Source organism: Suillus plorans (genome assembly GCF_016647745.1).
Source record: "Suillus plorans strain S12 chromosome Unknown HD556scaffold_103, whole genome shotgun sequence".
Classification (NCBI taxonomy): Eukaryota; Fungi; Basidiomycota; class Agaricomycetes; order Boletales; family Suillaceae; genus Suillus; species Suillus plorans.
This window is the reverse complement of record NW_024537487.1, coordinates 108,434-167,548: the sequence shown is the minus strand read 5'-3', so window position 1 is coordinate 167,548 and position 59,115 is coordinate 108,434. Positions and strand designations below refer to the sequence as shown.

Below are 59,115 nucleotides of genomic sequence, written 5' to 3'. Positions count from 1 at the left end.
CATGAGTCCGTGATATTGTAGTCGTGAGAACTATAGAAGTATGTAATTCTGCTCCGGCTAAACATAGCTATCTACACCGCGAAAAATTCGAGTTGTTGGTACATAGCCATGGATGGATGCAAATTTTGATTACAATGAGGAGTTACTGATGACATTGCGACATTGCGACATCGCGGCCAACAAGGGATCGTACCCTAATCATGTACAAGTTGTTAAACATGTTTATTTGTCGCAATTTAATTTTTCAATGTCAAAGCTATTCATGCCTTTATCGTGAAAAGTAGCACTAGCACTAGTTGTCATATATATATAATATTGCAGGCTATGACGATGCAATGATATTGTACCATCACAACCTAAAAAATTGATGGTAGGCAATTGTGTCTGGGCTGTTGAGCATTCGCTTTCCGTCTTCTGTGGTTTGATTTACCTGGCAAGAGATAGCTATATAATGTGCGTAATATTGCTACCGCACTGTAACACGATATATAGGTTTCCGATGCGAAAGCGTCTCTAGTACAGCTGGCAGCGGCCGCAGTGTTTAACTCGCTGTACTAGTCCAAGCTTCACATCCATTTACAGCACAATGATGCTGACGATGACTTAACTCATGATGATTATATTCCTCGTCCATCCAATTCGCAACCGTCAGCCATGGGGTAGCTCATGACTGGAGAGCATGGAAGTGTTATTGCTTGGCACTCTTAGATTATGAATGTACTGAGTAATACGAAAATGCATGCCACACGATATCTCTAGGTCTGGAATAGAAGAAAGTTCTTTGACTTGTGCAATAATATCATGATCTGACGCATTTCTCTTGTATTCTCCACCGCGCTGCTGTACTAGCAAAAAGGCGCCAAAAGTCTGCTCGAGGCAGGCAGTCAATCGCAACGCTTGATCGCTCAGTTCTGAATGAACCAACTCCAATGCCTCGTGGAACCCGCCAGGCGAATCCTGTAGTGGAGACCCGGGCGCAGACCATGACCTTCCTCGCCCTGCGTGTCGAAAAGAACGTTAGACAGTTCTGCCAAGCCAGACGGTTCCACAAAGTCAGGAAGCTCAAAATGATGATGAATTGCCAGCCATCCTCGCCAATTTTGTCTGTTGGACGCAATGAGGTGCTGCATAGAGTCAATATATACATTCCCAAGCCTCGAAAGCAGAGACTGAACATACCCTCGTTTTAAAGTTCCAATTCGGTGCCGATACTTTCACGACAGTATTAGGAGCGCTCCTTCATTAGCAAGCAGAAATCGGATGCACCACTGTATCAAAACCAACGCCCTTTGAACACATACATCCGTGATTATTCGGACATCATCTCTAGTCTCGCCTAAAATGTGAACTGAAGCTACTTGCGTACGACGCCTGCGACTATAAGTCAGACTACGGGTGATGTGACAAGGTCTGTATGACGAACCATTATGCCAGGACTATGCTGTCCGATGCAAGGATTGGGGTCTTTATCGATGATACGAACTGAGATGCAGGTCGTCAACGCTGCTACTAGACCTGTTGGCCCAGCGCCTACTTGAGAAAGAAGAGAGTGGGCACGCATACTCACAGATATTCAAGACTGGGTACCCGTGGTCCATTCTAACAGAATGGTTGACTCTTCCCGGGTCACTAGCTCTGCAGCGCGAGTGGGATACAGATTGAAGTGAGGATATACATGAGGATCTACATGCTCTGTGAGAAGAAAAGGGAGAAAAACGTGATGTAGAACTCACAAATTACCAAGAAGGGTACGTGCTACTCGAAACGGAAGGCTTGCTGTTAGTTATGTCCGCCTCCCACTCGCTAATTCTGCCGCGCGGGCAGGATACAGATCGAAGTGCGGATACATGGCAGGATCTACATACACTATGAGAAGATGGCTAAGGAAAAAACTGAATGCGGAACTCACAAACGACAAGGAAGGGATACACTGGAACAGAGAACTTGCCATTGGTCATATCCTCCGACTCGTCAATTCTGCCGCACGGGCGGGATACAGATCGAAGTGGGGGTACACAGCAGGATCTAGGTACTCCGTGAGAAGTAAGTAAGAGGACATAATGTAAAACTCACAAATGACCAATAAGGGGTACGTGCTGCTCGAAATGAAAAGCTTATTGTTGGTAATGTCCTCCTCCGACTTGCTAATTCTGCCACACGGGCGGGATACAGATCGAAGTGCGGATACACAGCAGGATCTGCGTACTTTGTGAGAAAGCGAGTAGTAGGACATAATGTAGAGCTTACAAATGACCAAAAAGGGATACGTGCTACTCGCAGCGATGAACTTGCTGGTCGTCAGATCCTTGTCATCACTGGACGCATGTATCTGAACATGTGGATACAGGTCAAAGTGAGGATAAGCGGGAGGATCTACATGAAGCAAATTAAGTATCGGGCAATTGCTCACTTTCACTTGAGCCAACTCACAAGGGCAAATGTATGGGTAAGTGCCCGCAAGGTCACCTGATACGCTATCGACAATGTCCTGAAAGGAGTAAAGATTCTGAATCACTATTCACCGAATTGAGTCTCCTGCTTTACCTTGGGGACGCCTCTTGTTGCGAACCTCCGGACCCGATTTTTGGTAAGGTAGGATACAGGCCAAAGTGTGGATATGCCGCAGGATCTAGAATGAAAGGTTCAGTACATCAGACTCGAGGGTGAAGGTGAGGTCTTACATAAATCGAATGACGGGTAATACCTAGCTAAGGTGACTTTCACACATTCCGACTTGTAGTGAGTCTGAGATATGCTCATAGGGCTCTCGCACGTCTTATTTAACGTCGGGTATGGCTCAACAAAAGGGTAAACCGAGGGATCTAACGCGCCAGTCAGGGTGACTCGTTATGAAAAATACTGGGTGACTCACAGATGTCCAGCCATAGATAGCGCGATGACAAGCGGATAGTGATTTCAGAGGCATCTTCGACTTCGGTTGGGGGATATACTGTTTTCAGGCTCCACGGATAGCCTGCAGGATCTAGGAGACAATGAGATACAAACCAGTAATCAATGCGCGCTTGTTCCACATACAGATATCGAAAACAGGATATTGTGGCCGAGGTTTTACTTGAACGGGCTGCACAATCTCGTCTTTTGCTCTCCGGGGTCCAGCCACCTCAGTACTGGCTTGTGGATACGGGTTCACATGAGGGTAAACAGGAGATTCTAGCGCGTGTTAGACCTCGTTCAAGAAAGGGCGCAAGATAACTCACATATAATCAACCACGGATAGCTACTGGGGAGCACTACAGATGAAGATAATTCGATGGCCGGTGCCGGATAAATCGAATTGAGGTTATACGGGTAAAGCGGCGGGTCTAAAAACAATCAGCCCAGAAAAAAGTGTGACGCCAAGGACCACTCACAAAGATTAAATAGGGGGTAAGCTGGAGCAAGTTCCACAATGACAGATTTTTTTGGCTGAGAGGCGGCCGTCTTTTCAGCAGAAGTGATAACTGAGCATGCAATCGAAGGATATAAGTTAAAATGAGGGTAAACTGCAGGATCTATTGTTTGGGCTGAGCATCTAATGAGAATAACAAACGGTCACATCTTACATTGGAGACGGTCGATCAGCACAGTCGTAAGGAGGAGAATTGGCAGGGACTTTGTCATCGAAAGACGAACAGACCAAATTCACGTGATACCTAACACAGCCAAACATCGGCTTGTTGTCAATATGCAAACAACGCGTAAATAAACCCCTACTTACCACTAACCATGCCTCGGACACGCGCTACTAAAAACCAACCTACTCTGGCGAGTCAATCCCAAAGTACACCTGCTAAGCCCAGACGCATCCAACCACGCTTCGCCGTGCCGCATGTAGGATCTTGTTTGGGAGTTTGAGGGCTACGAGTTCTATCTAGTCCGAGTCTGGCGAGAGTGGGATGGTTGCACTTGACAGTACGTTTCAGCTTGTTTGATTTCACTTTTGATAATTTGGTGTGAGCAGTACTTATCTTATTCTATCTTCGATGCTTCATTTTTGATTTCCTCATTCCCTCTGGTTTCGACGTATCTGTATGTCTTTCACGATAGTTTTATTTGCTTCATCTGACGAGTTCTTTTGATTTCTTTCCCCACACTTCCAATTCTTTTATTGAGTTAATTTTGTTATCATCTTTCTTTCGCTACTCACAACACTCATTCCAACGAAAGTTTGAATATTTACTTTCCTCCATATCATTTGGAAGCTCTCGACGCCACAATTGCAGAGGCGCGCCTGCAGCTCCTCCGCAGTCACGGTTTCTCTACGAGCACGCAGTACGATGATCTGAAGCTTCGAGTACTAGTCTCGGTTGCCTTGTGTGCACATATTCACTAACTTATTCTGGATGTTTGACGCGGCTAAAGCAAGGAAACTAGTAAGTACAATAGTTGTTGTTGCCGTTCTAACTAATTGTTTCTAGGTTCCCGAAGGTACTCAAGGGACAGACCATCCTCTCGTGACTTTATCCACTGCCGGCGACGCTAAACGGCTCTACACGCACATCAGCGGCTACATCCATTCTCGCCTTACGTATCTACTATGGCAGTCTCAACGATTCGGAAGAGCAGAGGAAGGTATGTGACTTGATTCCCTGTGTACAGATATCCACTCATCTTAATCTCGGAATATGACAATGAACCGAACACGCTTGTGAGTGATATTGTTGCCGTCACTATCTATTCTGACGGATTGTTTCTAGGCTACTGGAAACAAATAGGACAAGACTGTCCAGTGTCAATACAGGCAAGATGTACTAGTAGATCTCCACTCCTTCGCGACACACTCAATGCCATTTTCCATCCTACCCGTCGCATTACGGACACTTTTAACACTGTTTCGATACTCACCCCGTACTACACTTTCGATGCTGCGATCAACACCTTGTTTCGCGTTTTCGTTGTCTGTAGTGTTTTTGAGCTATGCTAGTGCTACAGGCGTGTTTGACTTCCCCCGTCTGAATTGTAAATGTGCTAATCGACTCAACTACTATCATAAGCATATCCTGGCACACCTCGGCTGTTTCAACCAGTTCTTACTGGGATCATTCAACTGCGGGCGACTTCGGCTTTATATCAGCGAGGGTTTCGACATATACTCTGTGCTTAAGTAGTTCTGTTAACTGCAAACGACGTTTGCTTGGCAACGTCACGAGAATTTGTACAGAGACCAGCCTCGCATGCAAGAGCCTCTTCCCACCCTTCCTCAAATAGTTCTGCATGCTCAGATGGGTGCACGACGCTTCCTGCGATCTTGCCTTGATTTTTAGTCCGCAGCTCGTCTCGCCATACGTCGACCACGTTAGGTACTTCGCTGTGCCGAAATCAGTTTTAAAATTACATTCACGGCTGAATCACACATACCTTGGTGCATATGTTCGTGCAAAGAGCGCAGCTTCTGGTGCACGATTCGTTTTCAGAAGTAGATCCACACACAGTTTGGCCTCGCCCAGTTGAAACAGCGTCGCAAACGCCAAATTTTCTGCACCCTTCTCTTCAGCCGTCGCTGCAAGCTTGTGCAGTCCCTCTCGATCGCCCATCGAAAGCAGAAGAAGCATCAGCGTACTCAAATCACCCGCCTTTTCGAACGCCTCCCGAGCCAGGTCAAATCGCCATACCATAAGGGCACGATCGCCGATTGCTTTCCACTTCGTCTCCGATTCTGGCTCTGAGACGGAGCGCGCGATCCTGACCGCTGTGTCTAGGTCATTGAGCTGCAGTGAGAGGTCGAACTTGTGATCGGGGTCTGTGGTGACCTGCAGAGCAAGCTCCTTGAGGTCTAAGGAAAGAGAGACTGAATCCTGGGCCCTAATAAGTAATTAGAACCGTACATACCTCGACCCTCCAGAAACAGAGCAACTTTGTTTAGCTGTTCCTCGGGCAAAGTGGGTAAAATTTCGGCCGCCGAGTCCATGTCACCATGGAGGACGGCTGTCTGGTATTCAACAATGCTAGAGGACAACGAATGCCCAAGGTCCATGCTGTATGTAGACTCATCCAAGCTAAGCTTGAGAGGCATGAGATATGTAGACTGTAATAATAATATGGCGTCGGCGTCGTTCAGTACAAGTGACACTTGTAAAATACGCACGTGATGTAGACGGGTCCGTGGACTTGCAGGTGACGAATTTCGAAACATTTTGAGTGACTTGGAGATTACTATCATACGCATCATTAGCCCTACTAACGCCAGTCAAGTCAACCTTAAGTCACAGTTATGAGAGTGGCACACGTACAGGATTTACATCAAAAGGAGAGGTCATTGTCCACTTCCTCTCCAGTATCATCACACTCATGATCAGATGCTTCCTCATCCTCGTCCTCGTCCTCGTCCTCATCCTCCTCGTCCTCCTCTTCCTCGTCACGTTCACCTTCCTCTTCCTCAGCCGGATCATCATCCATCTGCTCTTCGTTGTCATCTTTTTCGTTTCGGCCCTCATTGATTTGGCCTTCATCAACATCCATAGCTTCCACCGGTGCCGATGAATCGAAGCCAGAACAGTGTCTCACCACCCTCCGCAGACTTGCTGGGTGTCCTACCCCTAAGTGAGTATAACGCAGAAACATATCACGATCGACAAAACTAAGTCCAACAGATAGCTTGAGTCGCTATTGAAGCCAGAAGAAGACGCGCTGGACTCACATTCCAACGTAATATGCTTCCCAGTCATCTAGCTCCTCCTCGGCACGTGCTAACGATTTTCCGTGGCGAAGTGAACTAACACCGCGCCTTGAAGCGAATGCGGGAATTAAATGGGCTCCTCGAATGACTTGCCCCGGATCAAGAAATCCGAACGCGTCACGGTCCGACTCTTCGACAAATGCTACCTTGGGAAGGCGAGCGTGTTGCATGCCTGACTGGTAGCCTGATGATACTAATGGTGCAAGCCACCTGACATAGAGGACCTCGAGGTGCCGTGTCTCGGTTCGACCAGCGACGTCTTGAAGCCACGTGTCCATATGATAAATGCCCAGTACACGAGCGTACCAGTATGGGTGGCTAGGTGAGGTTTCTCCTGAAAGTACCATAATATCTGCATGTGTCCTGGGATTGACGGTATCGTATTCGCGCCTCATGTCGTAGGTAGTATAGTGTACCCTCATCGTTTGTACCGAGTAAACCGTATTGTTGGGAATGATAACCGAATTACGTTCCTCATCTGTGAATGTATGGTCGCAATGAGTAACGTCCAGCTTCCTCAGCCTATACAAAATATGATCCTTTAGCTTGGGAATGAAGTTCTGCAGTAGTCATAAGCGAACTGGTGGTTAAATGGGCTGAAAAAATAATTTCACCTCAGTAGCTGGATCATCGTCGTGTTCTTTGAGGAAATGGAACAAAGAAACTGGAGCGTTTCGACTTGTTGCAATAAAATGATGGTCTTTGGACAATGACGAGGCAGGAGAGTCGGTCGGTGATTGGTTGCTCGAGGAGGAGATACCAGCTGCCTCCGCGACTCGCCGTAGTACACGGCGCCTGCGTTCGTGTTTCGCTAGCTGTGCCGGAGTGTCTAACTTGCTAGTTAGCGGATAGAATGCTTTCAAGGCTCTGTGCGCCAGCTCCCCCTAGCCAATAACATGATTTCAGAAACGCCCTTGGAAGAGAAGAGACAATGCTTACAATCTGAGTGGTAAAAGAATCTGTCGTACCGAAGAGTTTGATGGTTCGCACATAATCACCCATTGCATGAAACTTGTAGGTGTTCAAATTGAACCTTTTCACCTTTGGTCCGGCAGGTTCTGAAGGAGTATTATTGGGAGCATGCTGGGCAAGCCGTCGTTGGCGAGCTGCCTTCTCCTTCGGTAATTCCACAGTGGTAAAGGCAGCGCAAGTAAAGTTACGGAACTTCCGTAACTGTTTAGAGAGAATCTTGAATGTGTTCTCGAAAAGACCCAGCGTCGACTCTGAATGGATCCTTAGCTTGGCAAGTGCGTGCCACTGGCAAAATCTATATAAAAGAGACTGCACGATCGCATCATGGCGAGGTGGAAACAACCCCTCGAATACAGGTATCGCACACTAGAGAGGCCCCCATCAGCTAAGTAGAGAATAGTAAGTAAAGCGAGAACAACCTGCAAGATGTCTTCAAAGTCTCGTGCCGCAAGTCTCTTCATCTCGGACGTGTTGTTCGTAAATGTTCGAATTACCCCATTACCGAACATCGGAACCTGACGAAATCTATGGTGGGATAGAGTTGTTACACAACGCCACTTACCTCGAGTCTAAAGTCGAAACCAGCTGATTCCCCCCGGGAAGTGCATAAAGAATCCTGACGAGGTGAGTAAATAATGCCTTCCAAGTACCGAGCTCGCATTCGTGCATAAAGTCTACAACGAGCATCTGAAATGGGTTAAGGCCCAGCGTGGCATGCAGCCTCTCGACGAATTTGTTCTGTGAGTTACTTTCTAAGCCAGTACAACAAAGCGGCAGACGGCTTGTACTTACTAATACAGGTACCCACGAGCCTTCTCCAAGCGTCTCTTCAACCTTCGCACCGTCAACAGTGTTTCCCCACGTATAGATGAACCCTCGGGCTTTAACAATGTTGGTTTCGACGTAGACCCGAAGATGATTCATACGGTTCTTCATGTCGTTAACAAGGCCTAGAGAAGAAAACATACTTTTCAGAATGAGACAACGGGGACATGGGCATAAGCCCGTGTCCTTAATGGTGGCAATCAAGGCCCTGAAAATCTTTGAGTAATCCTTCAAATTTCAACGACTAAACGCACTTTTCGGGATAATCGGCTGAGTATGTGAATATACGAGGGTATATCCTGCGTAAGACACCATCGGCACATCTTAATATAATGCCATGGCGATATGCGTGAAGAAATTCTTTGTCTAGTAAGATATCCCAGCATCCGTGGAATAATTCGCGTCGACAGTGCGTGTGAAGGGCAGCCATGCCGCTTTTTGATATTCGAGGCAAGTCGTTCAGAACGTCCTTGATTTTATCAGGCAGCTAACACGGAATATGAAATAACGTTTAAACTGTACACATATGGCAACTCACCGACGGTAAAAATCCGACAAGGTGACACGCGCCAGACTTTGGTGCAGAACGTGCATACTTGGTCAGGTTTCCGAAGTACATGTACAGGGGCCACGCCTTTGCCGTTCCGAAGTTTGCAAGGTGCGTGGCATCCGAAAAAAACATGAGAGAAGCAACTACCCGTTCTAGTGTACATCCGGGTTCCCTCGGGAGCTTCTGCACCTCGTCTTGGGCATCCAGCCACGAGTCAGATGTATACAACTCATCGAATATGCGCTCTTCGTGGCTGTCCAACGGATCCTTCCACAGACGCTTGAATGGTGAAAGGTGAAACACGTTCGCTTGGATATCCGCGAAAGCTGACCGAATTACTTCGACAAGGGGACGAAAATGGAATCCGGGAACGGAAAATGGTCTCGCATCCTCCTCCTTTGATTTCGTCAGAATCTCGATGGTGACGCTGGCCTGGGTCCAGTCATCCGGAAACTCTATGTTCTTCCCACTGGGATCGTTATCTAATTTACATAAACTCCTCTTCACCGAGAAGTCCTCCAGGTGACTTATGTCGAAATCCTCTGCCATGATCACTTCCTTAACGAGACGGGCGACCTCAGTCTCGGATTTCTGGTTGCTGCCAGAATTCATCCAAGACATGAGTCTATAGACCGTCATGTTAGGAAAAGGGTATGGAGGCGGGAGGATGTCTGAATAGGTGTTTTGCATGACTGTCGGACACGTGGTCGAAAGTAGCGAGGACATGATAAATTTATCTGGTTCAAAGGATGGGCGACGAGGGTACAATCGGGAAAGTCCAAGAGAATTGAAAGTAGTCTGCAGTGTGTCTCGTAATGTTAATATAACTCTGCGTATTCCAGATTGAGGCGGGGCTGGATTTCGAGTGGGCAAAACACCAGCTATATCAAAGTCGTTTGTGTCCTCGTCAGAAAGAGGAAGATCCTCAAAATGTCTCGGTATGCGTCCCATCGAAGTGTGCGAAGGTTCTCCTGACAAGTGAAGCGCAAAACAGTAACTCGGGTATCAGTTGACTTGCTAGGTGATTCGTCGACGAAGACATACCCAAAGCATCAGCCTCAAACAGTGCTGTGTCGTCAGAACTATGAGATTCAAACTGCTGTGTCATACTATGACCCAAACCCGCCGCTATCCCGGTAGACATGCCAGCTTGGCTCGTCCGGTCCCTGCCAGTGCTTGATGATTTGCACGGAATAATGGGCTTTGAGCGGTCACGCTCTGCCAGCGCACGGGGCCGGTGAATGGGAGATACTTTCTAAAGGCCGTGACCGGTCAGATATGTTTGTGCTTCCGAATATGTAGAAAAGACTTACCAAAGAGTTGGTTGAGCCTGATTTGACGGTCGTAGATTGTGTCAGAGTGAGCCTGGCGGCTGCCTCTCTGGCCCTCTCTTGTCTTTTCTGGCTAGCTAGAAGGCTAGACCGCTGGTAAAGCTTGCATGTTGCACGATGCCTGTTGAGTCCTCGACCACTAGTACTAGTCCCATTGGTTGCTTTCTCCCATGAACAACCTGGGGCATTGCAGGATATCATTAAATAAACGAAGAGTAAAAAAAGAACGAGCCATATGACTCGTGCTGTGCCAATGCGCATTCGACTCAGACTTGCCAGATAGTGCCAGTGCCCGCCGCGCTTGTGAGCGCCGAAGCACATTCAATTTTCCACGGAAGTAATCACGTGGGCTTCGAGTCGGGGATACTTTTGTCCGCCGGGACTTCCCGTGTCAAGCTAGAATGTTGGCGATGACTGAACCTGCTGCACTCATTAAATGGGTCAACGAACAATATCCCTGTCCAGCTTTAGATCCAGTAAAATTCCAATTGTTGGTTTGCATTTTTGATATTTATTCATCCCCAGGTCTGGCTTCGTGAATGTTGCTCATGGATCGCGTCCTCTTACACCCTTTCTCCAACTGATCATTTTCCACAGTTTAGTTCCCATGTAACTTCTCAACTTTTGCAGTCCGATCTTTCAGACTCCACCCTGCCGAACACTGGTCTCCCACAAAATATCCGTACCATCCAAAACGGTCGTCTTACAGGCCTTCCATGTCTCGTAGAAATTCGTGCCATCAGCGACATTGGCATTAGTGCGTTTAGCTTGATGACTGTGAGGCAAAAACGCATGGATGGAGGGGACATGGCTGGCCTTGTTAGCGAAGATAAAGAGGACGCAGAAGAGGACGAGGACCCAATCCCAAAGTATCCGAGAGGCATGCTGCGTCTCGAGTTAAGCGATGGTTTCACAACTGTCGAGGCTGTGGAATATTGTGCTATACCGCAGCTTGAACTTGGCGTCACACCGCTGGGGTACAAGGTACGTGTTGGTCAGTCACTTTGCGTGTTGTTTGAATAGAGTCATGGTCCGGCCGTTAGATCCTCTTGAAGGACGTACAGATTCACAGAGGCGTTATATTCCTTGAACCCCACACGATTGAGCTGAAAGGACATCAAACAGAAGACCATGAAGTAATGCAGGATGAAATATTTATGTGCAACCTGAAACGGAGGCTTGGGTGAGTTCCCTCCATTCAAACAATCATCAAACTGATAGGCGGAGGCTCCACCGCAGGCGCCCCGTATCCTGAAGGTAGACACTCCCCGCGGGAATAGACATTGAGATGGAGGATGTGTGTAATCGATTAGAGAAATATGCGAGCCAAAGGCGTACATAGAATTCCCGTATGTATGATTCTTATCTTGATGCAGCCAATCAAATCATTTTCAGTCGGTGAAGTCGCCACATTACAGTCACAAGATACATGCATTTCTAACTTCATTGGCTAAGGCTATAATCTTCTTTGGGATATTGTGCATGCAGTCATGTGTAGGTAGTGCGAGTATTTACAGAACACCTTCTACTTTATCGTGATCAGTATTCGTAGACACAGGATGATAATTGCCTAACCTCAACCATCCCATTCGGACTCTGACTCAGACTCCGAAAATTTCCTTCCCGCATCATGATGATGACGCGACTTGTGGTTCTCGGGCAAGTTGCGTGCAAGGTCCTCAATTTGTTCAAGTTGTAGGTCACCAACAGCAAGTGATGTGAGGTCATGACTGTATGCACCGACGTGGAAGTCTACAGTAGACTCAAGCTCTTGCTTGTCCTGTGGAACAAGTGTTTCCATAAAGGAAACTGCCGCAGCGCGATCGGCAAACTTTTTGGCTTCGTCCTTGAAAATCAATTCAAGAAGCTTGGAGTGTTCCGATGAGGCCTGTATTTCCCAAGCCGTTGTCATAGCGCGCAAGCGCATAGATTCACAAGCAGCCCGCTTGGCGACGATGATTTGAGCAATAGTCTCCTTAGATAGGAGCGCAATACCGCGCTCGAGGACGTCTTTGCCCTGGCATATGATTGCTTGTCAATAAGTACTGCGCATTTAACTAAAATTAAGCTAACACACCACTTGGACATCTGCTAGACTCATATCGGTCTCGCCAGGGTACCTCCCGCAAAACCTATCAGCATAGCGAAGCTCTAGTGCACTGGGCAAGCGACCATGCGGCTTCTCATACGGCGTGAACTTCCGTTGTGCACGAAGGACATATCGAGATAGCTGCTTGGTAATTGCAGGAGGTTTGGGTATTGCGGTGATGATGTCTGATATGTCTTTGGACGATGATAATCGTCGATGTTTGGATGACGAGTCGGATGTCATCGAGTCAGATGGTGAGACTCTGCTGTGCTTCCGTCCGAGGCGTGAGCTGCATGAATCCTGGAGCTGTTGTGAACTTCGACAAGATTCATCACTACTCTGACGGGCGTGGCCGATAGAGCTTGGAGGAGTATGTGTTTGCATTGTTTAGTGGTCGTGGATCATGAACTATAGGCCATCGGAGTCTAAAATTGACACCGTGTAGTAATTCAGTCAGGTCAAAGTCTGGGCCGGTGTACCATGGCACCCAACGGGTGCACGAATTTGTACGATTCACAATTCGCAGATTTACATGGGGGTGTCTCTTATTATTATCATGTACATCGCTGACCAAGTAGACGCGGGTCTAGTAGACATGGACTTTCGATCGCCCCTTTTGAATGAGCAATGTTGGTAGTGAAGATACGTTCCTACTAGTTGTGACATTATGAACTTGATCCATTTCGATGTCTGTACTACTAACTCACTAGCTGGTCAAGCCTGTGCCATGATATATGTGTTGAGCGCATGACGTTCCTCGTCAGTTAATGTTTCGAAGAGCTGGACAAATGCGTTGTAGGTAGACTGCTTCGCAATGACATTGAATTCGATGGGAAAGAAACGTCCAGTAGATATTTCGTCCAATGCCCAAGTATGGAGTGTGCTCGTGTACGCGAGAAGGGGCCCAAGATTTTTGGTTGGGCTGATGTATCGCCAGTATTGGCGGTCATGAAACAACAAATGCTTGATAAAACTTATGATCGCTTGATGCCCGAATGGTAGGTTCCCTGCACCTAGTAATGTACCACTGTGAGATATGGAAATAAAATGAAGGGGGTCTAAAGACTCACGTTAATAGCTCCTTTAAGATACTTATACTCTTTGACGAGCTCCTCGACGAACAGCTGAATCATCGGCGCAGTCTGGGTGTAGAGGGGAATTTGGTATCCCGGTATCACCCAAGCTCGCGTGAGCTCCTTTATACTATCTCTTATATTTCCAAGGACCTCCGAAATCTTCATTACCCCCGCATGCCCTTCTTCTGTCATAGCCCATTGGACGCCGTTATCGGATGACGAATCTAGACTTTGTCGCGCCATCTCAACAAGTTCGTGCGGCTTGGGCAAAAACACCCCATTGAATATGGAGTATTTCATGACTTCCAATACGTCACTTTCCCAGTGGTTGGGGTTACGGCGTGGAGGACCCATCGAAGGCCGAGTTTTTTCGTAAGGCTTATTACGTTGAACGAGACGTGAGGAGGCACGGGTAATCAATAAGCGCGTGTGTGCTATCTCATCATCGAATGTGAGTCGTTGTGGGATATTGGGATTTGGCACGCTGCGGGAGGGTCCCGCCTCCTGGTAGCTGGCCTGTGGTTCGGACGGGAGATGGTCAAATAGACCTTCTACCCAGTTGACCGCTGGGACTGAATTTGCAGGGAGGTTGGCCTGATCAAATCGGAGGGGTGGTAGTGGTTCAGAGTAGAAGGAATCAGCATGTGGATTAGGATTGGGGTCACCTGTGTGTGGACCGGGCCAAGGGTTGATATCGTAGAGAGGGGATTCCTGGTCCGCCGGGGCAGGCTGCGAGTCATTGTGACTGGATCGTCTGAGGGAGGCGAAAATTCCGTGGGTCATTAAATCACGTTTGATCTGCAAATATTTGAACATTGTAGTACAACGATCGATTATCACGACTTACCGGGTGGACTACCGTGACATTCTGACGCACTCTACAGGACTCAACATCGTTGGAGAAGGTACGAATCAGGGAGTCCAGGTTATTAGTATTGTCAACACTCTCCGAGTTGAGCGGCTGCTGCTGCTATGTTGGATCACTAAAGTGACTCTGAGAAAATTTGAGACGAGCCTCACCGTGACCGCCTGGAGAGTGTTTCGGGCCTGCTCAACCTCCCGATTCAGAGTCTGTGGATGAGATCCGAATGAAGGTGGTTGAAAAGGGTAGATCACACCAGCTTCATGATTGCCATGGCGTTCTGAGTCGTCCGGTTGAAAGCATGACATTGTACCTGATCGAGAAATTCGGAACGGCCCGTTCGTGTACTCAGCTTTGAAGTGAGCCTAAGAGTGAGCAGCCTACAGTGAGGTGGCCGCGCACTGATCAACCTTTCAATTGATCATTGAGGCTGACTCGGCGTGAGCCCAGACTCAACTGAAAGCATCCGATATAACTTCTTGCAATCGATAAGGATTGACTCCGAGTCAATTGAGTCGATGCTAACTTGGGCCGTAGTAAGTCCGAAATTTGACTTTACTAGTCAGCTTTTGAAGTTCAGAGCCTCGACTCGGACTCGCTCCGACTCTCCTCCAAGGCCGCAGATTCCTAGTACATGATATGTCAGCATCAGTAAGCAGGTTAGAACAGACGATGAAGTTATTTAAAGCAACGTTAATATGATATTATCTGAGAGTGGCATCGCCGCAACAATCTTATATCTGCTGAGGGATCAAAATATTAGACTTGTGACCAGCCCGTCTATGAGGCAAGCCATCGGCGATTATCAGACACTCTCACCCCGCTGAAGCGTGCCCAAACATTGACCCCGTGGGAAACGACCAAATAAATCACAGCCACACTATGGTACTACGTCGCACATTAAATTTGTGAGTGTTTGTTTCTACGTGCAGCACGTACATTTCGTCAAACCGTTTTCAGTATGTTGCATATGGCAATAATAGTTACGTCGATGGAGAGGAATATACAAACACCGTAACGCTCAACTCTGACCTGGTCATTGATAACCAATCTATTGGCGTGGCATCTCAATTATCAGGGATGGAAGGCCTGGATGGACTTATTGGCCCTGGACCAGTTGATTTAATGCAGGGCACCGTCAGTAATGCATACGAAGTTGCATCACGTCAATACAAATGAGTAAACTATCACAAGTAAGTGATGAACCTCGTGCACGAGATGTCCCACACCCGAACCAGCCATGACTTCGAGCCAGAATTTGCCCTTCATTTGACCAACCATGAGCGTCGTATCAAGGCGCTCTGCACCTGCTAACACTAAGAGCCATGCGGAGCGAAATCCGAGGAATAGAGACGAAAGTGACGGGAACCAGCCTGGAATATGAGCAGGTGGTGCAAGTCAAGGGAGCGAGCGTAGGTTTACTGTCCCAGTATGGCGCCGTCGACCGGAGTGGTGTATGTCACTTGTATTTATTTGAATCCAATATTTGCACGCGTGCTGGGCGTAAGAGGAGAATCTGCAGGATCGACGATAGATGGGATCGAAACACGGGTAGAAGTGGGGTTGTGGATAAGACGCTGTATGAGCAAACGTGAATGTAGCATTTACGAAGGACAGCGTCAAACACTTACTGCCATTTGATTGCTTCTCCAACGCTATCGAAACCCTCGGGTCGAGAGTGAAGAATCGCGTGCATGTGAGGCCGCGCTTCTATTGCTGTACCTATTGGTGATGGTTAATTCAATTTGCATGAAAGGGAGAATATAAGTTTACCATTAGATTTGGAGCTGCTGCCACATCTGGGTATATCGTCTGTAGCAGAGCACAAAAATCATCGCTTGGTGGTAGCTGTGGTAACTTTGGCTAATTGCAGAGCGATATAGTGAGCTCATCTCGACCAACGCAGGTCTTCGACTAATGAACGGGCACGTGTTCGTGATACAGACCGAACCAGGCCTAACCCCAAGAAAAGACCACGAGTTCATTAATTTCCTTCAAACAAAAACTGGTATGCTATCTATCCGTATCCTACATCCAACCGAGTCACTCATCCGTACATGAAAAGTGTTACGCAAGTGTATGTCTATGTCTGCATCCTTTTATATGAACTTGAAGTGCATCTTGGCCATTCGTGGCCCTCCGGGCACCCCTGTACCGTACTTCTCCACCTGTTTCCTACTCGCGCGATCGTATATCTATGATCGATTACACAAAATTAGTTGAGTTACATTTGTGATTCATTTATACTTGATGCATTTATCCTTTTGATTTATAGACTATTGATCTAATAAACATCAAACAACCACCGTAACAAGTACCTTTGCCATCGGCTCGCCCGAGTTTCCGTTCAGGTCACGGTCGCTGCGACAGAATCGTTTCAAAAGGTGAATGGCAGTGCCGCAGCCTGCACAATCAAGAACGATGCTAATTGGCGATGAACACAGAGAGAAGCTGGTAAGAAAGGCAACATCTGCTTATTGCACGAAGACATCACGGTGGTTGTTATTACTAGGCAGGTAGCGGGCAAAGGATAGAGGATTCCTGGCGGGCACGAAAGAAAATGGCAGCTGCCAGCAGTGGCGGGAAAGGTGAGAGGCAGGAATCGCAGGATGCTGCAGGAATTCCAGGTGCTGGGCGAGCAAGGTTGATGGGCGGGCAGACTCGGACTCGGAGTTGAGGGAGAGCATGAGCTCAAACATACCGCGAGCATTAACCAATCATATGGTCACGGTAGTATGTTGGGTGGCGGGTGCGTTGGCAGGATGATTGGCATGGCCGTTCGAAAGTTGAAACTGATCAAGCAGGATTTAAACTCCACTGGGAGTGTTGTGTCGTGTCCCAAACTTTTTGGCCTGCACTTGACTCAGACGTTCAGGTTTTCTCAGACAGGCCAAATCTCTCAGGGAATTCTGGCGGTGTTATGCTATTAGAGTTACACTTGTAACTTCGAATTCTCGATCGTTCCTTACTATGTCAAGTCGGACGCTGACCCGAGTTGGTCCCGATGGCCGGGGGATGCGAACATCATTTGCCCTGGTATATTCGCCTCCGAGACAGTCACAGTGAGTTCTTTCTCTGCTGGGATATGTCCGGACAAATCAGTTGACTTTTGGAATATCATCAACATGTGACTAGCAGTCACGGTGGGTCAGCGTTTGTCGCGACTCACGACTTAAATAGGTGAGCAGAGTGCGTTGTAACATTGATCAAATTTCCCGCCATGTCTGAACTACGGTCCCCTAGGAGTCAAGTTCTTGAAAATGTCTCTCCGAACATATCTTCAAGAACTCGTGCAAAGCAGCGCTCTCAGGCTCGGCGAGTGCAAAATGCAGCCTTTCTACTCGGAGTGTGCTCGGAGCTCCCTGATGTCGATGACCAGGACTTGGAGATGTTGAACGGCATGCGGGGGGTTGAATGTTTCTATGATGGCATGGCAGACTCCCAGACGATCGAAGGGTTCTCCGCACAACTGCAGCGGTTCCAGGAGCTCGAGAAAGGTAATTTGAAAGTTTGTCTCCAACTGGGTCGGTGAGGATACTTATGTCGTGCTAGTCAAGTTCAGGATACCACTACACACCATGGATATCAACCAAAGTGTGACCTGTGTGGACCAGTCATACTCTGAATCGGATTGTCGCCTAGACATCTTCGACCGCATCAAGGCTATGATGGATGTTCCAACTACGTATGAGCACTTAGCCTGGCGCTTATCTGTTGCCCGCCGCAAGGACCCACCCCATCGCCTCCTGACATCATATGATATTGATGATGCGTTCAAAGCGGTGCGAACAGAACAGGGCTCTGGCAGGCGGAAGAAGAGAGTTGTGCTTGAAATTATCAACACCGTATGTGTTGTAATATTTGCAAGTGATTTGTACGAATTAATTTGTAGATGCCTGCACTGAAAGAAAGGCCGGTCAAACACAGCTCCGAATCTTCTGTGGCAGACAAGCAGAGCCTGTCGTCAGATCGGACACGTGTCCAGGGACAAACTCTCTCGCCGCTCCAGAGGGCCCCCACCGAAATTATCTCTCCTATCATCCACAATCACATCCACGTTTCACCCGCCATCAGCGACACGGTGACCTCTGAAGGAAGACAACAAGGAGAACACCCGATAATGAGGCCCCAGCCACTCAAAAGGACATATGCCCTTTACATGGAAAGTGACGAAGACTCTAGCGACGACGAACCACCGCAAATCATCGAGGACTTCCTTGCCAGTGTCCATTCTCGCTATCCTGCAATGGACTTCTTACGTTACGCCGGTAAACTGAAGGATCGTGGTATATTGTATTTGCCAACCGCAGCTGGGTTTGATATTGGATTCTACCAGAACAAGGTCGGTATGCCAGAGGGCACTGCACTTACCTTTCATAGCTGTGTCTACAGAGCTTACATGAGGGCGGAACGTGCGAAGGGAAGAAGGAAGACTAAAGGGAAAAAGAAGGCACGAGCCCAGCCACATGATGACGGCTCAGAGGATGAGTAAAGAGGCTGGACTCGCTAAAGCATCTTCCAGTATTCGGTGAGCAATGTCTGGGGACGGCAAGCGATCGACACTGGACACATCTGACCACCAATCGTCAGCAGGCCCCCAACTTGAGGAATTCAGCGGAGGCGCAACATTCCATCACACACGTTGACTTACAACTAGTACAGGAGGACGAGTTGAATTCACGTGTAGAATTCAAAGGTTTTTGAATCAGAATAATGAGAATAACAAACGGTCACATCTTACATTGGAGACGGTCGATCAGCACAGTCGTAAGGAGGAGAATTGGCAGGGACTTTGTCATCGAAAGACGAACAGACCAAATTCACGTGATACCTAACACAGCCAAACATCGGCTTGTTGTCAATATGCAAACAACGCGTAAATAAACCCCTACTTACCACTAACCATGCCTCGGACACGCGCTACTAAAAACCAACCTACTCTGGCGAGTCAATCCCAAAGTACACCTGCTAAGCCCAGACGCATCCAACCACGCTTCGCCGTGCCGCATGTAGGATCTTGTTTGGGAGTTTGAGGGCTACGAGTTCTATCTAGTCCGAGTCTGGCGAGAGTGGGATGGTTGCACTTGACAGTACGTTTCAGCTTGTTTGATTTCACTTTTGATAATTTGGTGTGAGCAGTACTTATCTTATTCTATCTTCGATGCTTCATTTTTGATTTCCTCATTCCCTCTGGTTTCGACGTATCTGTATGTCTTTTACGATAGCTTTATTTGCATTGCTCACTCCTCTTACCATGTCATTCGATCAGGTATGTCTTAAGTCCATGGATAGTCAATGGCACAGTAGACGAGTATATGATATGAGCGTTGATTGGGCGCGGACTCCCGTTCGGAGTTAAAGTGAGATATCTTGTTCTTTCTGAGGCGTTAAGCCACTCACATCGGCTATCAGATGCATTTATCTATGACTCGTATATCAGCATTGTCGTCAGTCACCCTTCCTTCATGAAGCGTATGCGTAACACCCTAATATGATCGTCAAGCCTTACAAGGACTTCGTCAAGACCCGGGAGTACTTATACATTAGTCTCGAGTTAGTCTTCATCCCACTGGGTGACTCTGCTTGCGAATCAACTGGATGGTTTTATCGTCTGATGCATCGCCGCATTTCTGTCCGATAGTATCGAGCCCAGGGGCCTGCAATAAATTACATGCACGGCGGCTTTCGACGTTGTAAGTACTAAGTTTGAACTCGGCTGAATTTCGATCGCTAATGGACCTAGCACATATAACTCGGGTCACAACTTGAAGCGCTGGCGTGCGACCCCTTCGCTATCGAGTCTTTGGACTGTAATAGTAATCCCAACTCAAAGCGACCGGGAAATGCTCGCTTCAGGGTCACCGGGATCGGTTTGCAACTAGCGAACAAGCGCCAAAAAGGCTCGGGAGCTGCTCGTTTCGCGTGCTGGTGTTAACCATGTTGACCCGAACCACGTCAACAACTAACTTTCGGCCATACTCGGGTTAGACATTATATATAAGACGACCTCGTAAGCCTCGTGCTCTCCTCCACTTTTTTGCACTTCTACCTCATCTTTAGGCCGATATGCCGACATCTGATATCAACTCGGGACAGAGCCCTACTCCGGACGTCTCACTGTGTGTTCAAACTTCTCCGCATGCTAGGGCGAAGCGAAAGATTGCTGCTCTGACGGATGAAATTGAAATCTTGAAGCAGGACAAGGCAATAAAGCAAAGGTGCGAGGCACGTTCTCGCTCACAGCAGTATTAATACCTTGCTACAGGAAGACAACCTATTACATTTCACAGGGACGGGCCATCCGTCGTATTGTTGCCCTTTACACCCCTATAGAGGATTTGATCACCGAAAACGACAGGCGGTGTGAAGACTGCGAGCCTAGCAGCAGCCCCACTACGGAGTAACTATTCATGTTTATATCACCGTGCTTAATTATAAAATCGAACAGGCAAGACCGTCTCCAACGCGGTTACATCGAGCTCGCCAAGGCACTACTGTGGCTTCACAATAAGCTAGCATGCCTTGATCACGAGGAGTCAGAGGACATGCTCAGAAAGGTTTCTCCCAACGTCTTTATCACACTTTTGGCTCATTCTTGATATAGCTCAAGCGAGGTGCAGACTCTGCTCGTGGCGACGACACGGGAACCCTTAAGGAGCTTGTTGCTTCATGGGTGAATATCGAGTGCCATCCGACCACACTCATCAGGACTAGTGCTGCCGTGGTCCGGTTCGGTCCGGTTCAGAGGGTCTTAGATGAGAACCAAGAACCGGACCATCGGTTCGGTTCTGCAAAATGTCCGAACCCAGAACCGGACCATAGAGAACCGTTCTCTATGGTCCGGTTCAGTTTTTTCGGGGTTCGAACCCGAACCGAACCAAAAAAACAAAAAACTGTAAGAGCACGCAAAAAACATTGACATAGTACTAAGTAGTCTACATGTTGAGTAACTAATCTAATAACATGGTTGCTCCCCCAATTACCATGCACGAGAGGTATCAGGAGAGCAATTGCGATAACGAGGGGTTGACACAACCAGAAATAGGATAGTGGCAGTGAAGGATGGCGATCATGAGCATGGGTCGAAGATGGTGGCGAGCGTGGGTACCATATACAAACAATGAATTTATGAGACACCGAAACAATAAAACACCATGACGCACCTTTGCAGCTGAGAGAACCCCCCATCTAGAGTCGAGTCTACATGCGCTGCGTGTGCTCTCCTTTTCTCTCTCCTCTCCTCTTTCCCTCCTCCTCTCGTCCTTTATTCATCTTCAGCATCTTGGTGTCGTCCGCGAGCGTTCGCGCCACACCAGCACTTGCTGGTGTGTGTTGGGTGTTTGCGCATGGTGCTGGTGGCATTGGATGCGCTAAGCGGGAGGATGCTGAAGGTAGCGAGAGGGCGCTGAACTTGTCAACTTGATGGTGGGAGGGCTCCAGAGGTAGCGAGAGGGTGCCAAAGGAAGTGAGAGGGTACTGGAAGTTGGGCTGGCACGAGAGGTGAACCATGGCTCAAGCTTGAACGAGGACCGACACACTCACAGACTGCGAATGGTGGGCAACGACTTGGATCAGCATGGCTCGAGCTTGAATGAGGACCGACACACTCACAGACTGCAAACGGTGGGCAACGACTTAGATCAGCATGGCTCGAGCTCAAACAAGGATCGACACACTCACAGACTGCGAATGGTGGGAAACAACTTGGATCAGCATGGCTCGAGCTCGAACGAGGATAGAATTAGTACTCACGATCAAGGTCACATCATTCATGGTGAAGAGAGCATTGAATGTGAAAAACTGGCTGAAAGCAGCCCATTTGCAGTGTCGCCTGAGCCAAAGGATATTGGGAACTGCATCGAAGGCGGGAGATTGAAAAGAGACTGAAGGTGCTTGTTTGGAAGCATGCGCTGAGCGAAGTCAAAGTCGATAACGGTTCGGAATGGTTCGGCAAGGCCGAACCAGAACGGGACCGTTTGGGAAGACCTAGAACCGAGAACCATTTTCCGGTCCGGTTCTGGCTGATGTGAGAACCGTGGACCGAACCGCGGAGAACCGGACCAAAAGTCCCGTTCGAACCATGGTTCTGGACCGAACCGCGGCAGCACTAATCAGGACCGACGACAAGCATCATCGAGGTTTTGTGAGCGATCCGTGTGGCAGACTGCTCTGCCCAGCCGAATGGTGTTGGGAGGACCCGGCGTAAGTGGTGATCATCGTCGCTTACATGTTACTGATATTTTTTTCAGCGTCAGGACCGGCATTCGTGACCGCACAATCGCCTTCATTGTCTCTGAAAATTCTTGGCCGTCGTTCATGTACGAAAACTACAAAGCTGATGCTAATAATCTAGAGTGCGGTCTTATGAAGTCGCGGTTGTTGGTCATGGTGAACAGCCCCGTTATTTCAACTGATTCGTGGCTCAACGCATAACAGGGATTCAAGGCCATCTTTACTTCGCCCTCTTCCGCTAATGAAGTGGACGGTGAAGGTAATGGTGCTGATATCATTGAAAATAACCGACGTGCCCGGAAGCGATCGGATCAAGCTAAAGTCAAGACATGTGTGGCCTCCATTATAGGCATGAGGAAAGTAACACCTCGCGCGATCGCATATGCAGCTTGCCAGGTAAGCAGCTTCCTTCTAATTACAAAGCTAGCATTAAATTCTATAGATTCGATTCGCACTTTCCAGTATCAACTCCTGGCGCACCATAGACGGTGACTTTGACTATCAAATCTTCTGGAACAACATCGTTGATTTTTTTGAGGACGCCCCGGGTCCCGCTGCACGAACTAGGGTGAATGAGCTACTCGAGTGGTGGACAAGGTAAGTCATCAACCATTAGTGACTCGCCCTGATTCCCAACTCCCTGCGCAGAAAAGTTTTTGGAAGGAATCATCGTCAAGACTTGACACAGGACGTTATTACCCAGATGTCTGTGAGCGCTCTCGCTGCCCAGAGACTGCGGATGGAGGACACTGCATTCGACTCGGACTAGTTGTTTGGTAAATTTTGCCTGCCCGTCTCATCTACATTACTATATGTTACTAAGATACTTAAAATGTGTATATGGAATGAAAATATGCCCACTTTCTGAAGTCAGATATACGAAGATTGCTGTGATGCTCTATGAAATATTGCTCTAAATAACCCGATTCGTGGATCGATGAAGCAGCAGTGCGTCAATTGTCAAATACAAATATTCCCGACCTCAGGTGGAAGGTTAGAGAACACAGACTAAGCTTATTCTCGGAGATCCAGGAGCTCGATCTTCTTCACGAAACAAGTCGTGACTTTATTGTGACGACGAAGTAGCAGTGTACCAATCGTCGAATACAAGTATCCCCGACCTCAGGTGGAAGGTTAGAGAACACAGACTAAGCTTATTCTCGGAGATCCAGGAGCTCGATCTTCTTCACGAAACAAGTCGTGACTTTATTGTGACGACGAAGTAGCAGTGTACCAATCGTCGAATACAAGTATCCCCGACCTCAGGTAGAAGGTTAGAGAACACAGACTTAGCTTATTCTCGGAGATCCAGGAGCTCGATCTTCTTCACGAAAAAAATCATGTCTTTATTGCGACGATGAAGTAGCAGTGCGCCAATCGTCGAATACAAATATTCCCGAGCTCAAATGGGAGGTTAGCAAACCCCGACTTAGCTTATTCTCAGAGATCCAAGAGTATGAGTGTTTTCACGGAAACAACTATGTCTTTGTTGCGACAATAAAGAAGCAGTGGGTCAATTGTCGAATACAGATATTCCTAAGCTCAGATGGGAAGTCAGAGAACCCTGACATAGCTCACCCTCGGAGATCCAGGAGCACGATCGTCTTCGCGAAAACAACCATGTCTTTATTGCGACGATGAAGTAGCAGTGCATCAATCGTCGAATACAAATATTCCCGAGCTCAAACGGGAGGTCAGAGAACCCAGACTTAGCTTACTCTCGGAGATCCAGGAAACCGATTTTCTTGACGAAAACAACCGGGTTTTTATTGCGACAATGAAGCAGCAGTGCATTAAATTCTACTGTAAGTTAGTTTCTGAATAAAACCGAATGACAGGCACCTGTGGGGTGACTGAGTAGTCTACAAGGTCTTCAGATGTTTCGGTCTTGAAAGGCCAAAAGGCTTCAACTTGTAAAGATGACAATGATGGCGTGAGATTACAATTTAGCACTATCGCCACGTATGCTTACAGCGCTACACCGAATTTCGAATCATTTACGAATATTGTCGTGACCGCGAACACTTTGAACTTAATCAAAATTGTATGCTTTTGATCTTGCACGAAGAAATAATCGGATGAAGCAATGTGTTGAAGAAAATTTTGATACGCACCACTCTGGTATTACTCTTTGTTTGCAAAGCAGATTCCTTCGAGTAGTGATATCTCTTGTGGCACATATTGGAACATTGTTGGCCCTTCATGGAATGTACCGCTTCGAGTGACGGGCAATCATTAACTAGTCAAGACTGGCGATATTTTCATTGAGAGGTAATACATACTCCGACATACAAGAGGAGTACGTTCTGCTCTAAAATATACCAGAGCATGCATCCGTGCTGCGTGAAATATATTTCTTTGAGTGACATTCGACCAATACATGTGCAACACGTACAACACTATTGTTACGGTCTGACCGTAACATAGACTGCTATCATTTGCCCTCGAGGGAGTTACATCAATGGTATCATCACCCTGAGCTAGTAAAAAAACATTCAGTGAAAGCCAAATCATGTGTATCCGCACCGCTGGGGACATTTCCAAAGTGTATTTCACTTTAGCACATTGCAACCTCCTTCCTTGACCCTGTTAGTATCAATCTGTATTAAAGTTTATGAACCTGTACTCGCTCTTTTTTTCTTACATCCATCCAAACTCAAAAAGATTCCGAAGTAGATAATGCTATTAGGCTGGCATGCTTGTGCATCCGTCTTTCCTCGATAAGGCCAAATATTCTTATGTGAAACCGGTCAGCAGATATACGAAGATTGTTGCGATGCTTTACTATATATCACTTTACATAACTTTCTCATCTGTTCACCGGTTCTCTGATGTAGTAACCCTGAGGGGACCAACGGGGCTGATCCTGCTCAGCTACGCATCAAGGAAGAGACTACAGCGACTTCCTCGTGTGGCCATGCATTGTCACCAATTCGCGCAACACTGCACCGACAAACTACTCTTACTTACAGTGTTGTTTGAATTGTTATAGGCAACAAATTATCTTGTTATTTGGTGCACCAGCGTGATTAGGACATACCCTTTAATTATGTCGCTCGCTCTGTTTAGTATGATGTCCATAACCTGAAATCACAAGTGGTATATTCACAATCTGCAGATGATTGTAACAACTGATGTGGTAGAGATACAAACTTCACTGCAAGGGTGTTGTGAATGTGAAGGCGCGCTACATACGTGTCAACGACGTATCGGCAATCGCTCGAGCGAGTATAGAAGCGACGAGGCGACGGACTGGAGGCGGCTTCACTGTGACGGGATGCCTCTTGACTAGTGCGCGATGTGGACCGACGACGAACAAGGTAAAATCCACAACATCCTATCACACATGATACCTCTTCCGTGGTGGTAGTAGAATGTTGCCTCTGAGTAGTTTGTGTTGGTCCCTGCACAGTATATCAGGACAGATATCGGTCACGATGAACGACTCACCTCATCACGGGCGAAATACCAACGCCGGGGCTGAAGTGGTTGGGGCGCCAAATCTGTAGGTTGAGTGCGGAAGCGCAGGAACCCGAACAAGTTGCGCCACCGACTCGTAAGGGAGGGCGATGAGCCTGTGGGTGGAGCTGGTCGACGAGGCGTGTGGTCTGCGACGTCGCCAAAGAAATCATTTCCCTGTATCGGTGTCAAGTCAATAGATACTCAGGAGAGATGTAACCATGCTGACATATTTTGCCATGCCTCTGTTATTAACCTGCCGTTTGGATACGACATCAAAGTTAAGCTGACGAGATCGATGAGCAAAATATCGTATTCACAACTGATTAACGCACATCTCTAATTGGAGCTGCACGGCTCTAGTAACAAAGTGGGATGCAATGCAAGAGAAATGCAGATATGACTTACCTTGGGCTTCGCGTTTGCATTGCCATCCTGTGAACTCTGAAATCCAAAGCCTGGTTAGTGAAGACGCCAATAACAATATCCGTACATACGCACGCTAACCTGATCACTGCCCTGCTGCTTGAGTACCACCTCTAGGCTCCATACATAGACTTTTGCATACAATTGAGCACCGACAACATAATTTCCATCAATTGACATGGCAAGAGCCAAGAGTTCGCCATCGTGTAAAAGTGGGTCTCCGACTTGCTGATTGGTTTTGAGATCCCAGATGCGAACTGAACAGTCCCTTGAGGCACTGATAAGATGAGATTCATCAGGGGAAAGACAGAGAGATGTGACGGCCTTCGTATGACCTTGAAGAACAATGAGCTCCTTCCCATCAGACGACTGCCATGTGCGGATGGTGCAATCTGATGACGCGGAAAAGATGCGTGTGCCGTCCTTGGACCAACACAACGATGTCACTGCATTCTCATGTCCCTTGATCTCGACGAGTAGCTCGCCTTTCTTTGACCACAAGCGAATTATCTTGTCTGCCCCACCACTCGCGAATTTGTCGCCTTGTGGAGAGTATCTGACAGCACATACCCAACCATGACTAGTCTCTATCAGTGGTGCGATTTGTCGTCCAGTATCTGGGTTCCATCGACCTATGGTGCCATCGTACGATCCAGTTGCTATCTCCGCAGCGTCAGGAGACCAGTTCAGACATATCACTGCATCATTATGTCCCTTCCATGGGCTTCCTACCATTTTGCCCTCCTTTATGTTCCACAGCCGTATTCTGCCATCTGCGCTTCCACTGGCGACCATGTTTTCATCTGGAGATACTCCTATGGAGCCTACCACTCCTCCGTCACTAACCCAGGGCTTTCCGATCGGCTCTCCGTTTCTTGTCCATCGGTGAATCGAACCATCAGATGAGGAGCTCATTATGCTGCAACTACTGCCCAAGCAGGCGATGTCCCATATACACTTAGAATGCCCTTCGATGACGCACTCTGGCGTCAAGCTCCCTGCTTGGCGGTCTGGCACAGGTTTCTTCCATGACGTAGTCCGAGTATTGTGGTTGACGAAATAGGACCGACCAGATGGTGATATGTGCCATTCACAGCCGGGAACGAGATCTCCAGGATGATCTGTGCTCGACTATGAGTGTCTTGCTTTTGATTGCACTCCCTTCGCTTACCTAATCGTACACCTGGTAAAGGGCGGTTCCGTGAACCCATGATCAGGTTGTTGTCTTGATACAGCGTTTTATGGTCTAGCACCTGAAACTGTTGCCACATAGGAGGGAGTGCTTCGTTACCGCCTGCTTCTTATTGAGCTAGCCAGTAGGTATTATAATATGACTACTGCTCACCTTGCCAAAGTGCATCCTGGCGATGCTGCGCACCATAGGGTGGAAGATCCTTTACATTCTTACGAGGAGCAACAGCTGCTGGCGAGTGAAACAGCGCCGCTAGTTCTACCTCTCTCCGGTTTCCTGACGCGACATCCTCCTGCAGCATGACGGCGACCAAGAAAAGTTTGAAATGGCCGCTGTTCTTTGCTGTGTGGGTAGACAACGATTCACGATGGGATACCTTGATGATAGTGATAGAGAGACCTGTTAAATATTAAATTTCACATGCTGTATTGTAGACGCCCTGCTTACTGTATAAAGATGACGATGTTTTATTCCAAAAGGGCGGCACATCGCATATACAGCTCCATTGAATTGTCAGCAGACAACAGTTATTAGGGCCTGGCTATAATATACGGCGGGCGCAAGTTTGGTCAGCCGAACGCCCATTGGAAGATCGATAGCTGCGGATGTTCCAAATGGGCAGGTGTATGTTCCGAAAACCAAGTTACGGTTGCCTGTTGCAAGTCAGTGCAGGAATGGTTTGTCAGCCTATAATCCTGGTTCGCATGATGAACGGTTTGCGTTCAGAGCATCTACGTGTGACAGGTGATTGAACCAATGTTGGACCTTGTCATCGTCCTGTGCACTTAGGGAATGTCCCAGCCTACCACCTGGCAGGTCATCGACAGCAGACCGACTAGTAAAAACCGGACTTGCCGGTAAATTCCAATCCTGAGCAGGTTTTCAAAACGTTCGACCCTGTGTTGGCCAGCCATCAACAGTGATCATCGTGGATTGATCGGTGGACAGATAGTCATCGCCGTCGGTACGTACACCGGTCAAGCAAAACGTGCTTTGTGTCCGTCCCGTTGTTATTAGGGAAGGTCTGAATGTAGTCCACGGGTGAGTCGTTGAACTTGATCATGCGCGAGGCCCAACCATGATCACAGCTCATCCGATCAACAAATGATGTACATACAATTTGCCCTTGTTTTTATGCGTACAAAGCAGGAACCTTAATGTATGGATACTGGTCATATGGGGAATAACGCAAATCGTCGTATCAGGCATACAATCTCTTCGTGTACCTGGAGAAAAAATCAGCGACATATCGCAACGGAATGTCATCATCACTCACGAATGCAACCCATGAACACCCCCCTCCAACTGAGCACTCGGTGTCCTTACTTCGAATCTCACACGACCCTCCTTCACGCCTGCCTGCAGCTCTGAAACACTGCGCACGCCAATGTCCTGGAGACTGTGTTGGACACCGACGTGTAGGTATGGAATGAATGCTTTGACGCTGCCCTTATCTTGGACGTCACCCGACACACCTTGAGCGACTTTGACAGCGGAGGACTCGGAGAAATAGCGTGACGTGGCGGCGTTCTCGTGTGGCTTGCTCGAAAGGTTTGGAGTGTGCTTCGTAGAACCGGGCTTAACATTAGCCTGACCAGACACGCCAGGTCTACCCTGCTCCATAGCCTCAAGACTACCCATGCCTCGGTAGGACTTCACACGCTTCCCATCGTGGTAGAAGTACTCTCCCGGAGCTTCTGTGGTGCCTGCAAGAAGCCCTCCCATCATCACAGCATTCGCACCAAGGGAAAGTGCCTTGACAATGTGCCCGACATTGCTGATGCCACCATCTGCGATCACCGGGATACCAAACTTAGATGCAAACTCGGCAACAGCAAACACAGCTGTAGCCTGTGGACGACCAACTGCCATAACCTCCTGCGTGATACAAATGGAGCCGCTACCCATACCGACGCGGAGAGCGTCTGCCCCAGCGGCAATGAGGCTGGCAGCTTGCTCACGCGTGACGACGTTGCCTGCGATGACCTCGAGCTTGGGGAACGTCTGCTTGATCCATTGAATCATGTCGATCTGGAAGATGGAGTTGCCCTGCGATGAGTCAAGGACGACAATATCAAGACCAGCCTCGACAAGAAGCTTGAGGCGTTCTTTGTCGCTGGGTCGTGTGCCCACTGCAGCTGCTGCATATAGCTGCTTGCTGTCGGGGTCCTTGCTAGCAAGTGGGTAGTTTTGGTTTTTGAGGAGGTCAGAGCGGGCGAGGAGAGAGGTGAGACGACCTTGGTCATCGACAATGGGGAGTTTTCCCTTCTTGGAAGAACGCAGGATCTGGTTGGCCTCTGCGAGCGTGACACCCTGGGGAGCGGTGACAAGAGACTTGGTCATGACCTCGCTGAGGAGTGTCTCAGGCGACTCAAATTGTACGTCGCGTGAGGTGACGATACCAACGAGCTTAGTGCCCATGTATCCCGTTTCTGAAGAATAAGCATCAGTTTTGATCCCATGGGTATGATGGGCGAAATGGAAGATCAGATGGCCAAAATGAGAATGATGTCCGCAGATCACAGGTGAAACCCGTTAGTCAGAAGAACGAAGGTTATTGGTAAAGGTGTTCATCAAGGAAACGCAAGTAAAACGCATAACACACCTGTGATAGGAATACCACAGAAACCAAGACGGGCCTTGATGTCAAGGACATCTGCAACCGTATGATTTGGAGAGAAGACAACAGGATCCGTAATAAAGCCATTCTCATGTCTTTTGACGGCTCGGACCATAGCCGCTTGAGATTCAGGAGACTGGTTATGATGAATGACACCAATACCACCCAACAGCGCGAGACTGATGGCCATGTCGGTCTCGGTAACAGTATCCATAGGACTACTCATGAATGGGGTTCTGAGAACGACATTACGAGTGATTCTGGTATCTGTGATCACATCAGAAGCAGGGAAATCGATCTTTCCGGGAAGCATGAGAAAGTCGTTATAAGTGAGACCACCATGGACACGGGAGTCCATGAGATCCTTGGCGGAGAGTCCATCCAAGCATTGGTAAGATGCTAGATGGGCGACAGCGTCTGAGGAAGATAGGAAAGTTCCTTTCGATGGGGCGGGCATTTTAGCCGAATTGATTAGAAAATTTTACAATTATTATCAATGGGTATTTTAATCGGAGTTGAAAATACCCCTTGTACTTATACTGTCATGTCACCCATGGAGCGAGTATTGGCTTTAGTCTAGTGGTGTTGGACGGAGAAGTGGTGCAAATTGATAGGACAAAAAGTAGTCCAATACACTGCATGCGCGTAGTATCACGTATGCGAAGTACAGATCCTGAATCTATTTGGGGAAAATCATCTACAAGTATTTCTATCGTCCTGACGTCCATCAGGTCTCGAGCAGAGGCTATAACTTATCTTTGACCTGTGAAATGATATCGCGATCCGGCGCGATTCTATTGTATTCTCCGCTAGCAAAAATGCACCGAAAAGCTGCCCAAGGCGAACAAGTAACCGCAATACTCGTGATTCTGGATCAACTACCTCCTGAGAACGGGTAGACGAGTCATTTCATTTGACGGAGAAGTCGGCGTCCAATAATACCCCTTATTCTCCGTATCGTCCCCAACATCGGGTAGATTTGCAAAGTCAGGTAGCTCGAGGAGAGACTGATCCCAGGACGGACAAGCACAAAAGCTGCTGAGTAGGCCTTGTCTGCAAGAACTGAACAATCAGCTCCTTGATGATCGACAAATCACGAAGCCCGCCCGCCTTGACTTCGAATGTCCTAGGGTGGACCATCGCTCAGACTGACTTCTGTGACACGGAATGATATGCTGCAGAACGAGCAGTGCTCATGTTATCAAGCCGGTCGTAAAGTTTCAAATGATTGTTCGACCCAATCAAGGACAATAAAATCACCTGAATGTGCTACCATTTCCTGCAGGAGTTCGCCCGAGCGTGTTTTACTTTGTCTCGCCGTAGATTACGGGTAGGTGGACATAGAATATGCCAAAACAATGAGTACGCGATGTCTTTCTGGATGTAGTGGCGCATGATGACACCCATTGAAGTCTCCGATCCCACTTTCGACAGGACGAGACCGCCATCAACGTAAGCCGCCCTGCAGAATTTTCATCAGGCGTTCTGTTCCGTGCACAATTATATATATACATACTTCCAAGCACAGTTGCTTGACTTGGTCTTCGTGACCACTTGTCAGGTGCGCGACATGTGATATAGATGCCAGAGCCTCCAGTAAGTAGTCAGCTTGGAGAGGTCAGAAAGGTGGTCAATTTTGAGGTAGTAAAACGCTCAGCGAGCCAGGGTAGGTCTTCTTTCTTCAAACAAGCTCAACGGAAAGCCTCAATGCGAATGCGAGGAAGACATACACGAATACCACAGCCGTTGTCTTGAATCTGAAGCAGCTTCATACCGCCATCCTTGATGGTGACTTGATCAGAAGTAGACCCGTCGTTGAGGCTATTTTCCAGCAGCTCTTTGAACACAGAAGCAGGTCTGTGTATGAGCTAGAGGTGATTTTCATCAGTACGTATTCGCGCCTGAACCGTGGTGTCAACCCAGCGCGTACTTCGCCTGCTGCAATTAGGTTAATCAGGGACTCGTGGAGTGTTCCTATCGGTTGAGGGCCAGGTGCCAGCGATTCTGGAGAAGGAGAGCGACGACCGCTTGCCATGCGAGTCAAGAGTAGCGAGCACACATTCACGATCTTAGCCTGATCACGTGATCGTCACGTTGCTTCCATGCCTTGCCATCCTTCCTTAAGTCCTTGACGAAATCTTCTCCTAAAAAAACTCAATTGGCATTTCGGGGTCATCGCATCATCACGAGGAGTCGTTCATAACTTCCAGTATAAACAGAGCTCTCAGTGCACACCCTTCCACAAATGCATTGAGCTCGTCTTATGTGAGCGTAGATGGCTAAATGAAATATCCACATGTCAGCTTGAACTGCTTCAATGGAGTGCCCATGCATAAAGACCGGGCCTAGAAGGATCTATCACCATCATTATGATAAGGTCTCAGTTCACTGCAGGGAGCTCTCACGAAAACTTTCGGCGTCAACGCTCGCAAGCACGTGTTCGTCATCGTTCGAGTCGTAGCCGCCTAAATGACTTGCTGTGCACCACTCCGAGTCTACTCTGTCCGCTCATCTCAGACTCTTCCAAATTTCACTAACTTTTCTTGGAATACAAGAGTCTCTTTAACTTCCTCATGTCACAAGCATCGGCCACCGACGACGCCGAGGATCGACACACCCACAACGACAAGCAGCTTCTCTCACAAAACGACGTCGTAGGGCTCATCGAGGAGTGAGTTGCAGCTTCCTCGAATACATCACTTGTCTAACAGCAAGACAGGGAGAAGATCAATGTTGAACCTGTGGCAGAGCTGCCATCAGGGACGTATGTGTTTCTTCCCTGATGGGCGTTTGCGCCGCTCCTTACTATAACTGCAGCCCGAATGCTGGATCTTCACGGCCGTCGGGACCTCTTGTACAGCAAAGTACATCCAACATTCCACCGGTCGACCATTTGACTCCGTGAGTCCTTGTTAATAATGACGCCAAACATACTCATTCGTCTCAGCGAGGTGGCAAAGCTTGAGGCACAGAAGGACGAGCCGACTCTAAGTGAATTGTGAGCCAAAGACTTGAAGCCAAGCGATCGCAGCTGACCACACCCTACACACGCAGAGCAAGTGTCATAAAGCAGGTATTGGATATTCTCCGGGACTCGACGATTGCGTCGAAGAGTGGAAAGGACGAACGGTCTCGTTTCTGGGGGGTGTACAAAAGGGTCGCGGAGGAACACGACAGCGAGTTCCTTGAGCGATACGCTACCGACATGGACATTGTCTTGATCTTCGCAAGTTCAGAGTGCTGTATTCCGTTTTGAGACTGATGTTCGACCAGTCTGGTCTTTTCTCCGCTGTCAGCACGTCTTTCATCGTCGCGATGGAGCCCAATCTCAGTCCCGACCCTAGCGACACCACGAATGCCCTTTTGAAGCAACTCGTGCAGATCGGACTCGGCAATCTTGCCGAGGCAGGCTCCACTCCCGTAGACCCAACATCTGCGTGGTCCCTGACCGCGCCGACCTTATGGATCCAAACGATCGCATATGCAAGCTTGTCCACGAGCTTGCTCGCTGCGTTCGGGGCTGTGCTGGGAAAGCAGTGGCTCGGGTACTACAAGTCGAACAGATATGGCCGCGGCTCGCAGGAGGAGCGAGGGAAGCGCAGGCAAGAGAAGTTCGATGGCCTCGTCACATGGTATTTCGATGCCGTCGTGCAATTGTTTCCGGTCTTACTTCAGATCTCTCTTCTGCTCTTTGGGATCGCTCTTGGCGCCAATTTGTGGTACGAGCAGGCGAGCATCGCCTGGGTCATCATTGGAACGACGGTCTTCGGATTTCTGTTTTATTCCCTGACTGTGATGGCTTGTTTGATATCTCCTGCTTGTCCATTTCAGACACTGGTATCGACGATATTACAGGTGTTGCGCGTCGACAGTAAGATCATTTCGCCGAATTCTGGTAGTCGTTCTCCATCTGAATTAACATTGCAGGGGTTCTACACCTGGCGTTCAGACTAGTTTCCTGTTATTTCCAGCGGCCCATGATGTTACTGCAAGGTGAGTTATGTCTTCTTCCATGTGCGCAGGTTTTGACTGTTTCATGTCAGGCGTGCTCAAACGATCATTTAGTATCGTCAGATCGGGATGGACCCGATTGTCTGAAGCATTCAGAGGTGACAATCGCATCTATTATTACAAAGATACTCGAGGCTCATTCACTCGCTAGGCCCTGCACTTGCGATAGGTACATTCACACGATCTCTTCGGCAATTCATCGCCAGGCTTCATAACCGGCTGCGTTCTTTGGTTCCGAGTTCTTCAACAAAGGTCATGGACTCAGAGGCACAACCGCTCGACCAGGATCTGTTTGTTTTGCCGGAGAATGATGACATCCTTAACCTCGACCTCTGTGACATACCCACCAGCGATCTTGAAGCACATAGCGTCAAGTGGCTGCTCGAGACATCTACGGATCCTGAAGTATTTCTCGCTGCTGCTAGTCTTGTCCCGCAGGTCGAATGGCCCCTGGATCTCGATGTTTCAGACATGCTGCATCAGCTGTTTGATATTTTTATGAGCTGCGTCGACAGTCAGAGGCGCATCGTACTGTCTTTGAAGGAGAAGGCGTCGGCATGTGCAACGGCTCTAAGTCACCTATACTATGGACGTGTTCTTCAGGCATATCCTGACCGCGACCAATTTATTATCCACGGGAGACGAGACTTTGACGTGTTTTTTGAGATTTACACGCACACAACCGACCGAGCGCTGCTTAACGCCACTCTAAATCTTTGTCGACGTAATAGCTGGCGTGCTCCTTTCTCAGAGGCTTGCCCTGACTCTGTCCATGAGCAGTTGTCACATCTTCTTCCTTATCACTTCGCCACTGGGCGAGCGAATGAATATATAGAAAACCTCGCGATAACAGTGATATGGAAACTGCTATCACCCCCATCCTCTCCATCGGATCAAATCCTAGCCAATTGCACTCTTCTTGCTTGCGTCATGGTCGGGGTTCAGGTTGACAAGAAAGACGTAGTTCGGATTGATAAAAGGTGCCATTGACTCATTTGGTAGTTTTCTGCCATGATTAACAAAGAGATGATGTAGTTCTGCTCTGCCTCTACTCAGCGAGTCTCTTGTGGCGCAGTTCCAAAAGGCTCTATGGGCATGGGATGGAGGCGAGCTCGACAATGATAGCACAGGAGTCGCACGGCGGGCATGGAAACTCCTTGATATTATTAATCGCATCCTCGAGCTTGCCAGAGGTCGTTATTTTGGTTCAACTCATTCCATGCGGAACCTGGACGTGTGCAGGAAGATTTATTCACGAACGAGGTCATCCGATGCCTCGGTTTCGTTGGCAGCTCCGCGAAATGCACTGCACTTCACTTTCGCTGCTGCCAAGGTATCCCGTGACCCTGCCCGGGTGTGGGTTTTGTCTTGGTGGGGAAATGAACCCCACTCGCCGGAAGACTTCGACTGGGTGGTCGACTACTTCGATCTCATATATTCTAACGACCACGAAGCGGCATATGACATCCTTTTGCTACTGGGTAGTATGGGGGTGTGCTGCAGCCCCGCTAAACAACGTCTGTTCATCGAGAGGCTCATCGCCTGCATGGACAGTAACATGCCTCTCCATTTACGTCATGCCGCTCTTCGCGTTGCTCACAGTGCCCGAGAACAAATTGCCTCGATCGATGCCATGGATGATGCAAGGCTACGGGACATTGTTTTGACCAAGCTCTCCCCCGCTATCCTGTCTGTGATTTGTCCACACCCAGGTACAACACCCGCCAATGACGATCTCGACCTCTTTTTCAATTATGCCCGCGACTCGTGCTATCTCGAACTTGTCTGTGCCCTCGCAAAAAATTCCGACTGGCACCCCCATTTGTTTGGGGACCATCACATAGATCGGTGCATTAGCATGATTTCACAGTACTCCGAATTACCCACGGGGCATGCCTTTTACATAGCTGGTATCCTCCTCCAAATCACATCCGAACAGACATCGGTCACGTCGCTCGATTCTGTTACGGAGCAGCAGTGGTGGGACGTGATGAGAAGCGCGTGGAAGTATCCTCTCTATAACATTTTTGACATGTGCTCTTTCAAGCCCCTTCTTGTACTTGTGGATGGCACAAAGCAGTATATGCAGATTGCTTCGAAATCTGATCTCGAGCAGCTCATCAAAAATGTGGATTACATGGTCGAAATGTTGGAGGGGCGCATGCAAGAGAAGCGGCGACTACAGGAGATGGGACAGGAGATGCAATATTTAGAGCAGGGAGAGGGGATCATCATTACAGCAAAGGAGTTGAGCACTGCAGCCAGCAACACGCTGGAGAGCTTCGGTCAATAATCATTAGTCCTCTGATATGTTGACGGTACTTGCATACTGTGTTAGAGTCTTGGAATAGAGGAAATTACGGGGCAGTGTAATGATGCACGGCAGTGGAAAGTATCAAGACCTCAACGAAATCGATATTGAATCATTAGTCGTCTCTGACTTGGTAAACGCTTGTCGTACGTAAGGAACAACGGGCATGAGATGCGAATATTTAGGAGACCAGCATGTAAATGTCGACTGGGGGAGGTGAGGTTGTTCCACAGGACCAAAACTAGACACTGTCACTGTCGAGGCTCCGCGCTCGGCTACCCTCGATATCTACAGGAAGACAAAGACCAAGTGACAAACGCATACTTATTGAAAATTATTCGTCTCCGTATATATCACAATCACTTTTTGTTGGTAGAGGTACAAACAACAGCGCTGAAATCAATAAATTTGTCCTCCGGAAGCAAATTACTGGTGTTGTCCTGGTCAGCGCTGTCTGTCTCCTTCCTCACGCTCCACGTCATTCTGCCCTTCTAGATCATCGGTTCTTGATAGACCATCCGAGCTTCCCTAGCGTAGGCTTCGCAGTCTCAGCCTCCGATTCCTGGGGAGTCCGGACAATGGGTGGAGCTTTTACATCTGAGACGCAGATGATGTTGTCAAAGGACATGAAGCGCGGCTGCCTGTTCAGATGAAACTGCGACACGTAGGCCCTTCAGCAGCCAGCCACTGCAGAGCGATGTGAGAAAATTGTCGGATGAGCGTTGGGTCCGGAACTGTGGCCAAGGATTCAGTAGTGCGATCGATTAGCATAAGTGATACATACCTCCATAACCACTTTCTCGATGACGTCCGAGAAATGCAGCGCGATGGAGGTGTCTGGGATGATGTACGTCAAACTCTCGATGCTGCTAGTGTACGGACTCCGACTCATAAAAATCATGCATGGACGCAAATTCCAGGCCCTACACACTTATCAATTGCACCACAAAAAAGGTTCATCATAAGTATACGTAGCATCGAGACTGAACAAAATTGGACGAGAACTGTACATAAATACAACACAAAATGCCGCCCTCGCATCCCGGACATGGCCTTTTCCGCAGAGGGAAATGCCCTTGGAAATATAGCCTATCGATAAGGGCTAAATGCTGATGGAGTATGTCACCGTCGAGTTAATGTTTCATAAGGGGTCGATGATGGGTTAGCAAATCTCACATTGATCGCATCCAGAAGGGTGTGTTCCCAGTCGTGTTTTCACTATAACGAATGGACGATGGGCATAGAGGGTATGGTTGTTCGGATCGGCGTTGATATCTTGAGTGAATAGTTCTTCGGAGGTAACGCATGCATCGCGGGCTATGACTCGTGATAGCCAGGATCTGCACGAAAGATGCTTGAATTATGGTACATGAGTCCAGGATAGAAACATGCCTTTGAATTGGACACTGCCCACTCTGAGATCATTTTATCGTTTCCGCAGAGGATGTCCTTGCCGCCCAGGTAGAAAGTGACGCGTCGCGTCCAGGATGAATGCTGTAATATGGCAACTGTTCGATGCGATGGGCGTAGCAGGATGAATGACGATGCCACTGATGGAGCCCGTTCAAGGATCACCGACCTGCTTCCAGGTCAACGCATCTCATTCGTGTATGGTAGAATCGAATTTACCGCCATCTGTAAGAAGAGGATGATTGTACATGACGAGGTTCAGGACAGTGTAATTTGAGCTTATATCTTAGTGAAAAGGGCAACCTGAACGGACACGCAGTGCGGCCTAGGCCTAGTACTCTGAGCTCCCCTATTTTTATACATTTCAAGACAAGCAGTCGATGCTTGGGAATGTCGATGGAGATAGCAAGTAGCCAATGACAGTATTCTCCATAGACATTCCCAACGCTGAGACAGTTACTGTTTGAAATACGGCGGGCCAGCGCATTTAGTAGGTCAAGTTTTCAAACTCCGTCAGGTAATGGACCAACTGCCTTAAACGTCCACCCAATTTTGTTCGAACATGTCCTCAAGGCCTCATGATCAGGCCTAGATCGAACCTACGCCTTATTGGATATCGATATGAATACATAATGAAATGACTATCATCGAACGATATTCACATCAGTCATCCTTTTCTCTTGGACTACACTTCCTCAGCAATAGTGATCAGATGGCTTCCCTCGACATCGATGAAGTTCGCGCTTGCTTCCCATCCCTGCAATCAGGATACATCTACGCCGATAATGCGGGAGGATCGCAGACTACTCAAGGAGTGATCGATCGGATTGTAGATTATCTGACCAACACTAACGTACAGTTGGGAGCTGACTATTTCGTCGGCACGCTGAGTAACAAGCGCGTGGATGAGGGCCCTTTCACTGCTGCAGAGATGTTCAATGCTGCTTCCATCGACGAAGTCGGGTTTGGACCGAGTTCGACGATGATTTTGGAGAACATCGCTAGAGCGCTCGAAAACGATATCCAACCCGGAGATGAATTCATCATTAGCTATGAACATGAAGGTTTCTGACATTATCTTCCTGTAGAAAAACAACTAAACGTTCGCCTTAGCAAACAATGGTCCTTGGAAGCGTCTGGCCGAGCGGCGCAACGCCGTGGTCAAATACTGGCAACCTACGCCAGTATCTGCTGAAAACCCTTACTCAGTCGCATACAAAGTTGAAGAACTGTTGCCACTGGTTTCTTCACGAACCAGGCTGGTCGCCATCACCGCATGTTCCAATATTTTAGGATCGTTGGTTCCTGTGGAAGAAGCAGTGAAGGCACTTCGCCAGCGTGCAAAAGAACAGGGCGCAAGAAAGGTCGAAGTGTCTGTAGATTGTGTTTCATACGCACCACATAGAAAAATGGACGTACGACAGTGGGATATCGATTACTGTGTGTTTTCTGTATACAAGGTCTCGATACCCGCGATTCTCTTCGATTTCGCATCTGACACTGTGTTTTACAGGTGTACGGGACTCACAATGCTGCCGTCTACGTGCGATCGGCTGCTCTGCAGACATCTCTTACGTCCATCGCACATCATTTCCTGAAGGTGGACGACAAGCCATATAAGTTGCAACCAGGTGGTCCGGGCTATGAGCTGGTGTATGGTGCAACGGCAATCGTGCCATATCTGAAGTCGTTGACACCAGAAGATGATCTTGTAGCATCTTTCAACGCAATCGCAAACCACGAGCAAACCCTTCTGGCCCCTTTACTCCGCTTTTTGACGGACGCGAAACAAGTTGACAGAGGTGTTCGCATTGTGGGGAGAAGCGAGATTAATCTCTCAAGAGTTCCCACTGTCAGCTTTGTTGTCGTCGGACAGAACGCGATCAAGAGCAAGGATATCGTAGGAGCGTTTGACAAAAAAGGAGGGGTGAGTTTTACTTTCAATGATCTTATTGTGTTCGATTATGCATGTTGCACAGATCGGAATTCGATACGGCCACTTTTACGCATATTCTCTCATTGACAATTTACGGCCAAAACTGGACGTGAATGATGGAGTCGTCCGCATCTCACTTGTCCACTATAACACCGTCGAGGAAGTGGAGAAGATCTTGGACATTTTGAGGGAAGTTTTGGCTTGAGCGATAATGTAAAATCATGTAAAAATATATGTAACTATCTTGGAACGTTCTGGAGATGTATTTTTCTAGTACATTGCATCAGAGATGCCCATGTAATCTGGAGGATTGCTGCCCTCGCAAGTTGTGCGTCGCCGATGTTACTTATCTCAGCACGGAGGTCTTCGTCCGTGGCGTATGCATGTTCGATCGTCTGGTGATCATGCACATTATCATTCGCCCCAAAGTGCTGCATGAAACAGCCTGAGATTAAGCGCTAAGCCTCCAAATTCTCGCATTATTCACCAGAATCAATCATGGCTGTCACTAAACCATCTAGTGATGTGCCGTCCCGGCTTTGAAAAACCTCAGGCCAGGCCGTGAGGCCCATCACAGCTTTTGAAACAGATTTGAATATAGTATCACACTGACTGACAGGACACGAAAACAAACTCACTTTCGTGTCATTCCGATGGATGAGCATTGGCGGACATTGCACTATCTGCTCGCTGATATGTAACTTGAACTTGAACCATTCATTTTAGCTAAGCCATACTGATAAGTTACCACCTTTTCGACGGAACGGACTTGCGGATCTGAAAAAGTATCTTTCAGTCATCTTTCACTTCCGGTTGGCCGAAAACGTTCAACGGAAAGGGTCAACAATGATGATTCATATGAAAAATTGCATCTTTCACCACTGCGGCAGAGCCAATCCCTCCTTTCAGGGTAGAAAAAAGAAAGATTCGCATCTGGTATAGATTGAGCATGGGGCAAGCAGAGATAAGACACGCTATCGGCATCTGTGACTTGCCCGGAGATTCTGATACTCGTTGTGTGATAGAGCGATAAAACTTGTCCAATCCTGAAAGACAAACCCAATGACGTCTGAGTGATCCAACGGCACCTCTTCAGTAGAGCTCCCACCAATCGATGTCTTTTGTGTTAAATTGAGAAGCGTACGATACCATCCTTCGAGTATGGTCCAAGACAGGCTGGCAGAATAGTACTTCCAGAAAGCGGAAATGGATCAGACCGTTCGACAAGGCTGAATAAAGATACGGAGATGCATATGGCGCTTTGTGTGCACAGCACTGTGAAGCTGTGGAGAGAACACGGGGATAACTAATGCGTGTCTTGGCAGGCAACTTATACCAACACTTGCGCAGCCCTCTCGACCCCAAAAGCAAACATCCACTACCTTAGCTACCAGCCCGCCCCTCTCGTTGTTGCGCGGAGTGAATCTGTCCTAAGTGGGACTTTGCCGTGAGTGATACTGTAGTTGGGAGTAGGAAAAGCTGAAGTGAGGAAAAGTTACGAATACTCCCCGGCCGGTATCGATGGATATCTACTGGATACGTCGTCCCGAAGCTGTCCTATGAGCCAGGTTAGAATTCGCCTGGCTAGAACCTCTCGTAAGCAATCCCTCCAGGAATTTCTATTGACATGCCAAAGTGAGGTGAAAGCAGACAGGGCAGTGAAACCACCCACTATTTATACCCCCACAGGACAATTGATTCTGAAGTGACGATCTACTCTCGCGCATATAGTCCACGATTCCCTTGATCGAAATCCCCGAGCGCCCATCATGTCTTCCACTGCCGCTAATGTGAAAAAGACGTCGGCAGTAACCCCCTGCAAGGCGATACGAGGCCATACCAAGTGAGTTAGAGGCATTGCGCACCCGCACGGTGGGCAGCGCATCATCACATGTTCGAGCGACAGCTCACTTCGACTATGGGACCTAGAGAGCGGTGCACAGATAGGTAGCGAGTGGCGAGATGAAGGGGATAAGGCACTAATAATGATGATGTCGTTGTCTCCAAATAGCAAGACTATTGCCAGCGGAAGCTATGACGGGACAGTGAGGTTGTGGGATGTCGAGACGGGGAAGGTTGTCGTCAAATGGAAAGGACACACTACTTTGGTGCAGTCAGTGTGCTGGAGTCCAAATGGTGGGCGAGTTGTGAGCGGATTACATGATGGGACGGCAAGAGTGTGGGATGTGAAGAGCAGCGAACCAGTCGAAGGTCTGAAGCCAATCAAGACAGGACACGAGGCGGTGTACGCGGTGAGATACTCACCCGAGGCATCAATATCAATGATTGCCACAGGAGGATTGATCAAAATCTGGGACGCGAAGATGGGCGAGCTCAGCTGTCCACGATCGAAACCGATCAAATAGTTTGTAGCTTGACCTGGACATCGAACACCTGTGGTTCCCACGTACCTGATCTAATAAGATATGACAGCTGCGTGTGCTGGCGGGTCTAAAACGACGTGTTTCTAATTATCCCCAGCCAAATGAATAAAGGCTGGATACTGAGGGGCCTTCAGTGGTGCAAAGAGAGAGTACTGGTGGTGTTCCAGCAGTGTCGGCACCTATCTCCGTACCCCGCGTGCTAATATTAGCTCATTTAGAATGCCGCCGGCTGTCGGATGTAATGGGCGAGGCCACGTCAGCACCAATCATTCGTGCTCGCTGTTGCCGACAGCGAGCTCGTGTATTTCGCGTGGATGTGCACAGATTGGAGGCGGACTTTCACTGATATATAGATATACGTAGAGTACTGTAATTGCAATGCTTCGTAGGTAGAATAACAGGGTTCTTGAGGTCCAAACCTTACAAAGTCAACACCCTACTACTAAGTCAAGCTTCGTCCTCGCTGCTCTCCTCCTCGGATGTGCAAACAAACTCAGCACTCTTTGGAGCCTGCATTGATGACCCTGGTGCTCGTGCCCTCTTTCTCTGGTGCGAATTTTCCTTGCCCTTTCGTTTGCGAGGTACCCCTGCATCAGAGCGCTTCTTGCGTGGCTTGGTAACCACCTCTCCTTTCTTGCGGCGTGCGTCAAGCAGAGCATTATACTCCTCGCGTTGCCGGGGACTCATGCGGAACCAGTGGCATGAGCCATCCTTCAGTGCACAACGGACCTTGAGGAGGGAGTTGAGATCGTTCAAGCTGGTGGGGGATTGGAATGGAATGCCTTCAGGCCAGCCCCTCAGGTCTATGCCGAGCTTCTCTTTGATAGCAGTATCGAAGCTTGCATAGTTGATGCGGATGTCACGTCTCTTAGCTACAGTCTCTGACAAAAAATTAGTTAGTATCGAGTGAGTGCGAGAAACGAAACACGTACTTAGGCCTGAATTGAGGAGCCGTGTGCATACACGTTGCATGTTTTGCACCGTTTCACGTTCGTCGAGGCCTAGGATAATGTAAGAGTCAGCAGATATGCAAGTGAAAATGTGAAGTGAAACACACTTCGACCTGCCATGCACGCCCACTGTTCCAGTTTTCTTGCGATCTCGTCTGCCTCCATTTGCAGGACGTCCTCCCAGAAATCCATCACATTGTCTGTCCCGAACCACGTTGCCTGAGCTGTATCGTATACATGTCCACGTGAGGCAAACACGCAGGCATAGATTCCGGTCCGGACTGCTAGACTATCAAGCTACGAGTTCATTAGTTGTGAGGACTTGGTGAAATCAAGCAACTTACCATCTTAAAAACATTATCAAGGGTTGACTGGACATCACGTGCAGCGGAGGCGTTCGTCGCACGAACACTCATGTTCTGCATAGCGCGGTGTTCGATTAAGTTGTCGATATATTGTTGCTTCTCTCCTTCTGTCAAGTTCTGCATGGCGGTATCCTCCTTCACCAACATCCGGAGATCCTTAGCTCCAAATTTCGCACCACGCGGGAGATCTGTAGACACAATAGATAAATCAGTTGAGAATGACGCACAGAAATTCACCTTTGTTGACTTGCTCTGCCTTCACGTGCATGAGGGCATTTTCAAGTTGTGCGCTGCGGCTGCTCTTGTAATTTTTGATCCCTCCCATCAACTTCTTGACCTTCTCGACAGTCACGCCATGCTCAAGTGCGATGTCGTTCACCTTCTGCGCTTCTTCGGCAAGCATTTGTTGAATTGCGCTGTTCAACATATCTTCAGCCTCTTTGCGTTGCTGGGAGGTAATCTTGCGTGATGCTCGTTGTGCCTTGGCACGAGCTTTTTGCGCTGTGGTAAGGGGTTCCCGCGATGCGAGAACAGGCCTGTCGGGATTCCGTGCTGCCCAGGAAGAGTTGTTGGCTTCAGCCAAATCTACGCGTGGAGCAGCTGAGCTGTGTTGAGCAATCATCGTACGCGAGCCTTCAATGGGCTGCTGGCCATCTACTTGTGTATCGTCGATTGTCGAATGCGCGTCAGTATTGTGAGTCAGACTACCGACCAGTTCTGTTGAGTTTTCGAGCGTGTTGTCCTCAACTGGGGCCGTGTTGCTTGAAGTGAGTGTGGCCCGGACATCACTCGATACAGGAGGAATTGACACGCCGTGAGATTCATTGAGCAGAGCGCTGAGAGGTGGGAGTCCGAAGTACAGTGAGGGATCATCCCAGTTCAGTGATGCAGTGAAACTGAGATCAGGGCGACCAGGGTCAAATTGTCGAAAAGGTTCGGAATATTGGAACGGAGGCTGAGAGGAGTGGTGAATGTCGTGTGCAGGAGGGACTGGGCCTGTCGTTCCAAGATCCTTGCTGATATTGAGATCTAGCGATGACTTTATTACACAGCGCACATTTTACCATTGTAAGAGACTCACCTAAAAAGCCAAAGCCAGTGTCACCACACAATGGATCAGGGAAGATGAAGCCATCCATGGATGTGAGCATTTGTACCAGCCACGCTGGCCAAAAAACTGCACCGTGCAAAAAATCACGACGCGCTGTTTGTCAACCAAAGAACACGTCAAGATATTTGCCAAATCATGGAAAAAAAAATTCACCGTAGTAATGTCTTGCATCTGCCAGCATCACGTGCAAGTTCAAATCCCCTGAGGAGGCGGCTTCCAGTGAGGCAATGAGAAGGGTCGCATGACCATAAGATAATTGTGTTCTAGTTGCGGCGCACATTAGTATATTGCAAGGACGAACAAGGAGAGCTCCGTTGCTTCAAGTGAGACTCACTGATTTGTACAAATGGTGAAACTAAACTGATGCACGAGGCGTGAGCGCATGCGATCATCATCGAGTGGGCTGAATATGTATATTTCTTCAAGAAGCCACTCTATGTCGGTGCTGGCCGCAACAAAATAAACCATGGACCATTACGATGATGAACGCGATCCATTTACCTGAATTCTTCCTCGGTGGTCTTGATTACCTGTCTCACGCGTTCGTACACATCAGGTATCTGAATCCCATACATTTCATCAGCCTGGGGCTGATTGAGGATGGACACGATAGCGAGTTGTGTTGCTGTCAATTGAGCTAGCCGGCTGTAATATTGTGGAGTATAATGAGAACTGATTTGGAGCGATGAGCCGAACAATGGAAGAATGAGGTGGTTCACGCTTAAGTGCGAGAGGTAGTGCAGGAAGTTGGGATGCAGTTTGCTTTGAGGTTGAGCTAGCTGGCTATAATATTGTGGAGTATAATGAGAACTGATTTGGAGCGATGAGCCAAAGGAAGAAAGGGGGCTCGGTGTTCGCGTGACTGTGCAAGGATGGGCCAGACGAACAATGGAAGAATGAGGTGGTTCACGCTTAAGTGCGAGAGGTAGTGCAGGAAGTTGGGATGCAGGAAGTTGGGATGCAGTTTGCTTTGAGGTTGACGTGGAACGAAGTTCAGGCTCTTCGGCGACGTCTACAACGACACACAATGATCGTTATTTTTAGCTCAACTTGGGTCCATTTTGCTTCCGCAGTCCATTTTGCTTCCGCAATGTGCATGGCTTCTGCAGGGCCTGGACCCACGTGACTTACATACTACACAAGACCAAATGTCCAGGTCATCCACCATCCATGTCGTCCAGGTGTCAGCTCAAAGTCTTCATCATCCTTCTTCCCCGGATCATCCGGCAGTGGTTACCTTAATTTTGGCTTGTCTGGAAATTCGAACAGCAGTCACCAACCTATCCCTTCAACGAGCTACATCACTCAATACCATGCACTTGGCCTTCTGTACTTGATTCGCCAGCAGGATCGTATGGCCGTGACTAAACCGATACCGCAGCTTGGTGGGGGCAAGTCTGGTGCAGGAAGTGAGGGAGGAAGATCCAAAGTATGTCTTTAGCTTCTGACTGATATGGTGAGCGGGAGCGGTTTGCATGTGGGTAGGAGAGGGAGCGGCTTGCATGTGGGTAGGAGAGGCTGATATGTCATTGCTCGCGGTCGAAAATTTAGTGTTCTTTACTTGAAAACAATGATATTGCATACTGAACGCGCATTATGCGGTACTTTGCCAGACCAATGAACCATAGCGAAGCGCATCAAAGTATGTATCGACTCCGTGTTCCATCATTGACAACAACTCCTCCCATGCACGAACGTGCACGTCTACCGCATCTACAACAGATGCTATTCCATCCCGCAATTGATCTGTGAGAGGCCCATCAATATCACGGGCCTCAGTGTGCAAATCATATGCCTGCTTCACCACGTCCTTTACCTCTGCGAGCCCTGCCTCACATCCTGGCTTGACTGAATCCCAACCCTCTCGGTCTACCTCGGATACGATCGACATCCCATGTGACTCCAGGAATTTGTGTTGGAGAGTCCGATCGCGGTAACCTAACGTTAACCATAAGCTATCGAGACGCTGAAGCAGTTCTTGAGTACCCTAAGTGCAGATATTATTGGCAACATGCACATAAGTCAAATTCAGATGAGTACTCACCGCAGCTGCCCCTCGACGACGTCGCCATCGTGTGCGGGACTTCACTTGTTCTTGAAGTCGGTGACTACTAAAGGTGCGTTACATGCTGAAGTGATAAGAAAGGCTGATACCTACCGCGCATAGCTATCCTTCTTTGATTTCAGTCGAGCCTCATGACGCTCCTCTGCAGTTTTATACATGGTGGGACGCATGGTTTTATGGTGGTTGCAGTTGTTGCAGAGAGATGAGCTGAAGCCGAGTCAATTTCTCGTAGAGCAAGATTTGAAAATACACCAATAAACTGAAGCAACATTCAGCCACACTTCGGGACACAAACTCTGTTCTATGTAGCCTTAGAATTATTGGTATTCAATACATCAAATTATCGTGCAAATGTCAGACATGGTTCTGCAGCGCTCAAGAGTCAATCACACTGATAATGCGAAGTTAGGGTGTTATCATTATTTCGTAGCATCCATAGATAATGTTCTACATCCTCAAAAGTCCCGCAGGCGACACTCGATCTCAACCTAAACTAACAGCATTCATATATTCTGATAAATCCTCAAGCTGATCCCATAGCACATCACTCGATCGCGCTGATGAAATCGATGAACTTGATGAACTTGGAGTGGTAGGAGGTGTTTGTGTGAATGTCGAGTCGGTTGGGGAGGGAGAGTTATCCCGCGGAAAATCTTGGGTGAGACTCGGTATTGTAATGTCAGTGTTCAAGACAGCGGGAATGTTCGACTAACGTGGCATGTCAGATAAAACTGCGCGCACTACTGGCTGGGACACTTACTGGGCCAGTTATTGCCTGCGTGATGTCAGAGTCGACTTTGCGGGTCTTCTCACTGACAGTTTTGGTCTCTGTGGCATCGACCGTCGTCTTTGTGCGGGTGACGGTTCGGTGGGAACGAGTCTGCACAGTACGTCTTGTCCATGTGCGAGTGACGGTCCCCGCGGCGTGCCTGCAATTCTGAGATGAAGGTTCAGAAGCTACATTGATCAGTTACCAGAATGTGAGTGGAGGAATAATGTAACGTACCTGGTGGTGTAGCAATACTCTGATTCATGATCCTCACAGAATCACGCTGATGGTATATGTCGTAGATCACTGGCAGTGGGCAACAGCGCTGAAAGATAAGTTAGTCACGTGCATCTGACGTGCGCCGTGCAGGTGAGTGGTCGTTGATCGCGCAAAGGTAAATCTATATCATATTTGTCAATGGCATTAGGACGCCCCAACAAACGACCACGCAACAAGACGGGACTTACCAGCTCAAGGATCCGCCACGTTGTGTCTCATCGGGACCGTGTGCTGCATCCAACACGAGAGGTCCTAGGGCCAAGTAAGATTGCTGAGCGGGCAGCTGGTACGAATGTCCGCAAACGAGCTCGCGCAGAAGGTGAGCTTATAATTTCCAAGTGATAGTATGAAACCTGACCAAATAAAATTACCTAGCACTGACAGCAGATGAGAAACGCGCACTTGAGGCGCTTCGAGAACAGGACGACTTCGATTTCGAGACTCACGATGACCCCGGTATGAACGTCCTCGATGGATCTGAGCCAGTGGACATCAGTCATGCGGGAGGAGAGTTCCACGAGCTTACCAGAGAGCTACTAGGGGATTTCTACAACATGTGAGTACCATAATATATCACACAACTCGTAGTACTTACTGAGATGATCCCCAGAAATGCCAATACAAAGTCTCGCAGGCCAGACTACAGGACGAGGCGTGATAGGACACGGCGGCGCACCGAGGCATTCGATAGACAGATGCCAGCCTTGACAAAGGCCTACCTCGATTGGCATCTCTCAATTAGCAATGCTGCCAGCGGCGACTGCGGGTTTTTTGCGCACCATAAGAACACTTCTCAGGCCCGGGAGAACACAGCGGAGGGTTCCATCCAGATCAAGGTGGTGGATGTATTTTGTACGATGTACGTCATAAACATGCACTGTGCTGACATACTATATGATAGGCGCTGAGAAAGTTCCTCTCACCATACTATCGACGGACTCGTTTATTGCATCAGCCCTTGTACGACAAGGCATCATTCCCTCCTCACCCATAAGTCCAACTACTGGCTTAACAGTACAGGCCCTCGAACTCTATCACACCGCACATCAACGAAATCCTCATTTCTCTATTCAAGCTTACGTAAAGACATTGTGTGACTTGCAAGGGGTGCGTACCTAATGTCTATGTCAACACCCAAACACGCAATGATTTAAAACATTGAACAGGTTCAATTTTACGCTTATCTATCTCGCCAATTCTCGATTGCGCTGGACGTTTACCTACAGATTCTCACCAGTGTCAATATGCTAGTCGACGAGGCACTTCGCCGTGGAGACCCTCACTGGCGCTTAAAGCATGCTTGTCCAGCATGTACATACAAACTGCAAGGTGAAGTCCCCATAAAATTCAGCTTACTCTATGCAATGGACGGCAATGACTCACTTAAGCGAGTCTTGAAAAAGTCGACGCAGGATGATTTGGACTCTGACGACAATTCTCCCTTGGCCCAACGCTCATCAGAGTTACCCACCACGCAAGTTGTCGGTGGCGACCGTTATTTGTTAAACGAGTACATCGAACAGTTTGCAAGAGACTCGCCTGCCGATATGTTATCCCTTGATGACGACAAGGTTTATTTTCTTCATTCTTAGCTTCACACTGTGCTAATTTGACTGCAGGACAATCCTTGCGCAGGACGCTGGAAAAATATGCGAGATGAAAAGACGAAGAAGATGTGGGGTGTTTTCGACGAGTCAGGTATATTTATGTCTATCTGCAGGCATGGTTTCTCGCTCGTGATAGCCGACATGGTCCAAAGTGGAGAACAGTAAGTCATTAATCCCCTGTTTGCTTGCTTGCTGACCCATTTTTCAGAGCAAAGTACCCTCTAGCCGTCGTCTCAAAACTTCTCGATACATTCGGCAGCAACCTTGGAGGAGGTTACGACATCGGCTGTCGCTTTAAGACTACACTCAGCCGTAGTTCACTAGGTCAGCGCGCACGGGAACTCAATCATACCTCACTTGTTGGGGCATTCCATGGACACGCCCACCAACGTCTCTGTCAGCTTGACCATCTCGCCACATATGTGGATGGCCTTGGGCTGGAAGACCTCGAGGGCTGCGAACGGACATTTTCGAAGTCGAATGCACTTGCCTCCTCTGTGCGATACGCGAGCGTGTTTCACCGGCGTCAAGCTATCGCCCATTACTTTGAACATAACGATGATTATGAGATCTATGCAAATCTTAGTAAGTCTTTTAATCGATCACCAGCGTGCTCAGAATAACATGTGATTTTTTCGTATCCAGGTACATTCTTATATAACAACTACAAGCAGGCGCTCCGCATCATCTCTGACGGCACCAACTCCCTGCCCAAGCTCATGCATGAGCTTGGCCTCGAGGACAAGAGTGTCTTTGACACCTGGTTGGCCGAGGAACGAGCCTATCTCACATCATTGAGTCATGAACCGAACCACGAGACCATCCAGATGGAATACTGGCAAAAACTCTTGAATCTATCAGGTAGCAAGTGAGTAAGGGTCTTTTGTCTGCTCGCTGACTACTAACGAATTTTTAGGAAGGACCTCGATGCTGCTACTGCAGCTTGGACCGTCACTACGCCAAGCACTGTAGAGTTCGGACCCCATGATATCGCGTCAACGAACAGGATCGAGACGACACGTAGGCATGCCATGGAAAACTACGAGAAGGACCTCAAGGCTGTCCAGGAACTTGAAATGAAGCTCGGCGTGACTCGTAGATGGGAACAGGAAGACCAGGAGTGGAAAGATGTGGGTCGTCTAGTGGCAAACCGAAAGTTTCAGCGTGCGCTGGACCATCTGGAGGGTCTGGTTGTTGCTCGAATTTTTGAACTTTCGAAGATGAATCAAGCGGGGACGGGTGAGTTTTGATGCTTGTGTCTTACTCAATATTGATGGCATTGTCAGGCTACAAACTGCGCAAACACATTGGCAAGGCGCTGCAAGTACGGTCAGCGGCCATTCGGACGGCACTAGACAGGTACAACACTGCTGCTCGAGCACTACGCCCCCCGCGTGCCTCCCTTTCATGGGAGGAAGTCGTTGAATACGCCTTTCTTTCCGACTTCGATCTCCTCCGTGACGCACGTCAAGACATATCACAACGTCCTTGGGCAACACCCACCGGACGCCTGACCATGGATACATATTTCAAGACGCGCCGTGCCCGTGAGGAAATACAGCGTCTCGACATCGAAATCAGACGTCTAGCCACTTACCTACACGACGAGAGCCGGTACCTGACAGAGTGCGAGAAGCAGCTGCAAACTTTGCACCCCGGGCTTGCTCATCAAGTTTCCTTGCACTGCAAGATTCGCGCGCGGTTCGCTGGACACCACTATCAGCGCCTGCATGATATCAGTATGCTGGAGGGCTTTACAGGATCCATCACGCCGGGTGAGAGTGTTGAACGAGGACCGGGAGCCAGCGCAAGCTCCCCTATAGTCTGTATTCCTGCGCAGCTGGTTGCTGATGGGCTTAGCATGGTGCCTGAAGGCGAGGATGATGCACTGGAGGACCTTGAGGACGATGAGAATGCTGACGTGGATGGTGAGGAGCATGCTCGCGTTCTCGAGAGTATTCTACAGGTGACCTTAGATGTTTGAATGTTTGAGCTCATCATAGGGATTGCATTTTGGCTGTAGAACGACGTAGTACATCATTATATACATGTAATACTACCTATGCAAAAAAGTCCGCCTCCAATCTGTGCACATCCACGCGAAATACACGAGCTCGCTGTCGGCAACAGCGAGCACGAATGATTGGTGCTGACGTGGCCTCGCCCATTACATCCGACAGCCGGCGGCATTCTAAATGAGCTAATATTAGCACGCGGGGTACGGAGATAGGTGCCGACACTGCTGGAACACCACCAGTACTCTCTTTGCACCACTGAAGGCCCCTCAGTATCCAGCCTTTATTCATTTGGCTGGGGATAATTAGAAACACGTCGTTTTAGACCCGCCAGCACACGCAGCTGTCATATCTTATTAGATCAGGTACGTGGGAACCACAGGTGACATCGAATGAAATACAGGGATTGTGTAAATATATTTAGAATCGTGTGAAATCGACGACTTAACAAATCTGAGGGCTCAGGTATTTTGCCGCATCACTGCCGCAACTTGCCGCACCACTAACGCACCACACCGAAACCAACATTCAACGCTCATTTCCGACAACTACTCTAATCATACCCAAGCTAATTGACCTAGCAGCATTACTCGTCGAACTCATCAACTATGCGCCTCTCGGATATGCCTTTGAGAGGTTGAATTTAGAGGACGTGTTGGGCGTGTTGCGGCACAGATGCGGTAGTGGGCGCAGCAGCAGTGAGTCCTAGTAATATAGTATGAGACGATGACATTCAGAGTCCAGACTATATAGATTCTAGAGCACCCACTTTACAATGACCTGTCACTCTCGACAGGCACCTGCTAGTTACAATCTGTTATATACGACTCAGTGGCACGCACCAAGACCGATGGAATCCATATGAGGGTCTCCCCGAGCACTGAAATCATGGTGACCGAGATCCGTATGCACCAGAATTTGAAGGAGAACTGGATGTGCGTCGTTTTCATATTCACAGTGGGAGGTTGCATTAAAACAGTGCCAACCAACAGTGTGGGCTGAACTTTAGTGAAGGAAGTGAGCCCGAAGTTGTTAAGAAAGAGAAACATACCAAAAAGCCAAAACCATGGCCCCAGCCACGGCCAAGGAAGGTGAATGGAAGTACTTGATGTGCGGAGGATGAGCATGCTGTTGTGCTCGCCTGTGACTGGGTGCATTGATTCATATGTGAGATGCATGGTTGTTAGTCCGTATATTGTATGATGAGGGTGCACATGTACATATTTGTCCTTGGTCAGACCACTGAGAGCCCACTCGTCGAACTTGGGAGGAGCGTCTATGGCAGTCGCAGTATACTTGGTAAGAAGGATGCGTTGGTGCGGTGCGGTAGTGCATAGCCACCAAATCTCAGAATTGCCGCATCCCACAGCCACAAAATCTCAGTATTGCCGCACCACACAGCCACAAAATCTCAGAATTGCCGCACCCTGCCGCACCCTACCGCGTCACTACCGCACCCATGAAGTACTATATTCACTATGATACCACAATAATTCTTACACAAAAACATGTACTATGGTATCTCTTAATCATAAATCATATTTAAGACCTTTGTGGACGACGTAGACATATTATATACGCATATAAGACACTTGTTGTGTAGGGTGCGGCATGGATGCGGCAGTGATGCGGCAAAATCCTAAGGCCCCAAATCTGAGACAAAGACATTTTACGACATTGAAGCTGCCCTCCCTTGACGAAATCTTCTCCTCAATCGGCATTTCGGGGTCATCGCATAATTACGAGGAGTCGTTCGTAACTTCCAGTATAAACAGAGCTCTCAGTGCACACCCCTCCACAAAAGCTCGACTTATCTGAGCGTAGGTGCCAAACACATGTCAGCTTGAACTACTTCAATGGAGTGCCATGCATAAAGACTGGGCCTAGAAGGATCTATCACCATGATGGTGATAAGGTCTCAGTTCACTGCAGGGAGCTCTCACGAAAACTTTCGGCATCAATGCTCACAAGCACGTGTTCGAGTCATAGCCGCCTAAATGACTTGCTGTGTACCACTCTGAGTCTACTCTGTCCACTCATCTCAGACTCTGTTACAATAACATGTAACCGAGAACCCCTCCTACGGAGGTCATCATGACCTTAGCCCCTATCCCGCCTATACACCGTCATTGGAAGACTTACCGACTCAACGGAGACTCGTAGAGACGCCTAGAACGGCCTGGATGCCGTTAGATGACCTAGACCAGCCTAGGCTACATCTGGACGGACCTAGATGGTCCTCGACCCGGATCATGAGGAAGCTCTGCCTCATGGTCAGAAGAGAAGCCGCATGCCGCAGCATGCGCAGTTAGACTCCAAGGCATGCTTCGCCTTGAGGACAGATAAGAGAGGCATGGTAAGCCTCATGTATAGATAATCGCCCGCATGGCATCAGATAAGATGCCCTTGTATAGACACACTCATACCTACCTACCGAACGTAGTATTGGTCTGTGCACACGGACGACAGTATATAGAGCAGACAGAATCATGTATATTCCCTACTTGATTCTACTAGGTTTTATCCAGAACTTCCTCTGAAAGACAGTCCCAGTCCTTCAGTCTAAGCCGCACCTTAAGGAAAGCCGACGCTACCTTAAGTGGAACCCCCGAACCTCTCATTCGAGAGAAGATCCCCGTCTCTCCAATAGCGAGCCCGCTATCAGATTAGGCAATCCGCCTAGGGAGAGCTCGAACTATCCTAGTCCGTAACAGACTCTATTTCACTAGCTTTTATTGGAATTCAATAGTACCACTAAATTCCTCATGTCACAAGCATCAGCCACCGACGACGCCGAGGATCAACGCACCCACAACGATGAGCAGCTTCTCTCACAAAACGACGTCGTAGGACTCACCGAGGAGTGAGTTGCAGCTTCCTGAAATCTATCACTTGCTTGTCTAACAGCAAGACAGGGAGAAGATCAATGTTGAACCCTTGGCAGAGCTGCCATCAAGGATGTATGTGTTTCTTCCCTGATGGGCATCTGCGCCACTCCTTACTATGACTGCAGCTCGAATGCTGGACCTTCGCGACCATCGGGACCTCTGACACAGCAAAGTACATCCAATGTTCCACCAGTCGACGATTTGACTCTGTGAGTCCTTGTCGATAATGACGCCAAACATCCTCCTCATTCGTCTCAGCGAGGCGGCAAAGCTTGAGGCAGAGAAGATCGAGCCGACTCTAAGCGAATTGTGAGCCAAAAAGTTGAAGCCAAGCGATCACAGCTGATCACACCCTACGCGCAGAGCAAATGTCATGAGGGAAGTGTTGGAGGTTCTCAAGGACTCGACCATTGCGTCGAAGACTGGAAAGGATGAACGGTCTCATTTCTGGAGGGTGTACAAAAGAGTCGCTGAGGAACATGACAGTGAGTTCCTCGAGCAATACACCAGCAACATGAACATCGTCCTGATCTTCATAAGTTCAGCCTGCTTATCTGTATTCCGTTTTGAGGCTGATGTTAGACCAGTCTGGTCTTTTCTCTGCTGTCGGCACATCTTTCATTGTAGCGATGGAGTCCGATTTCAGTCCCGACCCTAGTGACACTACGAATGCCCTTTTGAAGCAACTCGTGTTGATCGGACTCAGCAATCTCGCCGAGGCAGGCTCCACTCCCGTAGACCCAGCATCTGGGTGGTCTCCGACCGCGTCGACCTTATGGGTCCAAACGATCGCATATGCGAGTTTGTCCATGAGCTTGCTCGCTGCATTCGGGGCCGTGCTGGGAATGCAGTGGCTGGGGTACTATAAGTCGAACAGATATGGCCGCGGCTCGCAGGAGCAGCAAGGGAAGTGCAGGCAAGAGCAGTTCGATGGCATCGTGACATGGTATTTTGATGCTGTCATGCAGTCGTTTCCGGTCTTACTTCAGATCTCTCTTCTTCTCTTTGGGAGCTCTCTTGGCGCCCATTTGTGGTGCGAGCAGGCAAGCATCACCTGGGTCATCATCGGAACGATGGTCTTCGGATTTCTGTTTTATTCCCTGACTGTAATGGCTTGTTTGATATCTACCGCTTGTCCATTTCAGACACCGATATCAACGCTATTATACGCGTTGCACATCGACAGTAACATTGTTTTGCCGAATTCTGGTGTTCGTTCCCCATCTGAATCAACATCGCAGGGGTTCTACACCAGGTATTCAAACCAATTTCCTGTTATTTCCGGCGGGCCATGACGTTACTGCAAGGTGAGGTGTGTCTTCTTCCATGTGTGCAGGTTTTGACCGTTTCATGTCAGGCATGCTCAAACGATCATTTAGTATCGTCAGTTCGGGATGGACCCGATTGTCTGAAGTATTTATAGGTGACAATCTCATCTACTATCACAAAGATACTCGAGGCTCATTCACTCCCTAGGCCCTGCACTTGCGATAGGTACATTCACACGACGATCTCTTCGGCAGTTCATCACCAGGCTTCATAACCGGCTGCGTTCTTTAGTTCCGAGTTCTTCAACAAAGGTTGTGGACTCAGAGGTACAACCGCTCGACCCGGATCCGGATGTTTTGGCGGAGAATGATGATACCCTTAATCTTGACCTCCCTGACATACCCACCAGCAATCTCGAAGCGTATAGCGTCAAGTGGCTGCTCGAGACATCTACGGATCCTGAAGTATTTCTGGCTGCTGCCAGTCTTGTCCCGCAGGTCGAATGGCCCCTGGATCTTGATGTTTCAGACATGCTGCATCAGCTGTTTGATATTTTTATGAGCTGCGTCAACATTCAGAGGCGCATCGTACTGTCTTTGGAGGAGAAGGCATTGGCATGTACAACAGCTCTAAGTCACCTATACTATGGATGTGTTCTTCAGGCATATCCTGACTGTGGCGAATTTATTATCCGTGGGACAGAAGACTTCAACGTGTTTCTTCAGATTTATGTGCGCGTAGCCGACCGAACGATGCTTAACACAACTCTAGACCTTTGTCGAGATGGTTATAGCTGGAGTTTTTCTTTCCCAGAGGCTTGCCCTGACTCTGTCTATGAGCGGCTGTCACATCTTCTTCCTTATCACTTCGTCACTGGGCGAGTGAATAAATCCATAGAAAACCTCGTGATAACAGTGTTATCAAAATTGCTATCATCCCCATCCTCTCCGTTGAATCAAATCCTAGCCAATTGCATTCTTCTTGCCTGCGTCATGGTCGGGGCTCAGGTTGACAAGAAAGACATAGTTCGGATTGATAAAAGGTGACATCGACTCATTTGGTAGTTTTCTGCCATGATTAACAAAGAGATGATGTAGTTCTGCTCTGCCTCTACTCAGCGAGTCTCTTTTGGCGCAGTTCCAAAAGGCTCTATGGGCATGGGATGGAGGCGAGCTTGACAATGATAGCACAGGAGTCATACACCAGGCATGGAAACTCCTTGATATTATTAACCGCATCATTGAGCTTGCCAAAATTCACTTTTCTTCTCCTACATCCCACACCATGCGGAACCTGGACGTCTGCAGGAAGATTTATTCACGAGCGAGGTCATCCGAACAAAACGATGCCTCGGTTTCGTTGGCAGCTCCACAAAATGCACTGCACTTCACTTTCGCTGCTGCTATGGTATCCTGTGACCCTGCCCTGGTGTGGGATTGGTTTTGGTGGGGAAATGAATCCCACTCGCCAGAAGACTTCGACTGGGTGGTCGACTACTTTGATCTCATATATTCCGACGACCACGAAACGGCATATGACATCCTTTTGGTACTGGGTAGTATGGGGGTCTGCTGCAGCCCCACTAAACAGCATTTGTTCATCGAGGGGCTCATCGCCTGCATGGACAGGAACATGCCTCTCCATTTACGCCATGCCGCTCTTCGCGCTGCTCACGGTGCCCGAGAACAAATTGCCTTGATCGCCGCCATTGATGATGCGAGGCTACGGGACATTGTTTTGACTAAGCTCTCCCCCGCTATCCTGTCTGTGGTTTGTCCACACCCAGGTACAACACCTGCCAATGATGATCCCGACCTCTTTTTCGATTATTGCCGCGACTTGTGCTATCTCAAACTAGTCTGTGCCCTCACAAGAAATTCCGACTGGCACCCCCATTTGTTTGGGGACCACCACATAGATCAGTGCATTAGCATGATTCCACAGTACTGCAATTCTGAATTACCCACGGGGCGTGCCTTTTACATAGCTGGTATCCTCCTCCAAACCACACCTCAACACACATCAATCACATCGCTTGATTCTGTTACGGAGCAGCAGTGGTGGGACGTGATGAGAAGCACGTGGATGTGTTCTCCCTATAACATTAACAACGCGCGCTCTTTCAAGCTCCTTCTTGTCCTTGTGGATGGCACAAATCAGTATATGCAGATTGCTTCGAAATCTGATCTCGAGCAGCTCATCAAAAATGTGGATTACGTGGTCGAAATGTTGGAGGAGCACATGCAAGAGAAGAGGCAACTACAGGAGATGGGACATGAGATGCAAGATTTAGAGCAGGGAGAGGGGATCATCATTACTGTAAAGGAGTTGAGGATTGCAGCCAGCAACAAGCTGGAGAGCTTTGGTCAATAATCATTGGTCCTCTAATGCTGACGGTACTTGCATACTGTGTTAGAGTCTTGGAATAGAGGATGTCACGGGGCAGCATATGTACGGAAGTGGGAAGTATCAAGACCTCAACGAAATCGATATTGAATCATTAGTCGTCTCTGACTTGATAGACGCTTGTCATGCATAAGGAACAACGGTCATGAGACGAGAATATTTAGGAGACCAGCATGTAAATGTCGACTGGGGGAGGTGAGGTTGTTTCCACAGGGCCAAAACTAGACACTGTCACTGGCGAGGTTCCACGCTCGGCTCGCGATCAAGAGCAAGGATATCGTAGGAGCATTTGACAAAAAAGGAGGGATAAGTCCGACTTTCGATGATCTTAATGTATTCGATCTTATATGCATGTAACATGCACAGATCGGAATTCGATACGGCCACTTTTACTCGTATTCTCTCATTGACAATTTATGGCCAAAACTAGATGGGAATGATGGAGTCGTCCGCATGTCCCTTGTCCACTATCATCAGAGAAAGCATGAGTCCTTGATTTTGTAGCCGTGGGAAGTATACTGCGTCGCAAATCTGTTCTCGCCACATATCATCTTTTATACTATGAACTATTAGAGTTGTACATACAAACCCATGGATGCCCGCAAATCCAGCTTAACATGCACGGCCCATGACAATGCTGTGACATTTCTCCTTTGTAGACAGTGAGGAGTAATAGTATATGTGTTCTAACTACTTTGTGCGTTCTAATTTTACCACAATTATTTTTGCATCACAAGGCTATGCAAGGCTTTCTCAAGGAAAGGGACATTAGTATTGATCATCTAATCTCGATGGTCATCGAAGCTTGTGACAATATTGCAGGGTTGCACCATGGCAGCCTAAATCATGTTGTAGCCTACATAGGGAAAAGCGTGTCCCCCTTGCTAAGTGTTCTCTATTTTTTTTGGCATCACACGGCTATGCAAGGCTTTCTCAAGGAAAGGGACGTTAGTATTGATCATCTAATCTCAATGGTCATCGAAGCCTGTGACAATATTGCAGCATTGCACCATGGCAGCCTAAATCATG

The 59,115-nt window shown here is 48.3% G+C and overlaps 23 protein-coding genes across 23 annotated transcripts; 12 read left to right on the top strand and 11 right to left on the bottom strand.

Moving 5' to 3' along the window:
- Positions 1-1,971: 1,971 nt before the first annotated feature.
- On the bottom strand, positions 1,972-3,621 carry HD556DRAFT_1450378 (uncharacterized protein; the record flags this gene model as incomplete). The annotated part of the gene is made up of 11 exons (XM_041307753.1): positions 1,972-2,025; positions 2,074-2,198; positions 2,248-2,373; positions 2,431-2,514; positions 2,570-2,629; positions 2,682-2,822; positions 2,873-2,983; positions 3,037-3,171; positions 3,243-3,323; positions 3,372-3,512; positions 3,564-3,621. The coding sequence occupies 11 exons, from the start codon at positions 3,619-3,621 to the stop codon at positions 1,972-1,974; spliced, it is 1,116 nt and encodes a 371-aa protein (XP_041153311.1).
- Positions 3,622-5,100: 1,479 nt separating this feature from the next.
- Positions 5,101-5,974, bottom strand: HD556DRAFT_1249281 (coatomer WD associated region-domain-containing protein; the record flags this gene model as incomplete). Its single annotated transcript, XM_041298829.1, has 3 exons — positions 5,101-5,308; positions 5,359-5,773; positions 5,830-5,974. 3 exons carry the CDS (start codon positions 5,972-5,974, stop codon positions 5,101-5,103), a joined length of 768 nt encoding a protein of 255 aa, XP_041153310.1.
- A 4,790-nt stretch (positions 5,975-10,764) lies between these two features.
- Positions 10,765-11,377, top strand: HD556DRAFT_1249230 (uncharacterized protein; the record flags this gene model as incomplete). Its single annotated transcript, XM_041298825.1, has 2 exons — positions 10,765-10,830; positions 10,880-11,377. 2 exons carry the CDS (start codon positions 10,765-10,767, stop codon positions 11,375-11,377), a joined length of 564 nt encoding a protein of 187 aa, XP_041153309.1.
- A 553-nt stretch (positions 11,378-11,930) lies between these two features.
- Positions 11,931-12,827, bottom strand: HD556DRAFT_1313993 (uncharacterized protein; the record flags this gene model as incomplete). Its single annotated transcript, XM_041300872.1, has 2 exons — positions 11,931-12,371; positions 12,432-12,827. The coding sequence occupies 2 exons, from the start codon at positions 12,825-12,827 to the stop codon at positions 11,931-11,933; spliced, it is 837 nt and encodes a 278-aa protein (XP_041153308.1).
- Positions 12,828-13,157: 330 nt separating this feature from the next.
- HD556DRAFT_1450373 (uncharacterized protein) lies at positions 13,158-14,689 on the bottom strand (the record flags this gene model as incomplete). The annotated part of the gene is made up of 4 exons (XM_041307752.1): positions 13,158-13,456; positions 13,510-14,317; positions 14,367-14,489; positions 14,540-14,689. 4 exons carry the CDS (start codon positions 14,687-14,689, stop codon positions 13,158-13,160), a joined length of 1,380 nt encoding a protein of 459 aa, XP_041153307.1.
- A 2,912-nt stretch (positions 14,690-17,601) lies between these two features.
- HD556DRAFT_1313990 (uncharacterized protein) lies at positions 17,602-18,873 on the top strand (the record flags this gene model as incomplete). Its single annotated transcript, XM_041300871.1, has 3 exons — positions 17,602-17,878; positions 17,934-18,226; positions 18,274-18,873. 3 exons carry the CDS (start codon positions 17,602-17,604, stop codon positions 18,871-18,873), a joined length of 1,170 nt encoding a protein of 389 aa, XP_041153306.1.
- A 1,574-nt stretch (positions 18,874-20,447) lies between these two features.
- On the top strand, positions 20,448-21,300 carry HD556DRAFT_1313989 (uncharacterized protein; the record flags this gene model as incomplete). The annotated part of the gene is made up of 5 exons (XM_041300870.1): positions 20,448-20,500; positions 20,528-20,599; positions 20,647-20,742; positions 20,830-20,938; positions 20,986-21,300. The coding sequence occupies 5 exons, from the start codon at positions 20,448-20,450 to the stop codon at positions 21,298-21,300; spliced, it is 645 nt and encodes a 214-aa protein (XP_041153305.1).
- On the top strand, positions 21,285-21,869 carry HD556DRAFT_1420069 (uncharacterized protein). The gene has a single exon (XM_041304452.1). It carries the CDS (start codon positions 21,586-21,588, stop codon positions 21,802-21,804), a length of 219 nt encoding a protein of 72 aa, XP_041153304.1. The 5' UTR covers positions 21,285-21,585; the 3' UTR covers positions 21,805-21,869.
- A 582-nt stretch (positions 21,870-22,451) lies between these two features.
- On the top strand, positions 22,452-23,594 carry HD556DRAFT_1420057 (uncharacterized protein). The gene is made up of 5 exons (XM_041304451.1): positions 22,452-22,583; positions 22,631-22,769; positions 22,818-23,009; positions 23,056-23,210; positions 23,262-23,594. The coding sequence occupies exons 1-5, from the start codon at positions 22,462-22,464 to the stop codon at positions 23,380-23,382; spliced, it is 729 nt and encodes a 242-aa protein (XP_041153303.1). The 5' UTR covers positions 22,452-22,461; the 3' UTR covers positions 23,383-23,594.
- A 5,165-nt stretch (positions 23,595-28,759) lies between these two features.
- On the bottom strand, positions 28,760-30,697 carry HD556DRAFT_1420047 (IMP dehydrogenase/GMP reductase). Its single transcript, XM_041304450.1, is given in 4 exon segments — positions 28,760-28,916; positions 28,967-30,122; positions 30,285-30,290; positions 30,302-30,697. The coding sequence occupies 4 exon segments, from the start codon at positions 30,666-30,668 to the stop codon at positions 28,892-28,894; spliced, it is 1,554 nt and encodes a 517-aa protein (XP_041153302.1). The 5' UTR covers positions 30,669-30,697; the 3' UTR covers positions 28,760-28,891.
- Positions 30,698-31,749: 1,052 nt separating this feature from the next.
- HD556DRAFT_1420027 (histidine kinase-like ATPase) lies at positions 31,750-32,409 on the bottom strand. Its single transcript, XM_041304449.1, has 3 exons — positions 32,241-32,409; positions 32,041-32,178; positions 31,750-31,989 (listed from the first exon to the last, which is right to left on the bottom strand). Exons 1-3 carry the CDS (start codon positions 32,343-32,345, stop codon positions 31,915-31,917), a joined length of 318 nt encoding a protein of 105 aa, XP_041153301.1. The 5' UTR covers positions 32,346-32,409; the 3' UTR covers positions 31,750-31,914.
- Positions 32,410-32,780: 371 nt separating this feature from the next.
- HD556DRAFT_1279221 (uncharacterized protein) lies at positions 32,781-34,264 on the top strand (the record flags this gene model as incomplete). The annotated part of the gene is made up of 6 exons (XM_041299269.1): positions 32,781-32,981; positions 33,030-33,074; positions 33,128-33,211; positions 33,258-33,308; positions 33,365-33,536; positions 33,584-34,264. Exons 1-6 carry the CDS (start codon positions 32,884-32,886, stop codon positions 34,262-34,264), a joined length of 1,131 nt encoding a protein of 376 aa, XP_041153300.1. The 5' UTR covers positions 32,781-32,883.
- On the top strand, positions 34,211-36,706 carry HD556DRAFT_92259 (uncharacterized protein). Its single transcript, XM_041312040.1, has 4 exons — positions 34,211-34,303; positions 34,354-34,419; positions 34,473-35,301; positions 35,357-36,706. Exons 1-4 carry the CDS (start codon positions 34,288-34,290, stop codon positions 36,612-36,614), a joined length of 2,169 nt encoding a protein of 722 aa, XP_041153299.1. The 5' UTR covers positions 34,211-34,287; the 3' UTR covers positions 36,615-36,706.
- Positions 36,707-37,249: 543 nt separating this feature from the next.
- On the bottom strand, positions 37,250-37,524 carry HD556DRAFT_1450364 (uncharacterized protein; the record flags this gene model as incomplete). Its single annotated transcript, XM_041307751.1, has 2 exons — positions 37,250-37,366; positions 37,417-37,524. The coding sequence occupies 2 exons, from the start codon at positions 37,522-37,524 to the stop codon at positions 37,250-37,252; spliced, it is 225 nt and encodes a 74-aa protein (XP_041153298.1).
- Positions 37,525-38,700: 1,176 nt separating this feature from the next.
- On the top strand, positions 38,701-40,287 carry HD556DRAFT_1420002 (pyridoxal phosphate-dependent transferase). The gene is made up of 4 exons (XM_041304448.1): positions 38,701-39,106; positions 39,156-39,502; positions 39,556-39,969; positions 40,022-40,287. The coding sequence occupies exons 1-4, from the start codon at positions 38,755-38,757 to the stop codon at positions 40,181-40,183; spliced, it is 1,275 nt and encodes a 424-aa protein (XP_041153297.1). The 5' UTR covers positions 38,701-38,754; the 3' UTR covers positions 40,184-40,287.
- Positions 40,288-42,809: 2,522 nt separating this feature from the next.
- On the bottom strand, positions 42,810-44,299 carry HD556DRAFT_1249292 (uncharacterized protein; the record flags this gene model as incomplete). Its single annotated transcript, XM_041298831.1, has 4 exons — positions 42,810-43,363; positions 43,420-43,609; positions 43,657-43,865; positions 43,915-44,299. 4 exons carry the CDS (start codon positions 44,297-44,299, stop codon positions 42,810-42,812), a joined length of 1,338 nt encoding a protein of 445 aa, XP_041153296.1.
- A 1,777-nt stretch (positions 44,300-46,076) lies between these two features.
- Positions 46,077-47,011, bottom strand: HD556DRAFT_1313983 (uncharacterized protein; the record flags this gene model as incomplete). Its single annotated transcript, XM_041300869.1, has 4 exons — positions 46,077-46,348; positions 46,394-46,775; positions 46,833-46,896; positions 46,947-47,011. 4 exons carry the CDS (start codon positions 47,009-47,011, stop codon positions 46,077-46,079), a joined length of 783 nt encoding a protein of 260 aa, XP_041153295.1.
- Positions 47,012-47,336: 325 nt separating this feature from the next.
- HD556DRAFT_1450361 (uncharacterized protein) lies at positions 47,337-47,887 on the bottom strand (the record flags this gene model as incomplete). Its single annotated transcript, XM_041307750.1, has 3 exons — positions 47,337-47,561; positions 47,614-47,810; positions 47,860-47,887. 3 exons carry the CDS (start codon positions 47,885-47,887, stop codon positions 47,337-47,339), a joined length of 450 nt encoding a protein of 149 aa, XP_041153294.1.
- A 391-nt stretch (positions 47,888-48,278) lies between these two features.
- HD556DRAFT_1196901 (uncharacterized protein) lies at positions 48,279-48,755 on the top strand (the record flags this gene model as incomplete). The annotated part of the gene is made up of 2 exons (XM_041296295.1): positions 48,279-48,457; positions 48,563-48,755. Coding segments are annotated over 2 exons (372 nt in total), but the record flags the coding sequence as incomplete, so codon positions are not given.
- A 40-nt stretch (positions 48,756-48,795) lies between these two features.
- HD556DRAFT_1249238 (uncharacterized protein) lies at positions 48,796-51,492 on the top strand (the record flags this gene model as incomplete). Its single annotated transcript, XM_041298826.1, has 7 exons — positions 48,796-49,008; positions 49,068-49,472; positions 49,521-49,669; positions 49,717-50,093; positions 50,154-50,376; positions 50,425-50,747; positions 50,795-51,492. The coding sequence occupies 7 exons, from the start codon at positions 48,796-48,798 to the stop codon at positions 51,490-51,492; spliced, it is 2,388 nt and encodes a 795-aa protein (XP_041153292.1).
- A 708-nt stretch (positions 51,493-52,200) lies between these two features.
- Positions 52,201-52,650, bottom strand: HD556DRAFT_1419986 (uncharacterized protein; the record flags this gene model as incomplete). The annotated part of the gene is made up of 3 exons (XM_041304447.1): positions 52,201-52,228; positions 52,293-52,526; positions 52,575-52,650. The coding sequence occupies 2 exons, from the start codon at positions 52,648-52,650 to the stop codon at positions 52,327-52,329; spliced, it is 276 nt and encodes a 91-aa protein (XP_041153291.1). The 3' UTR covers positions 52,201-52,228; positions 52,293-52,326.
- Positions 52,651-54,702: 2,052 nt separating this feature from the next.
- HD556DRAFT_1456361 (uncharacterized protein) lies at positions 54,703-55,265 on the top strand (the record flags this gene model as incomplete). Its single annotated transcript, XM_041308140.1, has 2 exons — positions 54,703-54,950; positions 54,994-55,265. Coding segments are annotated over exons 1-2 (438 nt in total), but the record flags the coding sequence as incomplete, so codon positions are not given.
- A 936-nt stretch (positions 55,266-56,201) lies between these two features.
- HD556DRAFT_1419971 (uncharacterized protein) lies at positions 56,202-56,877 on the top strand. The gene has a single exon (XM_041304446.1). It carries the CDS (start codon positions 56,211-56,213, stop codon positions 56,724-56,726), a length of 516 nt encoding a protein of 171 aa, XP_041153289.1. The 5' UTR covers positions 56,202-56,210; the 3' UTR covers positions 56,727-56,877.
- Positions 56,878-59,115: the final 2,238 nt, after the last annotated feature.

What these genes read in the sequence shown, in the direction of transcription:
- HD556DRAFT_1420069 (XM_041304452.1), top strand. Translation starts at nt 21,586, where the DNA reads ATGCGCTGCGTGTGCTCTCCTTTTCTCTCTCCTCTCCTCTTTCCCTCC.
- HD556DRAFT_1420057 (XM_041304451.1), top strand. Translation starts at nt 22,462, where the DNA reads ATGGTTCTGGACCGAACCGCGGCAGCACTAATCAGGACCGACGACAAG. An exon ending in AGTCGCGGTTGTTGGTCATG is followed by an intron (nt 22,770 to 22,817) that starts GTGAACAGCCCC and finishes AACGCATAACAG; the next exon opens with GGATTCAAGGCCATCTTTAC. An exon ending in TCGCATATGCAGCTTGCCAG is followed by an intron (nt 23,010 to 23,055) that starts GTAAGCAGCTTC and finishes TAAATTCTATAG; the next exon opens with ATTCGATTCGCACTTTCCAG.
- HD556DRAFT_1420047 (XM_041304450.1), bottom strand. Translation starts at nt 30,668, where the DNA reads ATGGACTCCCGTGTCCATGGTGGTCTCACTTATAACGACTTTCTCATG. An exon ending in GGTGTTCATGGGTTGCATTC is followed by an intron (nt 28,917 to 28,966) that starts GTGAGTGATGAT and finishes TTTTTTCTCCAG; the next exon opens with GTACACGAAGAGATTGTATG.
- HD556DRAFT_1420027 (XM_041304449.1), bottom strand. Translation starts at nt 32,345, where the DNA reads ATGGCAAGCGGTCGTCGCTCTCCTTCTCCAGAATCGCTGGCACCTGGC. An exon ending in ACCTAATTGCAGCAGGCGAA is followed by an intron (nt 32,179 to 32,240) that starts GTACGCGCTGGG and finishes AATCACCTCTAG; the next exon opens with CTCATACACAGACCTGCTTC. An exon ending in ACAACGGCTGTGGTATTCGT is followed by an intron (nt 31,990 to 32,040) that starts GTATGTCTTCCT and finishes GCTTGTTTGAAG; the next exon opens with AAAGAAGACCTACCCTGGCT.
- HD556DRAFT_92259 (XM_041312040.1), top strand. An exon ending in ATTGTCTGAAGCATTCAGAG is followed by an intron (nt 34,420 to 34,472) that starts GTGACAATCGCA and finishes TTCACTCGCTAG; the next exon opens with GCCCTGCACTTGCGATAGGT. An exon ending in GTAGTTCGGATTGATAAAAG is followed by an intron (nt 35,302 to 35,356) that starts GTGCCATTGACT and finishes GAGATGATGTAG; the next exon opens with TTCTGCTCTGCCTCTACTCA.
- HD556DRAFT_1420002 (XM_041304448.1), top strand. Translation starts at nt 38,755, where the DNA reads ATGGCTTCCCTCGACATCGATGAAGTTCGCGCTTGCTTCCCATCCCTG. An exon ending in CATTAGCTATGAACATGAAG is followed by an intron (nt 39,107 to 39,155) that starts GTTTCTGACATT and finishes CGTTCGCCTTAG; the next exon opens with CAAACAATGGTCCTTGGAAG. An exon ending in GTGTGTTTTCTGTATACAAG is followed by an intron (nt 39,503 to 39,555) that starts GTCTCGATACCC and finishes TGTGTTTTACAG; the next exon opens with GTGTACGGGACTCACAATGC.
- HD556DRAFT_1419971 (XM_041304446.1), top strand. Translation starts at nt 56,211, where the DNA reads ATGCTGCATCAGCTGTTTGATATTTTTATGAGCTGCGTCAACATTCAG.